Source organism: Aegilops tauschii, chromosome 3 (assembly GCF_002575655.3).
Source record: "Aegilops tauschii subsp. strangulata cultivar AL8/78 chromosome 3, Aet v6.0, whole genome shotgun sequence".
NCBI lineage: Eukaryota > Viridiplantae > Streptophyta > Magnoliopsida > Poales > Poaceae > Aegilops > Aegilops tauschii.
Window position 1 is genome coordinate 628,948,102 of NC_053037.3, and position 72,089 is coordinate 629,020,190.

The window sequence follows — 72,089 nt, forward strand, 5'->3', positions numbered from 1 at the left end:
AAAGGTATATTTGATATATAGATTATTGTGTACCTTACTAGTGTTCATAGTAGCCCCTGGGTATTTGATACTAGTTCAGTTGCTAAGATTAGTGACTCGAAACAGGAGATACAGAATGAACAGAGACTAGTTAAGGGCGAAGTGACGATGTGTGCTGGAAGTGATTCCAAGGTTGATAAGATCACCATCGCACACTCCCTCTACCTTCGGGATTAGTGTGGAACCTAAATAAATGTTATTTGGTGTTTGCGTTGAGCATGAATATGATTGGATCATGTTTATTGCAATACGGTTATTCATTTAAGTCAGAGAATAATTGTTGTTCTGTTTACATGAATAAAACCTTCTATGGTCATACACCCAATGTAAATGGTTTATTGACTCTCGATCGAAGTGATACATATATGCATAATATTGATGCCAAAAGATGCAAAGTTGATAATGATAGTGCAACATATTTGTGGCACTGCCGTTTAGGTCATATTGGTGTAAAGCGCATGAAGAAACTCCATGCGGATGGATTTTTGGAATCACTTGATTATGAATCATTTGATGCTTGCGAACCATGCCTCATGGGCAAGATGACTAAGACTCTGTTCTCCGGAACAATGGTGCGAGCCACTGACTTATTGGAAATAATACATACCGATGTATGTGGTCCGATAAGTGTTGAGGCTCGCGGCGGGTATCGTTGTTTTTTGACCTTCACAGATGATTTGAGCAGATATGGGTATATCTACTTAATGAAACACAAGTCTGAAACATTTGAAAAGTTCAAAGAATTTCAGAGTGAAGTGAAGAATCATCGTAACAAGAAAATAAAGTTTCTACGATATGATCGCGGAGGTGAATATTTGAGTTACGAGCTTGGCCTTCATTTAAAGCACTGTGGAATAGTTTCACAACTCATGCCACCTGGAACACCACAGCGTAATGGTGTGTCCAAACGTCGTAACCGTACATTATTAGATATGGTGCGATCTATGATGTCTCTTACCGATTTACCACTATCGTTTTGGGGTTATGCATTAGAGACAACTGCATTCACGTTAATAGGGCACCGTCTAAATCCGTTGAGACGACACCGTATGAACTGTGGTTTAGCAAGAAACCTAAGCTATCGTTTCTTAAAGTTTGGGGCTACGATGCTTATGTGAAAAAGCTTCAACCTAATAAGCTTGAACCCAAATCGGAGAAATGCGTCTTCATAGGATACCCAAAGGAAACTGTTGGGTACACTTTCTATCATAGATCCGAAGGCAAGATATTCGTTGCTAAGAATGGATCCTTTCTAGAGAAGGCGTTTCTCTCGAAAGAAGTGAGTGGGAGGAAAGTAGAACTTGATGAGGTAATTGTACCTTCTCCCGAATTGGAAAGTATTTCATCACAGAAATCAGTTCTAGTGATTCCTACACCAATTAGTGAGGAAGCTAATGATGATGATCATGAAACTTCAGATCAAGTTACTACCGAATAGGTCAACCAGAGTACGATCCACACCAGAGTGGTACGGTAATCCTGTTCGGGAAGTCATGTTACTAGCCCATGACGAACCTACGAACTACGAGGAAGCGATGATGAGCCCAGATTCCGCGAAATGGCTTGAGGCCATGAAATCTGAGATGGGATCCATGTATGAGAACAAAAGTGTGGACTTTGCTTGACTTGCCTAATGATCGGAAAGCCATAGAGAATAAATGGATCTTCAAAAAAAGACTGACGCTGACGGTAATGTTGCTGTCTACAAAGCTCGACTTGTTGCGAAAGGTTTTTGACAAGTTTAAGGAGTTACCTACGATAAGACCTTCTCACTGTAGCGATGCTTAAGTCTGTCCGAATCATGTTAGCAATTGCCGCATTTTATGATTATGAAATTTGGCAAATGGATGTCAAAACCGCATTCCTTAATGGATTACTTAAAGAAGAGTTGTATATGATGCAACCAGAAGGTTTTGTCGATCCTAAAGGTGCTAACAAAATGTGCAAGCTCCAGCGATCCATTAATGGACTGGTGCAAGCATCTCGGAGTTGGAATATACGCTTTGATAGTGTGATCAAAGCATATGGTTTTATACAGAATTTTGGAGAAGCCTGTATTTACAAGAAAGTGAGTGGGAGCTCTATAGCATTTCTAATATTATATTTGGATGACATATTGTTGATTGGAAATAATACATAATTTCTGGATAGTAGAAAAGGATACTTGAATAAGAATTTTTCAATGAAAGACCTCGGTGAAGCTGCTTATATATTGGGCATGAAGATCTATAGAGATAGCACAAGACGCTTAGTTGGACTTTCACAAAGCACATACCTTGATAAAGTTTTGAAGAAGTTCAAAATGGATCAGTCAAAGAAAGGGTTCTTGCCTGTGTTACAAGGTGTGAAGTTGAGTAAGAATCAAAACCCGACCACGGCAGAAAATAGAAAGAGAATGAAAGTCATTCCCTATGCCTTAGTCATAGGTTCTATAACGTATGCTATGTTGTGTACCAAACCTATTGTGTACCTTGCCATGAGTTTGGCAAGGGAGTACGATAGTAATCTAGGAGTGGATCACTGGACAGCAGTCAAAGTTATCCTTAGTTACCTAAGAGGATTAAGGAAATATTTCTCGGTTATGGAGGTGATAAATAGTTCGTCGTAAAGAGTTACATTGATGCAAGATTTTACACCGATCCAGATGACTCTGAGTCTCAATCTGGATACATATTGAAAGTGGGAGCAATTAGCTAGAGTAGCTTCATGCAGAGCATTGTACACATAGAAAATTTGCAAAATACATACGGCTCTGAACGTGGCAGACCCGTTGACTAAACTTCTCTCACAAGCAAAACATGATCACACCTTAGTACTCTTTGGGTTTTAATCACATGGCGATCTGAACTAGATTGCTGACTCTGGTAAACCCTTTGGGTGTTAATCACATGGTTATGTGAACTATTGGTGTTAAATCACATGGCAATGTGAACTAGATTATTGACTCTAGTGCAAGTGGGAGACTGAAGGAAATATGCCCTAGAGGCAATAATAAAGCTGTTATTTTATATTTCCTTATATCATGATAAATGTTTATTATTCATGCTAGAATTGTATTAACCGGAAACTTGATACATGTGTTAATACATAGACAAAACTAAGTGTCCCTAGTATGCCTCTACTTGACTATCTCGTTAATCAAAGATGGTTAAGTTTCCTAACCATAGACATGTGTTGTCATTTGATGAACGAGATCACATCATTGGGAGAATGATGTGATGGACAAGACCCATCCGTTAGCTTAGCATAATGATCGTTAAGTTTTATTGCTATTGCTTTCTTCATGACTTATACATATTCCTCTGACTATGAGATTATGCAACTCTCGAATACCGGAGTAACACCTTGTGTGCTATCCAACGTCACAATGTAACTGCGTCATTATAAAGATGCTCTACAGGTGTCTCCGAAGGTGTTTGTTGGGTTGGCATAGATCGAGATTAGGATTTTTTTACTCCGAGTATCGGAGAGGTATCTCTGGGCCCTCTCGGTAATGCACATCACTATAAGCCTTGCAAGCAATGTGATTAATGAGTTAGTTTTGGGATGATGCATTACGGAATGAGTAAAGAGACTTGCCGGTAACGAGATTGAACTAGGTATAAGGATACCGACGATCGAATCTTGGGCAAGTAACATACCGATGACAAAGGGAATGACGTATGTTGTCATTGTGGTTTGACCGATAAAGATCTTCGTAGAATATGTAGGAACCAATATGAGCATCCAGGTTCCGCTATTGGTTATTGACCGGAGATATGTCTCGGTCATGTCTACATAGTTCTTGAACCCGTAGGGTCCGCACGCTTAACGTTCGATGATGATTTGTATTATGAGTTATGTGTTTTGGCGACCGAAGATTGTTCGGAGTCTAGGATGAGATCACGGACATGACGAGGAGTCACGAAATGGTCGAGAGGTAAAGATTGATATATTGGAAGGTAGTATACAGACACCGGAATGGTTCCGGAGTGTATCGGGTACATGCCGGAGTACCGGAGGGGTTACCGGAACCCCCCGAGGAATATATGGGCCATATGGGCTATAGGAGGGAGGCTAACCAGCCCACAAGGGGCTGCTGCGCCTCCCACAAGGGAGGAGGCCAAATTGGTTTAGGCAAGGGGGCGCCACCCCCCTTTCCTTCTTCTACTCCTTCTCCTTCCCCCTTTCCAACTCCATGAGAAGGAAAAGAGGGGGGGCGAATCCTACTAGGACTAGGAGTCCTAGTAGGACTCCCCCCTTGGCGCGCCCCCTCTAGGACGGCCTCCTCCTCCTCCCCTCCTTTATATACGGGGGCAGGGGGGCACCCCAAAGCACATCAATTGTTCTCTTAGCCGTGTGCGGTGCCCCCTCCACAGTTTACTCCTCAAGTCATAGCGTCGTAGTGCTTAGGCGAAGCCCTGCGCGAATCACATCAACATCACCGTCACCACGCCGTCGTGCTGACGGAACTCTCCTCGACTCTCTGCTGGATCAAGAGTTCGAGTGACGTCATCGAGCTGAACATGTGCTGAACTCGGAGATCACCATCGCACACTCCCTCTACCTTCGGGATTAGTGTGGAACCTAAATAAATGTTATTTGGTGTTTGCGTTGAGCATGAATATGATTGGATCATGTTTATTGCAATACGGTTATTCATTTAAGTCAGAGAATAATTGTTGTTCTTTTACATGAATAAAACCTTCTATGGTCATACACCCAATGTAAATGGTTTATTGACTCTCGATCGAAGTGATACATATATGCATAATATTGATGCCAAAAGATGCAAAGTTGATAATGATAGTGCAACATATTTGTGGCACTGCCCTTTAGGTCATATTGGTGTAAAGCGCATGAAGAAACCCCATGCAGATGGATTTTTGGAATCACTTGATTATGAATCATTTGATGCTTGAGAACCATGCCTCATGGGCAAGATGACTAAGACTCTGTTCTCCGGAACAATGGTGCGAGCCACTGACTTATTGGAAATAATACATACCGATGTATGCGGTCCGATAAGTGTTGAGGCTCGCGGCGGGTATCGTTGTTTTTTGACCTTCACAGATGATTTGAGCAGATATGGGTATATCTACTTAATGAAACACAAGTCTGAAACATTTGAAAAGTTCAAAGAATTTCAGAGTGAAGTGAAGAATCATCGTAACAAGAAAATAAAGTTTCTACGATATGATCGCGGAGGTGAATATTTGAGTTACGAGTTTGGCCTTCATTTAAAGCACTGTGGAATAGTTTCACAACTCATGCCACCTGGAACACCACAGCGTAATGGTGTGTCCAAACGTCGTAACCGTACTTTATTAGATATGGTGCGATCTATGATGTCTCTTACCGATTTACCACTACCGTTTTGGGGTTATGCATTAGAGACAACTGCATTCACGTTAATAGGGCACCGTCTAAATCCGTTGAGACGACACCGTATGAACTGTGGTTTAGCAAGAAACCTAAGCTATCGTTTCTTAAAGTTTGGGGCTGCGATGCTTATGTGAAAAAGCTTCAACCTAATAAGCTTGAACCCAAATCGGAGAAATGCGTCTTCATAGGATACCCAAAGGAAACTGTTGGGTACACTTTCTATCATAGATCCGAAGGCAAGATATTCGTTGCTAAGAATGGATCCTTTCTAGAGAAGGCGTTTCTCTCGAAAGAAGTGAGTGGGAGGAAAGTAGAACTTGATGAGGTAATTGTACCTTCTCCCGAATTGGAAAGTAGTTCATCACAGAAATCAGTTCTAGTGATTCCTACACCAATTAGTGAGGAAGCTAATGATGATGATCATGAAACTTCAGATCAAGTTACTACCGAATAGGTCAACGAGAATACGATCCACACCAGAGTGGTACGGTAATCCTGTTCGGGAAGTCATGTTACTAGACCATGACGAACCTACGAACTATGAGGAAGCGATGATGAGCCCAGATTCTGCGAAATGGCTTGAGGCCATGAAATCTGAGATGGGATCCATGCATGAGAACAAAAGTGTGGACTTTGCTTGACTTGCCTAATGATCGGAAAGCCATAGAGAATAAATGGATCTTCAAAAAAAGACTGACGCTGACGGTAATGTTGCTGTCTACAAAGCTCGACTTGTTGCGAAAGGTTTTCGACAAGTTTAAGGAGTTGACTACGATAAGACCTTCTCACCGTAGCGATGCTTAAGTCTGTCCGAATCATGTTAGCAATTGCCGCATTTTATGATTATGAAATTTGGCAAATGGATGTCAAAACCGCATTCCTTAATGGATTACTTAAAGAAGAGTTGTATATGATGCAACCAGAAGGTTTTGTCGATCCTAAAGGTGCTAACAAAATGTGCAAGCTCCAGCGATCCATTAATGGACTGGTGCAAGCATCTCGGAGTTGGAATATACGCTTTGATAGTGCGATCAAAGCATATGGTTTTATACAGAATTTTGAGAAGCCTGTATTTACAAGAAAGTGAGTGGGAGCTCTGTAGCATTTCTAATATTATATTTGGATGACATATTGTTGATTGGAAATAATACATAATTTCTGGATAGTAGAAAAGGATACTTGAATAAGAATTTTTCAATGAAAGACCTCGGAGAAGCTGCTTATATATTGGGCACGAAGATCTATAGAGATAGAACAAAACGCTTAGTTGGACTTTCACAAAGCACATACCTTGATAAAGTTTTGAAGAAGTTCAAAATGGATCAGTCAAAGAAAGGGTTCTTGCCTGTGTTACAAGGCGTGAAGTTGAGTAAGACTCAAAACCCGACCACGGCAGAAAATAGAAAGAGAATGAAAGTCATTCCCTATGCCTTAGTCATAGGTTCTATAAATTATGCTATGTTGTGTACCAGACCTATTGTATACCTTGCCATGAGTTTGGCAAGGGAGTACGATAGTAATTCAGGAGTGGATCACTGGACAGCAGTCAAAGTTATCCTTAGTTACCTAAGAGGACTAAGGAAATATTTCTCGGTTATGGAGGTGATAAATAGTTCGTCGTAAAGAGTTACATTGATGCAAGATTTTACACCGATCCAGATGACTCTGAGTCTCAATCTGGATACATATTGAAAGTGGGAGCAATTAGCTAGAGTAGCTTCATGCAGAGCATTGTACACATAGAAAATTTGCAAAATACATACGGCTCTGAACGTGGCAGACCCGTTGACTAAACTTCTCTCACAAGCAAAACATGATCACACCTTAGTACTCTTTGGGTTTTAATCACATGGCGATCTGAACTAGATTGCTGACTCTGGTAAACCCTTTGGGTGTTAATCACATGGTTATGTGAACTATTGGTGTTAAATCACATGGCAATGTGAACTAGATTATTGACTCTAGTGCAAGTGGGAGACTGAAGGAAATATGCCCTAGAGGCAATAATAAAGCTGTTATTTTATATTTCCTTATATCATGATAAATGTTTATTATTCATGCTAGAATTGTATTAACCGGAAACTTGATACATGTGTTAATACATAGACAAAACAAAGTGTCCCTAGTATGCCTCTACTTGACTATCTCGTTAATCAAAGATGGTTAAGTTTCCTAACCATAGACATGTGTTGTCATTTGATGAATGAGATCACATCATTGGGAGAATGATGTGATGGACAAGACCCATCCGTTAGCTTAGCATAGTGATCGTTAAGTTTTATTGCTATTGCTTTCTTCATGACTTATACATATTCCTCTGACTATGAGATTATGCAACTCTCGAATACCGGAGTAAGACCTTGTGTGCTATCAAACGTCACAATGTAACTGCGTGATTATAAAGATGCTCTACAGGTGTCTCCGAAGGTGTTTGTTGGGTTGGCATAGATCGAGATTAGGATTTTTTACTCCGAGAATCGGAGAGGTACCTCTGGGCCCTCTCAGTAATGCACATCACTATAAGCCTTGCAAGCAATGTGATTAATGAGTTAGTTTTGGGATGATGCATTACAGAATGAGTAAAGAGACTTGCCGGTAACGAGATTGAACTAGGTATAAGGATACCGACGATCGAATCTTGGGCAAGTAACATACCGATGACAAAGGGAATGACGTATGGTGTCATTGTGGTTTGACCGATAAAGATCTTCGTAGAATATGTAGGAACCAATATGAGCATCCAGGTTCCGCTATTGGTTATTGACCGGAGATATGTCTCGGTCATGTCTACATAGTTTCTTGAACCCGTAGGTCTGCACGCTTAACGTTCGATGATGATTTGTATTATGAGTTATGTTTTTTGGCGACCGAAGATTGTTCGGAGTCTAGGATGAGATCACGGACATGACGAGGAGTCACGAAATGGTCGAGAGGTAAAGATTGATATATTGGAAGGTAGTATACAGACACCGGAATGGTTCCGGAGTGTATCGGGTACATGCCGGAGTACCGGAGGGGTTACCGGAACCCCCCGAGGAATATATGGGCCATATGGGCTATAGGAGGGAGGCTAACCAGCCCACAAGGGGCTGCTGCGCCTCCCACAAGGGAGGAGGCCAAATTGGTTTAGGGAAGGGGGCGCCACCCCCCTTTCCTTCTCCTACTCCTTCTCCTTCCCCCTTTCCAACTCCATGAGAAGGAAAAGAGGGGGGGCGAATCCTACTAGGACTAGGAGTCCTAGTAGGACTCCCCCCTTGGCGCGCCCCCTCTAGGACGGCCTCCTCCTCCTCCCCTCCTTTATATACGGGGGCAGGGGGCACCCCAAAGCACATCAATTGTTCTCTTAGCCGTGTGCGGTGCCCCCTCCACAGTTTACTCCTCCGGTCATAGCGTCGTAGTGCTTAGGCGAAGCCCTGCGCGAATCACATCAACATCACCGTCACCACGCCGTCGTGCTGACGGAACTCTCCTCGACTCTCTGCTGGATCAAGAGTTCGAGTGACGTCATCGAGCTGAACATGTGCTGAACTCGGAGATCACCATCGCACACTCCCTCTACCTTCGGGATTAGTGTGGAACCTAAATAAATGTTATTTGGTGTTTGCGTTGAGCATGAATATGATTGGATCATGTTTATTGCAATACGGTTATTCATTTAAGTCAGAGAATAATTGTTGTTCTTTTACATGAATAAAACCTTCTATGGTCATACACCCAATGTAAATGGTTTATTGACTCTCGATCGAAGTGATACATATATGCATAATATTGATGCCAAAAGATGCAAAGTTGATAATGATAGTGCAACATATTTGTGGCACTGCCCTTTAGGTCATATTGGTGTAAAGCGCATGAAGAAACCCCATGCGGATGGATTTTTGGAATCACTTGATTATGAATCATTTGATGCTTGCGAACCATGCCTCTGTTCTCCGGAACAATGGTGCGAGCCACTGACTTATTGGAAATAATACATACCGATGTATGCGGTCTGATAAGTGTTGAGGCTCGCGGCGGGTATCGTTGTTTTTTGACCTTCACAGATGATTTGAGCAGATATGGGTATATCTACTTAATGAAACACAAGTCTGAAACATTTGAAAAGTTCGAAGAATTTCAGAGTGAAGTGAAGAATCATCGTAACAAGAAAATAAAGTTTCTACGATATGATCGCGGAGGTGAATATTTGAGTTACGAGTTTGGCCTTCATTTAAAGCACTGTGGAATAGTTTCACAACTCATGCCACCTGGAACGCCACAGCGTAATGGTGTGTCCAAACGTCGTAACCGTACTTTATTAGATATGGTGCGATCTATGATGTCTCTTATCGATTTACCACTATCGTTTTGGGGTTATGCATTAGAGACAACTGCATTCACGTTAATAGGGCACCGTCTAAATCCGTTGAGACGACACCGTATGAACTGTGGTTTAGCAAGAAACCTAAGCTATCGTTTCTTAAAGTTTGGGGCTGCGATGCTTATGTGAAAAAGCTTCAACCTAATAAGCTTGAACCCAAATCGGAGAAATGCGTCTTCATAGGATACCCAAAGGAAACTGTTGGGTACACTTTCTATCATAGATCCGAAGGCAAGATATTCGTTGCTAAGAATGGATCCTTTCTAGAGAAGGCGTTTCTCTCGAAAGAAGTGAGTGGGAGGAAAGTAGAACTTGATGAGGTAATTGTACCTTCTCCCGAATTGGAAAGTAGTTCATCACAGAAAACAGTTCTAGTGATTCCTACACCAATTAGTGAGGAAGCTAATGATGATGATCATGAAACTTCAGATCAAGTTACTACCGAATAGGTCAACCAGAGTACGATCCACACCAGAGTGGTACGGTAATCCTGTTCGGGAAGTCATGTTACTAGACCATGACAAACCTACGAACTATGAGGAAGCGATGATGAGCCCAGATTCCGCGAAATGGCTTGAGGCCATGAAATCTGAGATGGGATCCATGCATGAGAACAAAAGTGTGGACTTTGCTTGACTTGCCTAATGATCGGAAAGCCATAGAGAATAAATGGATCTTCAAAAAAAGACTGACGCTGACCGTAATGTTGCTGTCTACAAAGCTCGACTTGTTGCGAAAGGTTTTCGACAAGTTTAAGGAGTTGACTACGATAAGACCTTCTCACCGTAGCGATGCTTAAGTCTGTCCGAATCATGTTAGCAATTGCCGCATTTTATGATTATGAAATTTGGCAAATGGATGTCAAAACCGCATTCCTTAATGGATTACTTAAAGAAGAGTTGTATATGATGCAACCAGAAGGTTTTGTCGATCCTAAAGGTGCTAACAAAATGTGCAAGCTCCAGCGATCTATTAATGGACTGGTGCAAGCATCTCGGAGTTGGAATATACGCTTTGATAGTGCGATCAAAGCATATGGTTTTATACAGAATTTTGAGAAGCCTGTATTTACAAGAAAGTGAGTGGGAGCTCTGTAGCATTTCTAATATTATATTTGGATGACATATTGTTGATTGGAAATAATACATAATTTCTGGATAGTAGAAAAGGATACTTGAATAAGAATTTTTCAATGAAAGACCTCGGAGAAGCTGCTTATATATTGGGCACGAAGATCTATAGAGATAGAACAAAACGCTTAGTTGGACTTTCACAAAGCACATACCTTGATAAAGTTTTGAAGAAGTTCAAAATGGATCAGTCAAAGAAAGGGTTCTTGCCTGTGTTACAAGGCGTGAAGTTGAGTAAGACTCAAAACCCGACCACGGCAGAAAATAGAAAGAGAATGAAAGTCATTCCCTATGCCTTAGTCATAGGTTCTATAAATTATGCTATGTTGTGTACCAGACCTATTGTATACCTTGCCATGAGTTTGGCAAGGGAGTACGATAGTAATTCAGGAGTGGATCACTGGACAGCAGTCAAAGTTATCCTTAGTTACCTAAGAGGACTAAGGAAATATTTCTCGGTTATGGAGGTGATAAATAGTTCGTCGTAAAGAGTTACATTGATGCAAGATTTTACACCGATCCAGATGACTCTGAGTCTCAATCTGGATACATATTGAAAGTGGGAGCAATTAGCTAGAGTAGCTTCATGCAGAGCATTGTACACATAGAAAATTTGCAAAATACATACGGCTCTGAACGTGGCAGACCCGTTGACTAAACTTCTCTCACAAGCAAAACATGATCACACCTTAGTACTCTTTGGGTTTTAATCACATGGCGATCTGAACTAGATTGCTGACTCTGGTAAACCCTTTGGGTGTTAATCACATGGTTATGTGAACTATTGGTGTTAAATCACATGGCAATGTGAACTAGATTATTGACTCTAGTGCAAGTGGGAGACTGAAGGAAATATGCCCTAGAGGCAATAATAAAGCTGTTATTTTATATTTCCTTATATCATGATAAATGTTTATTATTCATGCTAGAATTGTATTAACCGGAAACTTGATACATGTGTTAATACATAGACAAAACAAAGTGTCCCTAGTATGCCTCTACTTGACTATCTCGTTAATCAAAGATGGTTAAGTTTCCAAACCATAGACATGTGTTGTCATTTGATGAACGAGATCACATCATTGGGAGAATGATGTGATGGACAAGACCCATCCGTTAGCTTAGCATAATGATCGTTAAGTTTTATTGCTATTGCTTTCTTCATGACTTATACATATTCCTCTGACTATGAGATTACGCAACTCTCGAGTACCGGAGTAACACCTTGTGTGCTATCAAACGTCACAATGTAACTGCGTGATTATAAAGATGCTCTACAGGTGTCTCCGAAGGTGTTTGTTGGGTTGGCATAGATCGAGATTAGGATTTTTTTACTCCGAGTATCGGAGAGGTATCTCTGGGCCCTCTCGGTAATGCACATCACTATAAGCCTTGCAAGCAATGTGATTAATACGTTAGTTTTGGGATGATGCATTACGGAATGAGTAAAGAGACTTGCCGGTAACGAGATTGAACTAGGTATAAGGATACCGACGATCGAATCTTGGGCAAGTAACATACCGATGACAAAGGGAATGACGTATGTTGTCATTGCGGTTTGACCGATAAAGATCTTCGTAGAATATGTAGGAACCAATATGAGCATCCAGGTTCCGCTATTGGTTATTGACCGGAGATATGTCTCGGTCATGTCTACATAGTTCTTGAACCCGTAGGGTCCGCACGCTTAACGTTCGATGATGATTTGTATTATGAGTTATGTGTTTTGGTGACCGAAGATTGTTCGGAGTCTAGGATGAGATCACGGACATGACGAGGAGTCACGAAATGGTCGAGAGGTAAAGATTGATATATTGGAAGGTAGTATACAGACATCGGAAGGGTTCCGGAGTGTATCGGGTACATGCCGGAGTACCGGAGGGGTTACCGGAACCCCCCGGGGAATATATGGGCCATATGGGCCATAGGAGGGAGGCTAACCAGCCCACAAGGGGCTGGTGCGCCCCCCACAAGGGAGGAGGCCGAATTGGTTTAGGGAAGGGGGCGCCACCCCCCTTTCCTTCTCCTACTCCTTCTCCTTCCCCCTTTCCAACTCCATGAGAAGGAAAAGGGGGGGGGCGAATCCTACTAGGACTAGGAGTCCTAGTAGGACTCCCCCTTGGCGCGCCCCCTCTAGGCCGGCCTCCTCCTCCTCCCCTCCTTTATATACGTGGGCAGGGGGGCACCCCAAAGCACATCAATTGTTCTCTTAGCCGTGTGCGGTGCCCCCTCCATAGTTTACTCCTCCGGTCATAGCGTCGTAGTGCTTAGGCGAAGCCCTGCGCGAATCACATCAACATCACCGTCACCACGCCGTCGTGCTGACGGAACTCTCCTCGACCCTCTGCTGGATCAAGAGTTCGAGTGACGTCATCGAGCTGAACATGTGCTGAACTCGGATGTGCCGTACGTTCGATACTTGATTGGTTGGATCGCGAAGACATTCGACTACATCAACCACGTTAACCTAACGCTTTCGCTTTCGGTCTATGAGGGTACGTGGACACACTCGCCCCTCTTGTTTCTATGCATCTCCTAGATAGATCTTGCGTGATCGTAGGAATTTCTTTAAAATTGCATGCTACGTTACCCAACAATGCTAAGTATAAGCAGGACTACTAACCAACGTCAAAGAAGCCACACTTTTTACTAAAGCGCGGAAAGCACTAATGTGAAAATAATTCGCACTAGAAGTACTCTTATCAACATCATACAAGATATCATTCAAGTCTCCCATATAGATCATTGGTTTGCCCAAGTTATCATACACGAATTTTGCAACATTATCCCAAATCACACTAGTCTGAAGGTGATACAGGTCACCATGAATACAAACTAGACCAAACTTGATACCCTAGGCTATATGGACAACATTATCTAAGATAGCATGAAAAGATGCACTATGAATAGAGACTTTCATTTCATCGTTACACATTAGCCATAACTCACCCAAACTATCCTCTCGAAGGAATACTATACTCTATGATATGCAAGACGATTTACAAGATCTTGAGGCTTAACTCTAGAGATTTCATTTTTGAAATGAATAAAAACTGAGCTTTTGTGGAGTGCATGAGATATGCCAGGCAAGTCATGCGATCATTACCAAGTTGTCGGCCTATACCTCGACAGTTTTAGGCGATAAACTTCATGGTGACCAAGGCACATTAGAATCCCAAGGTTTCTCCTTGTTGATCTTATAGCAGAAAGAACTTGATGCCTCCCACCACTCATACGAATTGCTTCAAACCACCTTTAATGAGCAGCTGTTCGTGAATCATATCAGACAAAAATGGAGTAGCCGACACACACGTGCTTGCGCTAAGTCAGATCATGCCCTTGCATCACGACATCCTCCCAAGGCTCTTCCACCATGAAGCCCGTGACTTAGGGGTGGAGTCGGTGACGGTGTGATAGACGGCCTTTCGGTCGCCTTGCCACCGGACTTAGGGTTGTGCTTGGAGCAGAACGAACTAGTGGGTGCGAGACAGATCCAGCTTGGATAAGGGACGTCGGAGTGGAGTCCGGCTGGAGAGAAGGTGGTGCGCAAATGAGTCGGTGGTGAGCAAGGACCGAGCAATGAACTGGGAGATCGACACATTAGAGAGAAATGGGATCCAGGAGAAAAACAGGCGGGAGCAGATCATAAGAAGAAGGAAAAGGGAGGACACGACAGAACACCGGTCGCCGGACTATAGCCGGAAGTCGCCATGGAGGCAAGTCTCAAAGCTATGCAAGTATTGTGCGTGAAGTCGGGGAAACCGAGCCAATCCCTTTGTCTCCCTCGCCGTCCGGTCCGACGCTGCGCTCTGTCGAACTATTTTTTTATTATTTAAATGTTTATTTTGTTTATGTAATAGGAGAATAAAATCCACACATCTTGTATGAACACTTTTTAACGTGTGTAGAAATTTATCCTTGTGAAAAAGGATATTTCTGCACAGGTCCTCGCTCTGTTTCCGGAAACTCCTCGCTCTGTTTGTTGTACAGCTGAAGCAGTAGCAGAGTAGGAGGATGGCGGCGGGAGTGGTGCGCCGCCGCCTCGCCCTCGCCGGCGCCACCCGCCGCCAGCCCTTCGCCGCCATCCCCAAGGTGAGCAAGCTATCTGGGCTAGGGTTCACCGGCCGGAAAGGAAGGAAGAAACCCCCATTCCCATTCCCAATCCCAATCCCTCGCTTCCCCGCCCCTTTGCTGACCGAATCGAATGCCGCATGCAGGTGGAGGACGAGCCCTGCTGCGGGGGTTTCCTCCCCTGGCTGCGGAGCAAGGCGGGGGCCAGCATCTCGTCGGCGCTGCGCATCGGAACCTCGCCCTTGGGAAGGTCAGGTCAATCTCGCTCTTCTTGTTTTGGGTACTGTCGATTTGCTGCATAGAGCAGAGCAGAGCAGCAGCCATCCTCACTAGTAACAGTGTTCGTCAGATCCTTGTTCGCTTCGCAGCCGATCCAGGAGGGGGACTGCATACTGCAACTGCCTCACGCTGCTGTATGTTCCCAATTCTAAGCAATCCCCTTAGTTTTTTCTGAAAAATATACTGCAAAGATACAGTATCCTGCAACTTTCTTCACTACAAGATACAGTATCCTGCCAATTAATTTTTATGGTTTGCTTATTTATCTTCTTGTAAATATGCAGCAGCTTACTCAACACAAACTTCCTCAAGAGGTCCGCCTGTTGCTCGACGACGATGCTGTCGCCAGAGCCGCGGCGGCCAAGGTAGCCGTGCTCCTCATGATGGAGCAGCGCCTGGGACATGTAGGTCTTATTTGGTTAATTCCCCTGCTTGCCGCATTTGTTTGTTTGTTCTGGAAGATTTCTCCTTGTGTCATGAAATACCAAAAAAGGAGTTTTTGGAGGTACCGGCTTATGGGTGTTTGCCTTGTAGGAATCGGGATGGGCGCCGTATGTTACATCTCTTCCGGCCAAGGATCAGATGCACAACATGGTACGTACGTACCTATGCAATGGAAATGTTACATAGCGACGTGAACACACACTCCATGGTTAAGTTCTGTCTGATTGTTGACATGCCAGTGGAAGTGCCTGATGGTTTCTTTCTTACTGGGCTTGTTTTGTTTTATCCTGGGAAAACCCCATGATTTTATCCTAACCCAAAATTGCCGAGGCAGGATAAGAATAAGGGGAATCCAAGTATAGTTCTTACATAGTAGTAATGCACCATATATACATTAAGTACATTATTTATGTTCATCCTGATGAGCCCATGAATTATCACATTTGAAAACTGAAAATATTTGAGGCAGCAAGTATGTAATTCCTGCAGATGTTCTGGGATCTGGATGAGCTTGATATGGTCCGACATAGCCCGGTCTATGATGAAGCCATCGAACAGAAGGAACGAATCAGGAAACAGTTTTCAGCAGCAAAACCAGTTTGTGCTCTCTCTCTCTCTCTGTGTGTGTGTGTGTGTGTCTCTCTCTGTCTCTCTCAAATTGACATACTTTTTTGGGCTAATTAGTCTCATAACTGTTTACCCTTTTTCATATGCAAGGCTCTTGAACGTTTTCCACATTTGTTTGGAGAAGTCAAACTGGAGGATTTCATGCATGCTTCTGCATTGGGTATGTATAAGGCTCTAAATTTAAAGTGCTACTGAACATTTAGCATTACAACTAAATGATATCTTGGTAGCTGAGAATGTTGGAAATTGGGTGGTTTATTATTCTAACTATACTGAATCATTATATGGTTGATTGACTGCATCCTAACATGACACAGTTGTATGATCCTTTTCGTTATGTGTGATTTTATTTGAGAAGGCGACAAAGGGGTTAATAGGACTTCTTTGCTGTATTTTCCCCAAAAATTTGTCCTCTGAGACTATTTTCATGGCACATGCAGTTTCATCTCGAGCTTGGCAGACTTCTAGAGGTGTATCACTGGTACAATTTTCTAAATCTTTGCCTGTCACTAGTTTGCAACTTAAATATATTGAATGCATTGTGCATCGACATTTTAACTGTCTGAAAACATCATTTAGGTTCCATTTGCAGATTTCCTTAACCATGATGGTGCTTCTGATTCTATATTAGTGTATGACGAGGAGAAAGATGTTTCAGAGGTACATCTATGAACTTTGGTTCAATGCCTAGTAGTGCAGTTGTGTATCAAGGCACTTTACTTATTTTCCATTCTTTTTTATATACGGATCAATACTCTGCTCTTATTCTCAGTTACTTACAGGTCATTGCCGACAGGAATTATGCTGTTGGTGAACAGGTGAGTTTTGGAGAAATTTTTTCGCTTAAACTTTATTTTGGTTGGATCTTTATGCTATTCACAAAATGTCTCTGGGAATGACGAGAACCATCTGTTCTGAAACATAATTCAGTGAAGTTTCATTATATTTTCAGGTCATGATCAGATATGGGAAATACTCGAATGCCATGCTAGCACTTAACTTCGGATTTACACTTTCCAGAAACATATATGACCAGGTCTGTAAAACTACAGTTTGATGGTCAAACTCCTAAGGAATCTTAGTTGGTATAGTGGTAACTAATGAAGCATCGGAACTTGTTCGTAAGAAATTATGGCTTCTTGGTCCTCTGACACCAGTAATTGGGTCATCGATGGCTATTTAACATGTTAAGAATATTAATTACTAAGCTCTAGTAAACATGATTTCCATGAAACAAGCAATCATATGACTTCATACATACATATTTGCTCTTGAAGCATTGCCCCGATGATATTTTCTGTTGCACATGTTCTTAAATTTTCATTGCATTTTCAGGCACATATTTGGATAGATATTTCAGAGCAAGATCCACTTTATAAAAAGAAGCTTGACATATGGCAAAAGCACCGTACTCCGAAATCTGAACACGTGTGCAGCTCTGGCTGCACTAGAACTACTTTTGCTATAAAGTATGTTGTTTGGCAGTTATTTATGGCTAATACAGTTCATCATTTGATTATATTCTAGATTTTCTTTGCAACATTAATAATGCAAACATCAGACAGTTAAGGTGGAATGGAATTTATTCTGAAATCGGCACTAGTCATATTTTCTGACTGCACTGAAAATGCAGAACTTTATGCCAGTGCCGACCATATTGTACATTTGTACAGTAGTAGTTCTAGATAGTTTTTGTTTCAGGCCAGCTTTGTACTGTTTCTGTTGTCTACTGATTTACAATGCAGTGATCAATAGATAGAGTTTCTTGAAATCCAGCAGTGCTAACTGTCCACCTTACTAGCGCATATGTTGAACTAGGATTGGAAGTAGTGCATGGCTATGCTTGAATAAACAATGAAATACCAACTTTAGTATTTTCTCTGAAAAATCTGCATTGGAATTAATTCTCATAATGCATTAACTGATTCTTTCTGAAAGTCAACTAATGTTTGAAATAGCTCTGGCAAGTTTAAGTAAAGGTGAATTCTGTGATTGCTTTTGCATGATGAGAGCATGGTCTATGTTTTGTGTCACTGAGTATGAATGATGGAAACAGGGAAGTCAAATACTCTGGAAACAAAGGGGTTGGGATTCCACAGGCCTTGCGTGCATTTGTCCGGGTTTTCTGTGCCACCTCAATTGAAGGTGCTATGCTATTATCTATTACTTTTTCCCATTCATATTACTCGTCACTGCTTTAGTACAGCGACAATTAATATGGATCGGAGGGAGTATTATATTTGTATATTTCTTTATTTCATTTTAGTCACATCATTCAGTGACACAACAATGATTGCCTCTTTAGAATTGGAAGAGATGGCCGTGGAGGCTGCTGAAAATGACGGCCGGCTTGCGAGGCGTCCTCTGAAGCATGCGGAGAGAGAAGTCCATGCTCACCGCAAGTTGCTTATGCACCTTGACAGCATGATTCAGGGTCATTCTACAGCTATTGAGGTGAGGACACTGACAACAGCTGAGAATTCTGTCTCACTAAAAAGCAATACTGATGAAGCCAAATAACAAATACAGCACTACCCTGTTGCAGCATACGGTTCCACTTGTATAGGATTAGAGGTGGTTAGGTGAAAGAATGGCCTTTGTATATTAACTTTCTTTACACATGCTTTTTTGTTGAAACTAAACTTGTAATTTTTTTTTGTATGGACGGCTATGATAGTGAAAAAGACTGTAAGAGAAACCCATTGTCGAAGCAGAGAACAATTTGAATAAGAAGATTGTTCCATCAGATTAAATTCATGTGGATATTCTGATTTGGCTTTATTTGCAGCAACTTGAAACCATTGATGGCGCTGCATCTAGGAGCATGCATCAGTTCAGAAAAGAGATGGCTAAAAATTTACTTGCCGGCGAGCTACAGGTTTTGCAGAGTGCTTATGCATGGGTTGCAAACTACTGTAAAACTGTGGCATGTACATGATCATCCCAGCCTAATTATAGGAGCATGCATGAGACGGAGCGTAGGATTGCCAGCCCTGTTAAGATGCATGGGAATTGGTGGCCACATGCATCTCGAGCACTTTTATTGATATATAGATTTGAGGTGTGTAGTGTGCTGCTAGAAATGTTAGGCATGTTTGTTACCTAGGAATTGACATGATTTTTGGAGGTTTGATTTTTTTCAATGAAATTTATGCATTTTCAACAGCCCCATGCATGTGAAAAGTTGATTACCATCCGGATGGCTCCTTGGAACAGCATGCATGCATTTGGTCCATCACTTCCACTGCACTTCATCCTTCTGCATGCGTTCTTTAACCTCTCACCATCTTTGCTATATTTAGGCATTGATATATTTGCAATGAATGGACTTGGCTATCAGCCTCTCAATGGCATCTCCTCCCTCCCCCTTTCTTCTCTTTTCACCTCCCACTTGTCTCTTTTCTCGTGGTATGGTCGTCATGTATAGTGGAAAAGATTAATGCCAAGAGATTGGGTTGGATTCTGGAGGAGGAAGAGGCAGAGAAGGCAGGATGCTGCAGCGGGCGGCGAGCAATGCATACTCATGGTGGTGGGCGAGCCACATCCGCACCAAGCAGTCCAAATGGCTCGACAATCACCTCCAAGGTATTCATCCACTTTCCGGATTAAACGTTATCTTCACATATTCCATGAATATGTCAAATGGGAATTTTCGGATTATGGATCAGGTCTATCTACAAGTTGTTCAATCAGCCACATTTCAAATCAATATACATATTTTTTTGTGGCTCATGAATTAGTCCCATCTCAAAATTGACATGCATGTTGTGTCTGCTTGTCTGGGTAAAATCTGCACCATGGAATCAGTGCAGGCCTGTTGCATCCCTGATCTGATGATTTCATCCTTTGTTGCCTATATGGAAATGGTACTTGATCAGTGTTAGTTCCATTCTGTTGATGTAAAATGCTATGCATTGTGGGAAAATTGTCTTGATTAATTGCACCAAAAACGATGTTATTTTTAGTTTAAATAGCATGAAGTCTCGAAACTGTTTCTCACCTTGCATATTTTGTTTCTTGTTTTCAGCAATTATTTTACAACAGGATAATGAAATGTACTAGCCAAACACCGACAATTTGTCAGCATCTATTCGGAGGATTGGAGCACCTTGCTAAAGTTCTCTAAAAACCAATCAGATTCTTTGTAAAAAAAATCTGTAAAATGCTACATCTCTTCATACTTCTGATTGATATGCTAAGAAATTTTTCGTTTGATGTGCAGATATGGAGCACCTGGTCAAGTGCATGCTCTTACTCCTTGGAGAGGAAGCCGATTCCTTTTCAAAGCGAGCAGAGATGTACTACAAGAGGCGGCCTGAGGTGATCACTCAGGTGGAAGAAGTGTACCGGATGTACAGGGGTCTCGCCGACCGGTATGACATCATGTCAGGGGAGCTGCACAAGGCAAACCACACCATCGCTACCGCCTTCCCTGACCAGGTTCAGTATGCGATGCTAGAAGAGGAGGATGACAACGTCCCAAAGGCGTTCACCCCGGTCGATCCGCGCAAGATCCACAAGTCGACCGTCGATGGGCTGCTGAAGAAGAAGAAAGGAAATGTGCCAGGAGCCGGCGGAGACAAGAAGGAACAAGCTCCGATGAGCAAGGAGAATGCACGAGAAGAGATTAGCAGGCTACAGAAAGCTATACTTGTGATGCAGACCGAGAAAGAGTTCATCAAGAACTCGTACGAGAGTGGCATTGCCAAGTACTGGGATCTTGAGAAGGAAATAAATGAGATGCAGCAAAAAGCTTGCCACTTCCAAGACAAGTTCGACGTAAGCGCAGTGATCGAGGACGATGAAGCCAGAGCCTTGATGACAGCGACGGCCCTCAAATCCTGTGAAGATACCATTGTCAGATTGCAAGAACAGCGGAAGACCGCTGCCAAACAGGCATTGGACGAGTCTGAACGGGTCAAGGTGTTGAGAGAGAAGCTCAAGCCTATAATGGACGAACATGGCAAGTCTCTACCGGACCTGGTGGAGAAAAACATACGGAAGAATCATGTCACGGAGATGGGAGACGTGTATCATGTGAAGCTGGGTGAGCTGCAGATGCAAACGTTAGTCGACAAGATCAAGGAAAACTTCACGAGCGACTGCAACATCACCATGGACGAGATCACGGAGCAGATCGACGAGCTTGTCAACAAAGTTGTCGATTTGGAGCTTATGGTTTCGTCGCAGACCTCGCAGATCGACAGAATGCACCGCGAAAATGAGGAGCTGGAGAATTCCGTCAAGAGCCTGGAGGAAGAGAAAGGCTCGAGTGAACTGGACGAGAAGCTGAAGCAGGTGGAAGAAGAGCTGGTCAGAGTGCAGGCTCTCGAAAGCTCCTTCCATAAAGACGAGAGCACGATACGTTCAAACTTCACCGAAACGATAAGCAGATTCAGTAATTTCGCCGACATGTTGCAGTCGCCAGTTTGCGACTACCAGGCTCCTGGTTCTGCTGCTCACATGTCGGCGCCAACCGGCGAGGAAGCACCGCCTCCTACGGAGCCATCCAGCCAGAGCCATCCACCTCCACCTGAGGAAGAAGAACACAAACAACAGGTAGAAGAAGAGAAGGCCACCGTCGTGCAGACTCCTCAACCCCAACAAGCCAGCACTGGAGATGCTGCTGCTGCTGCTGCTGTTCCTCAACCCCAACAAGCCAGCACTGAAGATGCTGCTGCTGCTGTTCCTCAACCCCAACAAGCCAGCACTGGAGATGCCGCCGCCGCTGCTGCTGCTGTTCCTCAACCCCAACAAGCCAGCACTGGAGATGCTGCTGCTGCTGCTCCTCAACCCCAACAAGCTAGCACTGGAGATGATGATGCTGCTGCTGCTGCTGCTCCTCAACCCCAACAAGCCAGCACTGGAGATGCTGCTGCTGCTGCTGCTCCTCAACCCCAACAAGCCAGCACTGGAGATGCTGCTGCTGCTGCTGCTCCTCAACCCCAACAAGCTAGCACTGGAGATGATGCTGCTGCTGCTCCTCAACCCCAACAAGCCAGCACTGGAGATGCTGCTGCTGCTGCTCCTCAACCCCAAGCTGCTGCACCGGTTTATGTGGCGAAAACAGGGGCGGCGGCGAGCACTACTGGTGCGTCTGTCGTAGATGGCACTAAAAATTCAGATCATGGGCATGACAAGATTTCGCGGCCGGGTTCGCTGGCACGGCTTCGCCACATCTCTTCTGACGTTGATGATTCTGAGGAGCAAAAGGAGAAGGGCGAGAAGGGGTGTGTTGACAGCGACATGAAGAAACTGCAAGAGCGGCTCATGGATGGCCTGGAAGACAAGGAGAAGGTCCTGCTATCAGAGTACACCTCGCTCCTGGAGGACTACAAGGACACCAAAAGGAAGCTGCTGGATGTGGAGAAGAAGAACCAGGAGTGCCTCAACGAGATCAGGTCGCTGCGCAATCTTATCGGAGAGAAGGAGAAGGAGAAGGAGAAGGAGAGGGAGAGGGGCAGCATCAGAGGAGGACACAGGAGGACACCCAGCCTTAGCCATCAGAGGAAGCAGAGCCTTTCTTCCATCTCTAAGCTCATCAGGATGGGCTCAAACATGCAAGACGACCCTCCCGCTGCTGACCTTGACGACATGAGGCTGCCGGCGATCGCCGAGGTGGAGAACCCGTCGCCACTGGAGGAGAAGTTCAGGCGCGACATTGACACGCTGCTGGAGGAGAACCTCGAGTTCTGGATGAAGTTCAGCTCCTCCATGGGCCGGGTGCAGGAGTTCCAGAACAAGTACGACGACCTCAGGAGGGTGGCGGCGGACGGCGCCGACGGCGAGAAGAAGCTCCGGGCGCTCAAGACGGAGCTGCAGGTGTGGTCGGAGCAGAACGCGATGCTGCGGGGCGAGCTGCAGTGCAGGTTCGCGTCGCTGTGCGACATCCAGGAGGAGATCTCGACGGCGCTGGAGATGGACACGGAGCAGGCGGAGCAGGCCGAGGAGGGCGCGCCGCGCTTCACCTCCTACAGCGCCGGCAAGTTCCAGGGGGAGGTGCTCAACATGCAGCAGGAGAACAACCGGGTCTCCGACGAGCTGCAGAGCGGCCTCGACCACGTCAAGACGATCCAGTTTGCCATCGAGAAGAAGCTCAACGAGGGCGTCAAGCTCTCCTCCTCCTCGCCGGCGGAGGAGGGGGAGGAGGAGGTGGTTGGGCCGGACGGGGTCCTGGCGCGGGTGCCGACCAAGGCCAAGGTGCCGCTGCAGTGCTTCCTGTTCCCGACCAAGCCCAAGAAGCCGTCGCTGTTCGCGCGCGTCACGCCGGCCGTGCTCCACAAGCAGCAGTTAGACATGAAGTTAGACATGAAGTTAGACATGAAGTTCCTCCCCAAGATGCCAAAGTAGCCACCCACAGAAGCAGCAGCAGCAGGGATATGTCATTTAGCTTAATTAAACTAACTAGCAGATGGGATACATTTTTTTGATGAAATTAATGCTTCAAGCTATGTATGATTGAACCAAACTATTCTTGCTTTGTTTTCTAGGGCATTGTAATTTGTTGTAACCTCTGAGATCAATGGAAGAAAGACAAATCATTTCCCCTTTTTCATGTTCATCTGTCAGGAAACAAACCTACTTGCTGTAGTTTCCTCCAGGAAATTGAGTGATGTGCTTATCTAGGTTATTTCGATACGACAAATTTTTACTTGATAGCAACTTCATATATTTTGTTTTCTAGGGCAATGTGACCTCTGAGATCAATGTAAAGGCACATCATGTTTTCCCATTCCATTTTCATCTGTCAGGACACCTAGTTGTAATTTCCTTGATAGCAAGTACAATTTCTTGGATCATTTTAGTGTTGTTTGATCTTAGAACATTTACTTGATACTCCCTCTGTAAACTAATATACGACGCTCTTATATTAGTTTACGGAGGGAGTACATTTTAGTGTAGTGTAAGCTTGAGAATTTTACTTGGTACTCCCTCTGTAAACTTCATAAGAATTTTTAGATCACTAAAGTAGTGATCTAAAAGGACATAAAAAAGTTTACAGAGGAAGTACATTTTAGTGTTGTGTGATCTTTACATTACTTGATGATACATGGTGTTGTGTAATCTCAGACAAATTTTCTTCATGTATAGTGCTGTGTGTTCTTGACAAATTTATTTGATACATAGTGTTGTAATTTTCTCCGGATGAAAAAATTGCTTGATAGCAACTCCATAGATGTAGTATGCAAGGTATAGAACGCGAACTTAAGAAGCAGAGATTGCTTGTACAAATTTATATATAGTAGAAGACCAAATTGTGACATAAACAAGACCTCTGTGCAGATCATCATCTTTTAACAAATTACATAAACAGGAATAAGGGTTACATGATCTTTTAACAAATAAAATAAGAGTTACATGATCTTTTAACATAGTGTTGTAATTTTCTCCAGATGAAAATGATCCACCGCCACCAAAACCGGAGTGTCTCTCACTGTGCTGCTATTTGGCATAAATACTAGAGTTTCATTCTAGAGTGAATGGCAACCAGACCGCACACTATATTTGGCATAAATAAACAACATAGTTTAACAACAAATTTATCCTACAGTGACAGCATCTACTCCCTCCGTTCCGAATTAGTTGTCTTAGATTTGTCTAGATACGGATGTATCTAGACTCATTTTAGTGCTAGATACACCCGTATCTAGACAAATCGAAGACAAGTAATTCGGAACGGAGGGAGTAGTTACATGCCTTTGAAAATTGGAACATCCCCATGACTCAACTCCAAGCATAGGAACCTTCCTCCTTTCTTTACAACTCTGAAACCCACAAATCCATGAGAAACTAATTAGATGTGAAGAACATAAAACAGTCGGATTTCAGAAACCATACAACAAGTCCTACCAGCAAGAAATCTCCTGGAGAACAACTATTAATCCAAACATGCTTGCAAAGTTTGAAAAATCAAAATCTTATATAGATATCTGAACAGATGAAGGCATCGAATTTGCAGCATGTAAGATTAAAAATGAGACTTGAGGAGCGATTCAGGAGATTTAAAATGAGACTGATTCAGTTGGTTTAGGTTTTTTACATGAACCGCATGTAAGCTTATGACACAGCTTGCTCAATGTATCATTTCTGATCCCGAATGCAATAGTATAGCCATCCATAGACATGTCTTCAAAACTCAACAGCTTCTGCATCTCCCTGTACCCAACAAAGGCACTGCTCTCCAGTGTAGCCTGAAATAATAAAAGAATGAACTGGTGAACAGAATACAACATCTGATAGAAAAAGTTTCATGAATAATGAGATGTTTTTCGGCAGCACGCTTCTTTCCGACACTGCGTAAATGTGAGTGTCTTCTTCCATGTCAGTAAGAGTACCCTGTCCCTGTGTAGCCCTGTGGTTCACACTCTTAATTCTTTCCACAACACGTAATGCAAAGTACGTTACTTCAAAAGAATTGACAATGGTTTAATACAGCACAGTAACCTTTCATAAGAAAGTCATCCATAAATAATAATAAAATGCAGCAGAAACAAAAAGACAAGGTGTAAGCTGTACAGTTAAGGTAGAACAAGGTTTGCAATAAACATCATTCAATCTTCAGAACAAAGAATAGGTGCTAAGTTAATGCCTCAGTGGATGGATACATGTGTTCCTCTGCTTGCGATTTTGCAGAGGCAATGGGCACTGGGTCTTGCATTTCCACATTGAGGCGGAGTCTTACAACATAAATTTAAATGCAGAGAACAAAGCAGGAACTACAAAGACGGGTTTATAGGAAAGACACTGACACAATATTTGAGTAATAATATGTACTCCCTCCATCCGGAAATACTTGTCGAAGAAATGGATGTATCTAGACGTATTTTATTTCTAGATACATCTATTTTTATGCATTTCTACGACAAGTATTTCCGGACGGAGGGAGTATAAAGTTTATCAACGAAAGCTTAGGACAGCTCGAGCAAGAAAAGTAGAAAAGAAGTCATGATACAATCCACCAGGCCAGTCATCGGTCAGCATATCATCTGATAAGTACGTAGTACTCATGTTACATCTATTTTGTCACAACAACACAGCTTATTCCTTTAAATTTGCCGGTGACTGTCAAAGTTTTTTATCCTAATTGATGCTCTATCTGATAAGTAGTACTCATATTACATCTATTTTGTGCCTGTCCCGCCGGCCACATCGAGGAAAAGGATTCAGCTTTGAGATGAGCCTGGAAAAGAAATCACAGGAATCTGGTGAGGAAGCCGCCATGAATGCGGGGGGAGGTGGGAAATAAATCCCCCACCCCCGGAGGCGAGTCGACCCACTCGAAGCAAAAATTCCCCACTCTCCCCGACCCATCGCATCCCAATCTAGAGTGCGGCGGCGACACCCTAGGCGACCATGGCCGACTGGAGGATGAAGATGGAGTGGGCGATGGTGGAGCTCGCGAGCGGAGACGAAGCGAAGTTGGAGAGGGCGAGGGAGGTGATCTCCTGGTTCGCCAGCAGGAAGGAGATGCGGCGCACGACGAAGCACGTCTTCAGGAATCTGACGGTGGAGGAAGACGAGCAGCTCACTCCGAATGGGATGACCACTCCGACTGGTGCTCCGGTGAGCTCGCTGGCAGCTCTGGTTTGGGCTATGGAGGAGACAGAAGGCAACAACCAGGCGCAGAAGAGGAAGTGGTGGGCGTTCAGATCCCGACGCCGCTTCCCCACCGGCCCAGAGGAGTTCGTGATGGGGGCGGTGATGGCCATCCCCACGCCTGGGACTCGCTGGGTGCCCATCCGGATCGATGACAGCGAGGCGGAATCGGAGGAGGAGCAGACAGATCTAGGAGAGGGGTCAAGTCAGATGGTGGAGAAGAAGGGGGGAGAGAAGAAGATGAAGGAGAAGAGCTACGCCCTGCGCAGATCCCCTCGCTTCCTGCGCCGCTCACCACGTCTGCAGGAGGCGGCCAAGTCCGCGGCGGAGGGCTAGGCTTCTCCCCTGCCGGCAACCGCTTTTGGTTGCTGGCTGGGGAGGAGTCTGGTGAGGAGGACGACGACTCATCAGACCCCCAAGGTGAGAAAAATATGGTTCAGAAATATTTGTTTAATAATTGCCAAAGCAAAATGGCTTATTGTCATAGTAAAGGCAGTAAAAAAAGTATAAAAAATGAAAACTAAAGTTGATGAAATAGAAAATGCTGCTAAAATGATAAGATCAAAAACAGGATAATTGAGGAAAAAATAGAAATATATATAGATAGTGATAAAAAGCAGTTATGGGACATGGATGGTGCTTTGGTGATGGGAAAAATGAAACAAAAAAGAGAGATACCAGATTTTTGGTCTGAGGTAGGATTAGAGGAAGAGATTCTGGTCGTATCTAACTGTGAGATTAATGCTGCTATTGGCAGTAGAATCACAAAAAAAAGACAGCAAAGTGGGAATATTGATATGGACATACAGTTGGAAAACTGGGCCTTGGATCTGAGCCTTATTAGAGGACAGCCCGGCCCAGAGCAAGAGGACACGGGAAGTGAGAAGACGCTTTCTGAGTCCTTTACCTACCTCAACCTTGAGCCTTATATAAAAGGCAGGGAGGGGGGAGAGATAGGGTTAGGGTTTTCCAGCCCGCCGCAAAGAGAAGAGGGAGAGGAGATGGATAGATTTGGAGGAAGGTTCGATGGAGGAAGAGGGAGATTCAACAGATGTGAAAGAGATGGGTGGCAGTACAGAAGGAAAGAGGAGGGAGAGAACCACCACAGAAATCTGACGCCATGGGAGGGCAGGAGAGAGTTTGCTAGAGGAAGAGAGATTGGAAGAAATCAAGAGAGACAGGAGAATAGGTAGGACATAGTCGCCGGAGGAGGGGGTGAAGATGAAGAAGCAGCAAAAAACAAGGTCAAAGACAAGGATGAAGGGCCTGGAGCTGAGCAGGGGGGAACCTCTGGACCCCTGGAAAGAAGTGGGCAAGATCTACTACAACAGCAACATGTACTGCTCAATGCTCTGTTAGCACAAATTTCACAAGGCAAGATTCTCTCTGGTAGTGAGGCAAACACCAGAGGTGGAGCTAGTACTGGACAGAGTCATGGGGGGAGTGATTCCAGGAGCAGTGGAACAAGCAAGGGGATGACAGACCCCAAGAATTTAGGGAAGCAAGGGAGAGAGGCTCTGATGATTCACAACATTGGAGGAAATCAAGGACAGAGAGGATTGGATGCTGGAGATGGAGATCAATATACCAATAGGAACTCACATGATGGAGGGAGATCAGGATTTGGGGGGGCAGAACAATATGTTTTGCAACAAATGCAAAGAAGTGAATCACTTGACCAAAGATTGCCCCCTTGGTCATTGTGTGATATGTGGGAAGAAAAATCATGTTACTGATGAGTGTAACTGGCTGAAGCAAATCAAGCCAGTGCCCAAGTTTGTTGGATATGCTGCCAGGGGACTTGGTGTGTTGCTGGTTCAGAGTACAAAAGAAGTCCTGGAAATGGAAAACCCAAACCCAATGGCTATAATCTCAGTGGTGTCAGGAGTGATCAATGAAACTCAATTGGTGGACAGATTACATTACATGTTCAATTGGAATTGGCAGTGGAGGTGCAAGAAGCATGGGGAAAATGCTTTTTTGGTTAGGTTCCCAAACAAATGAAGACTGGTGGAACTGAGCAAATGCAATGATTTTACTTTGTTAGGTTCAGGTGCTGTGATTAATGTGAAGTGGTGGAGCTTTGACTCACAAGCAGTGGGTAAATTGCATACTATCTGGGCCTTATTTGGAAAGGTACCTGAATGCTTTAGGCATTTTTTTGGTATGTGTGAGGTGGCTGCAACACTGGGTCCAGTTCTGGAAATTGACATGAACACCATTGCCAAGGAGAAGATTAGAGCCAAGGTTGGAATAAGAGATTATGAAAAAATTCCAGCCTACACTGAAGTCACAGATAAGGACCTGATGATATACAAGATTGTCCCTGAACTAGAAAGTGTTGTTGAGATGGGATGGTATGGAGAACATAAGAGACATGAGAGTGAGGGAGCAGAGGCGGAACACAGTGAGGGAGTCATGAGGAAAAGGCACAAAGGAGAAGATGATAACGTGATAGGGAATAAAGAGATGATATCTTTGGGTAGTTTGGGACTAGCACAATTTGAGGAGCTGAAGAAGAAAAATGTGGAAATAATGAGAATCCAAAAGGAACAAGCTATAGAGATGGAGGCAAGGAAAAAAAGTGGAGACTAGTATGGAAATGATCATGAAGAAGGTGACAGATCTAGAGGAAGACAAGGCAAGACAAAAAGCTCTCAGAATGAAGGAAGAAAAGAAGATCATGGAATTGGAACAAGAGAAGAAAGTACTCATGGAAATGATCAATAAACAGCAAGGTGTGATTGATAGATGTGTGGATAAAATTGAGATGTGGGAAACAAGAGAGAAAGAATTGGAGGAGATAACTGATACTGATCTGAGAAACATGGACACTGACAAAAAGGAAGAAAATCACAATAATTACAATGAGGCAGTGGACTACAATGCTAGTCAAGAATCTGTCTCCTTTGCTACTAAGGTAGGAGTGAAAACTGGAGAAAATGAGGCAGAAAACAGTGAGACAGAGGAGGAACAACTTAGAAGGTGTGGGAGGTTGGCTGGCAAGCAGGATTCTAAAATTGAAGATCTGGCCAAGGAGAGAGCGGCTGCCAAAGATAATTATGGTAAGATTCAGAACTTGAACTGTCAAGACATTTCTTTGTTAGATATGGCAGATAAAATTGGGATTGATTTAGGCTATTCTATTAATATGATTGAATCTAATCTGGACATCATATCTAGAATGGAACAATGTAGAAAAGATTTCTATATGCAGCATATCTGTAAAACAAAAAATGAGGAAGGTCAACATGATGAACCTAACCTCATAGATATAGGCGATGTGGAGCTCAAGGAAATCTGTTTTTGAGGATGACCACTCTGATACTGAATTAGAGATAGATCACTTCAATCACCTTAAAAGTTTTTTTACAAAAACAAAAAAGACCAGCTTGAACTCACCAGGGTTCTCCTGTGGGAAGACAACTAGTGTACTTGGGAGAAAGAAAAAGAAAATACAAAAATAAGGATAGTATGATAGGAATGTTCTGGAATGTTAGGGGGATTGGGAAAGACAATAAAAAGAATTTCATTAGGGAATGCATCATCAATAGGAAACTGGATTTTATTGGGATCCAGGAAACCATTAAAGATGTCTTTTCCAAAAGTGAACTGCACAACTTGTGTGGGGGGAGAAATTTTGAATGGAGATGGTCCCAACCAAGGGGGGAAATCTGGAGGGATCCTAGTGGGCATTAATTGTGACAATTTTGAGATTAACAGTGTAGAAATTGGGATTTATTTTATAAGAATCTTGCTTTATGACCAAAAAAAAAACAAATTTGAATGGAATCTCATTGTGGTATACGGTGATGCACAGCCATCTGGTAAAAATGCCTATCTGGCAGAAATGTCCAGACTGTATCATGACAACTCCTGTGTACCACTGATGATAGGGGGGATTTTAATATCATTAGGAATAGTACTAAAAAAGCAAACCCACTGGTAATGACCACTGGAGTTTTGTATTCAATGCTATTATTGAACAAGCTGGTTTGAGAGAATTACCTTTGGGGGGGGGGAATATACGTGGGCTAATAATCAAGAAAATACTACATATGAAAAATTGGATAGAGTGCTTATATGTCCTGATTGGGAAGAACACTACCCTCTAACTACAGTTCAAGCGTTAGAAAGGGAGTTATCTGATCACACACCACTGATAGTGGACTCTGGGGAGAAAAAGAATAACAATAAAATGTTTAGATTTGAAAATGCTTGGATGCTCAAAGAGGGATTCAGAGAGTTTGTATAAAGTGTGGAATGTGCAAATAGCTGGAGAGATCTTGGAGAGATGGCAAAAGAAATTGAGGATATTTAGACAAAAGGTGAGAGGATGGATTTTAAACTCTGATGCCATGGATAGGAAGATTAAAAAAGATATTATGAGCAAGCTGGATGAGATAGATAAAAGAATAGAGATAATGGGCATATCAGCAGCTGACAGAAATGAACAAAAAGAATTAAGGATTCAGTTGGGAAGACTGATGAAACAAGAAGAAATAAAGTGGTTGCAGAGGTACAAAGACAAAAAAAATAAAAGATGGTGATAATAATACTAGATATTACCATGCCAAAGTGAATGGGAGGAGGAGAAAAAATAGAATTTTTTTCTTTATGTCAGGAAGAGGCAGTGATTGAGGGGAGGAAGAGTTGATTAAATATATTACTAATTTTTACAAAGAATTATTTGGCCAACTTGAAATATCTACAGTGAACCTGAATATACAAGAGGCTCCTGGCATAACAGAAGAACAAGCTAGAACTTTGATTGAACCTTTCAGTATGCAAGAATTATATGAGGTGGTGTTCAATATGGAGAAAAATAAAAGCCCTGGACCTGATGGACTGCCAATTGAATTCTATCAAGAATTTTGGGATTTGGTTAAGTGGGATTTAAAAGATCTACTAGATGAATTTCACACTGGCAAACTAGAAATTTCTAGACTTAACTATGAGATTATTACCCTGGTGCCAAAAATCAAGGATGCTAGACAAATCCAAAAGTTTAGACCTATATGCCTGCTTAATGTGAGTTTCAAAATCATTACTAAAGTGTTGATGATTAGATTGAGTAAAGTGATTAGACCAATCATTTCACCCAATCAAACAGCCTTTATAAGAGGAAGAGATATTATGGAGGGAGTGGTGGTGCTACATGAAGCACTAAACACTATACATAAAAACATAGAGTGCTCTTCTGTTCAAAGTTAATTTTGAAAAAGCATATGATAAGATCAAGTGGCCTTTTGTGTATAAAATGCTGAAACTTAAGAATTTCCCTGATAAATGGTGTGACATGGTGATGCATACTATGGTAGGAGGACATGTAGGAGTGAAGGTAAATGATGAAATAGGACCATACTTCAAAACTTTTAAAGGGTTGAGACAAGGAGATTCCTTGTCACCATTGCTTTTTGACATTGCTGCTGATGCATTAGCTATTATCTTGGATAATGCAATGAGAGAGGGTTTTGTGAAAGGGGTATTGTCAGAACTAAATGGATGTGAAGTGAATATGCTTCAGTATGCAGACGATACAATTTTTTTGCTGCAAGATGATGAAAACAGTGCAAAAAATTTAAAATTCATACTAACTGCTTTTGAACAGATGTCAGGATTGACCATAAACTTTCATAAGAGTGAGATCTTTTTGTTTGGAGAAGCAGTTGATAAAACCAACTTATACCAAGAGATTTTCACATGTGAAGTGGGGAAAATACCTATCAAATATTTAGGATTGCCAGTAGCTGATGTTAGGCTGGGGAATAAATTTTGGAAGGGAGTCACTGAGAAAATTGAAAAAAGATGTGCATGCTGGCCGGGAAGACTTCTCAATATGGCTGGGAGAGTAACCCTAGTGCAAGGTTGTTTGACAAATATCCCTCTATTCATGATGTCATTTTACCCTCTCCCTGTAGGAGTGAGGAAAAAAGATGATTTCTTTAGAGCTAGATTGGTTTGGCAGGAAGATGAAAATAAAAAGAAATATCATCTAGTCAAATGGAAAACATGCTGTTTGCCAAAAGATTTAGGGGGGCTTGGAATCATTAACCCGGAAATAATGAACAAAGACCTTTTAGTGAATCAGGAACGTGGGTGAATATTCTGAAGGCCAAATATATACAAAATAAATGTTTATCTGGTTGGGAAAAAAGCCAGGGGATTCTCAATTTTGGAGCAGTTTGATGGATATCAAAAAACTATATTTTCAACATGTCAAAAAAAAGATTGGGGATGGGAATGAGACTAGATTTTGGGAAGACTGGTGGGTTGGATCTAGACCTCTGAAAGACATTTATCCTAGGCTATATAACATCAGCTTTGACCACAACATCTCAGTGGCAGAATCTGTGAACAAGGGGTGGCAGGGATTTAGTTTCAGGAGAGACTTTAGTGCTTAAACAAAGAATCTTTGGGATAGCTTAAAACAAAGATGTGAGGAGGTTAGGATGCATGGGGGAGTAGATCAACCCATGTGGATGCTAACTAAAAATAGGAAATTCTCAGTAAAATCCCTATACTCTTTTTTGATTAATGATGGAGTGGGATTTCCACAGAAATTCTTGTGGAAAACAAAAGTGCCATCAAAAATCAAAATGTTTCTTTGGCTTGTGACCAGGAGAAGCATTTTGACAAAAGATAATCTGCTTAGGAAAGGATGGAAAGGTGCAAAAGAATGTGTGTACTGTGGAAAAGAAGAAACTATTGACCACTTATTTTTTGATTGCTCTGCAGCTAGATTGGTCTGGAGCCTAATCAAATGTGTCTTTGATCTTAGGCGATCCCCCACTAATCTAAATGATTTCTTGGGAGGATGGTTAAAATCCTTTAAGAAACCAGAGAAACAAATGGTGTTAGTGGGGAGTGCAGCTGTTTTTTGGGCTTTGTGGAAATGCAGAAATGATATAATCTTCAGATAAAAAATACATGATCCTATGACTTTCATTCGACTGATGTGTAATTGGATTGTGGATTGGTCGATTTTGCAGAAAAAAAAAGCCGGAGGAAAGACTAATGCAGCTGGGAGCAAAACTAATCAAGCAGGTGGCAAGTGAGATTTACAAAGCAACGCAAGGGTGGAGGCCTGGTGTTCGTCGTCTGGAGGCTTGATCAACGTGAAGACCGGCTCTTCCTTCCTCTCTGTGTGGGCTTGTAATCTGAAACTTGCTTAAATAAGTAGGTGGATGATGATGGTTGTATGCGATGCAGTTCTATCCTTGTGTCTGATGCAGGGGTAGTATGTAGGCTCTGATCTAGGTTCCGTGCTTGATGAGATGTATGACTTTTGAACCAGGGTCCAGTTCGCTTTTGGGTTTCCTTAATGAAATTGGAGGGAAACCTCTTTTATATAAAAAAAAAACATGAATCTGGTGAGTGGAGGAAGGCCGCCGCTGGGAGGAGGTGGCGGCGGCGGAGGCTGGAGGATGCCAGCCTTGCTCGTGGCGGCCGCTCGCAGAAATGGGGAAGGAATTGCACTAATGGTTCAGTTTACATGCAATATTCTTACCTAGTCATAGACTAAAAACTTGGATTAACATATCTGCTAGGCCATCTACTATATAGTTTTTGCAATTGACAAAATTTAATTCAAGAAAAGATTTGTTACCAAATACAACCAAAATTCAGTACAAATCATATTTATTTTTAATGGTATATATGCATTACAACTGTTTAACAAAACTCGCTATAACTAGGATTTTGGCAACTTTGTTAAGTGGTTGTTGGCGCCGCTTCTTTTCTCCCTCGAGCTGCCTCACAAAACTCTTGTGGTTTCTATCTATCTTCTTCTCTCAAGAACACAAGAACACACACACGGAGGTCAGAGGCACACACACACGCACACACACCTCACCGTGGAGACACTAGCTTTGCTTTCTACTCCTGGTGAGACACACATACACTACATTGTTTCATCTGTCCTCACAGCCTCCGTTTCCATTAATATGCAACATACATATATATACATCAGGGGCAAGCACTCAAGCCCCACAACTCACGCCACTACACCGGCCACTAACCCACAACTCACGCCTAACTTCAAGCTTAAATTAGAATTCATGCATGCAAAATAACATCTCTGAGCAACATGTACGTACTATTTCTGATACCATGTTCTGAAGTGTACTAAATTAGAAATGGACAATGCCTGCACATGTATTGGTTAGGGGGTTCAAGGATGCTTGAACTATGGAAGAATTGAAGCTAGGCAGGGGGCCATAGCCCCCACCACCATAGTAGCTGAGTTTTTTTACGGTACATCACACTACTTCTGTAACCGAGTAGTATTGCATCATCTCAGCAGTTGATTAGCGGCGTAGTTTTGCAATTTTTTATTCCTAAATTGTAAAATCCTTCGCGTCGACCATCCTCTCAGGCCTTGTCGTTGCCATCGCCGGTCGTGAACGGCAACGGCAAACATCCAATAATCGACGAGAGCTGGCCTCCGTCCCCTTCAAGTGGGAGCTCTAAGTGTCCGCCCGAGCGTCGAATCAACCAGCAGGCCACGAAAACGCCGGTACAGCATCCTGATCAGTCGCGCTGTAGCTCCCTGCGAGGTGCCCCTGCTGTTGTGTCTGTGTAGCTTGTGTGCAGCGGCCGCTGCTGCCGGCTTGATCGTCGGAAAATAATGAGTTTGATCACGTATGTACGTACTGGTGCATCCAAACATGGTCAATCAATCAATCTGTTCACGTCGGAAAACAAGTCGTTTCCAAAGATTCCACTATGGACTAACATACGGAGTAAAATGAGTGAATCTACACTCTAAAATATGTCTATATACATCCGCCTGTAGTTCGTAGTGGAATCTTTAAAAAGACTTCGAAAACACTAACGCCCACACGTGTGGGCGTTAGCCAACTCAACCACACGCCTTCGTCGCCGTTCAACAGTTTCTGCACGAATCTTAGCACGTTTTGGCTGATTTTGTGTGCCACGTAGGACAAGTCGCGTGTGTGGTGTGTGAGAGTGTTCGCCCACACACCGATTGCCCCCCCTCCCCCCCCCCCCCCCGCGGTCAACGGTTGCCACTCGGAGGCGTGCGGTGGAACTGCTCTGCGCCCGCACGCCACGCCCGAACTGGGGTTGCCGTCAACCACGTCGCGCACTTCGCCCCCCTCCCCTCACGGTTCCATTTACTCCCCACTTCATTACTCACCCAACCCACCCCGCAGTTCATTCGATTGGAAGAGAAGGCGAGAGGAGAAGGCGATGGCGGAGGCGGAAGAGTCGACGCGACCGTCGGTGGGACTCGCCGGACCGGAGCGTCTTCGCTGGAGTGCCTGCAGATTGAAGGTAACGCTCCTTCCTACGCTCACATTCCTTGCCTGCATTCTCCCCCCTCCTCTGTGGTCAATGTTCCGCTCGAGATTCATCGAGATTCAGGCGGATTCGCGATGTTCCGGCATTCCCGCCGACGGCGGAGTCCTGTGCTGGTCGTTTTCGGTGGCATTGCACAGTTTGGCCGCAGCCGCGGCGGCTGTCATGCCGGTGTGGCTCGGCCTGTCCGCAGCCACATCCTGGTTCTGCCTTTGGATTGAGCCGGCGTTTTTCTAGCCATTAGTTATGTATTGTCTCGAAATGCTACTTGCGATCAGTGCAGGAAGTTTTTTGTTGACGAATTTTAGGTTATGATAGTTGCCAATGAACCCTAGATCTAGGTAGTTGTATTTCAAAGTGCAGTAAGAAGGTAGACATGATAGTTTCAGTAACTATCTGCACTGTATGGCAACTAATTCCCTGATCAACTGTGTCAGTTGCCACAAATATGTTTTCCATGTGGCAACTATTTTTGTGCACACACTATGGCTGTTGCCATGCTGTAGGCATGATAAAGTGTAGTAAATAGGTAGTCATGGCAGTTTCAGCAACTATGTGCACTAGATGGCAACTAATTTCCTGATCAAATGTGTCAGTTGCCACACAGTATGATTTCCATGTGGCAAGTATTTCTGTTAACACACTAAGGCTGTTGCCATGATATAGGCAGGATAATGTGGCAAATTCATTGTACAATAGACTCAATTTTGTGTTTTGCCATACTGACTTGTGATATCTGAACATATTTGGCCGTATTACATGGCAACTCATTTTTAACATGAGGTCAGTGTGTGAGTTGCCACATTACAGGTTGTTCAGTAGATGTTTTCAACACTTTTTGAATTGTCTTGCATTTTAACATGGCAATTTCAACCTAGTACATTTGCCTTAGAATATATGACAACTATGTGCACTGGATGGCAACTAATTTCCTGATCAAATGTGTCAGTTGCCACAAGTATGATTTCCATGTGGCAAGTATTTCTGTTAACACACTATGGCTGTTGCCATGATGTAGGCAGGATAATGTGGCATATTCACTGTACCATAGACTCAATTTTGTGTTTTGCCATGCTAACTTGTGATATTTGAACATATTTGGCCGTACTACATGGCAACTCATTTTTAATATGAGGTCAGTGTGTGAGTTGCCACATTATATGTTTGTGCAGTCGAAGATTTGTGCCTTTCTTCGTACTATCTCGTGCTAACATGGCAACTTCAGCATTTTGTTTCAAGTGCCTTATGATCTGTACATTTTTCAAATGAAACCAATGTGTTTAGTTGCCACATTTATTGTTGGACAATCATAGGGGGTGTGGGTGTTCATACGATATTGACTAAACTTTTTACCACTTTCAATTGAGCCTATGTGGCAAGTACATTCTGTTAGGTGGCAACTGCTTACTTCATACTTTCATTTTCACCCTAACATTTTGCTTTGTTCTTACCTCAGCAGAATGGCTCGCGGCGATCATCAAGGCGATGATGATGATTTCATGGAGTTACCGCGGCAGAATCGCGCAACTGGACGGACAACAGACAGCGATGAGGTAACTGTCCACCCCCCCACCCCCCTTCCCCCATATGTTTTGAATGTCATGTTGAGTTTGCAATCGTCTGATAGGGACTAAATTTTCATGATGGTGAAACATGGCAACAAATGATCATTTCTCTGTTTTGCAGAAGAAGAAACGTAATCGCAATAGGGCTTCACAGGAACGCCTGACTATATTGACCGAGGGATTTACCGACGACCAGAAGGGAGCTGCTGCTGAGTTGGGGATGCAGGCTCTGATGGATGTTCGGTGCAAGAATATAGTGAACCCTGTATGCGATTGGCTCGGTGAGATTTACGAGCCCGCCTCCTGGGAATTTGTGATTCCGGGAGATGGAAGACTGCCGTTAGACGAGGAATCCGTGTTCTGCATGTTGGGTGTGCCCCGTGGAGAAATCAAAGTCCCGTATGAGGTCAATAATAAGATTGAGGAAACGTTGTTTGCCCGTTTGTTTCCTGGGATGACATCCATACCGAACACGGCCGTGCTGGCAAATTCCCTGGAGGGCATGAAAACCCATGGCGAAGTTTTTAAGATGAAGCTACTCATGTACCTGATCTCAGCTGTTTTTGCGCCGACCACATCTCTTCACCCAAGCAACAAATGCTTCCCCATCCTGGTGAATGCTCTATCTCTACTCCTTTATTTTTCCTTCAATCTTTTGACTCCTATGTCATCTGTAAGCTAGTCACTGCCAGTTTTTTGATGTTTTCCCATTTGATTTCTGATGCAGCAACTTCTTGTCTTGAAATTTGTGTCGTGCAGGCAAAGCTGAAAGATGTGAAGAACATGAATTGGTGTAAGTTCATTGCGGACTTCCTGCATGATGCATTCTCAAACAAGATGTACCAGAAGGGTTGTCGACTCCATTTAATGGTATTTTTGTACTACTCTTTTGCAAACACTCCTAGCTCCTTTAGCATGCATGGCAACCATGATGGTGACATTGTGGCAACTACCATCATAACAAGATGGCAACTGCCAACATAACTAGACGGCAACTAACACATATAGATGGCAACTAACAGAAATACATGGCAACTCTTTCTTTCTTCATGCCCTCCAACTTGATGATTGAAGGAACATACGTTAGCTTCTTTTTTTTGCAAAATACCATGATGGCAACTGATATTTTTTTCTTTTTAAATTGCTGTACATCAGCTCATGTACGTCGATCGTCTTGATCTGTGCACTGTGGACTTTACTGGGATAGGAGGCCCGCCGCCTCCACACAAGTTTGCTGTTTCTGCGTGGACTTACGATGCTGTCAAGGCTGTGCTTGCCACGGACAAGATAACTAATACGAAATACGGGAAACTGCAGGTTAGTTCTGGCTTCTTTCTTTGCACGGCATTCTTTCAATTTTGACGCTGCATAACTTATGAAAAAATCCCCATACGACAACCATCCGTGGCTAACAAGAGATGACTACCCTGTTAGCCATGGCTGTCTGCGCATGGTATCCATGTCTTACGCCACATGGAAACTCTGCCATCCACTTTGAAACTTCTATCCTCTTCCTCTTTTTGCAATACATGAACTGTTAGTTAGTGTTCATTGTTTTCTCTCTTTACATGCTAGCTGTTTTTTTGGTTTTTTCCAGCTGATGGCCAAGCATGCTATAGACTACAACGTGTTTGGTGGGCCTCAAAACTTTGGAAAGTGGATGGACGTGCACTTAGCTCCGTCTTGTCCTGTTGAGGTAATCAAGGATATATATCTATGGTTGTGTTTGGTTTATTTTGATCTTGTGTACGTGACTTTAATACGGTTGGTTACTGCTACTTCTTGTTTCGTGCACAGGCGAGGGCACCTGTTGAGCATCTAATTGGGCAGTTTGCATCCGGAATGACCAGCTTGCTCGGGAAGTTGGTTGAGGGTTGGACGTCCCTTAATGGCTCTGACAGCGACGCGGTTGCGAGGCAGTTCACTCCATTTGTTGCAGAACGGACACATCGGCCAACTGGTTGCCGTGGTCGGTACGACGACAACAGCTCGCAGGAGCTTCCTGACACACAAGATGAACTAGATGGAGATGCTGCTCTCAACAAGGACAATGACGATGACATGGAGAACGTGCAACATGACACCGAGGATGATGAACATGTTGAAGTTCGTGCAGGTGGTAAGAAGGGCAAGGGTGCACCAGATGTCCCCTCACCGGAGAAAGCCAAAGAACAGACAGCTGCGAGAGGCAAGGGGGTGTCGCCCTCAAAGAGGGGGAGGGATCCAGAGGATGTTGGGCAGGGCTCTCCTGTCAAGAGACCTAGGACCGATCCCTTAGCTGCTAGGAGGAGGTTCGACTTCTATTTTAGTGTTTTGTTTTGTCTCTCCTTTCTAATAGACTGACCCCTTTTCCATTTGTTTTTGCTAAGCGTGGCAACGATTTTCGTGTCTGACACTTGGCACCTTTTTTGCCTCTTTCTTATATGTGCAGCGAGGCGACAGCTGGTGGACGAGCAGTTACGAAGAAACAAGCACCAACGCCAACCCGTGTTTCTGCTCGATTGAACAAGGGTGCCCCTATTGCTGGTGACACGCCTTCCACTAGGTCATCTCCTCATACGTCGACGTCCAACACCGGTGATCCTGTCGTGTTGCCAGATTTGAGGAAGACAGTCAAGAAGTAGGTTATCCCTGTTCTTTTTCATTGCCATATTGCTATATTTTTGCTTTTCAATGCAGCTGTTTAGCTTGCCACATGGGCTACTGCCATCAGTCCCACATTGCAACTGCTATTTCTCCCATGCTCTATTTCTTTTTACTACATGGCAACTCCTGCTTGTTTTGCATGGCAACTACTAACTAGGCAAGATGGCAACTCTTATTCCACCTACATGGCAACTACCAGCTTTTCCATTTGTTTGTGCACTCATCCACACCTAGTTTTGAAATGGCAGTCCTGGCACATCACACATTTCTTACAATTTTTAAGATGTGTACCATGGCAACTCCTGCTTGTTCTGCATGGCAACTGCTAACTAGGCCACATGGCAACTCTCATTCCACCTACATTGTAACTATTAGCTGTTCATCTAACAATGTTCGTGTGTTTTTTTCAGGGTGAAGAAGACTACCACATGCGTGACCAAGCAGAACCCCAGAGACCCACTCGAACACATACACTCAAAGCTGTCGATAGGTGGCAACTCAGACGTTCATGAGGCGCCAATGGACAAACCTGCTGCTGCACCGTCCACTGTTCCCACTAGCTCTGATGCAAACGGTCGACCATCTCCGCCGGTTGCAGATGTGCAGGCTACGACAGCAGGCATCCGTACATCTGGGAGTGACGAGTCGATATCTGCCAGGACTGCAGAAATATTGCCCACTCTGCTGGCAATGAAGGATGCTGCTGTGAGCCATGCCACCCGACCAGCAAGTGTTGAAGTGGAGGCCCCCGAGATCAACCTAAGCAAGGAATATTCCCGCTCATCTGACACGGATTCCAAGCGCGTGGGTGGTGGCACTTCTGCGTCCATGAAAGAAGGGCTGAGGCGACAGTTCATAATGATATGCCATCCACAGGTGAGACTCTTGGCACAACAGCTCCAGCTTCTGGTGCTCCAGAGGTTGCTAAGGTGACTGTTACGCGAGCTGGTCTTCCACCTAGGCGTCGTAGCCCCCGCAAGCAATCTGTAGACATACCCAATGCACCGGCTGTAGCTAGGAGCAGTAGAGATGACTCTGGTTATGTGCCTGTGTCCACACTGTTCCCACCACCTGCCAGAAGCAATGTTATGGAGAGAAAGGAAGACCGGAGTACAACCGACCCAGGTGGCAAGCCGGGCACGACTGACGGAGGTGAACGTGCAGAGCAGACTGCGTCTTTACCCGCCATGGACAACCCCAGCTTAAATCTGCGCACTTCTAAGCTCCCAGTCAACATCGGTGTCCCCTACAGCCCAAACAAGAAGATTGTCAAGAAAGCTGCGACTGATACCGCTGACAGCACGCCCCGCCCTACGAATAAGCCCGATGATTCTGCAGCGGCCGATGCAGAAATGTTTGTTGATCTTTCACCCTTGGATTCTGCCCAGCAAGTTGTTCGCGGTCCGGTCAGTAGGCAGGAGAGGCACCCAATGGCCTTCACCCCACCGAGCTTTAGCCTTGGCATCCGTCAAGATCAACCAGTGGTGCAAGATCCTACGCCAGTTGCCTTTGGTTTCCCGGCAGGGGCCCCAATGATGGCGCAGCCAATGGTCGAGGGCAAGAAGGCTGTGAAGTTCGCAGAGCCGATTGTGCAAGGTACCTTTCTTATGCGTTTATCATTTTTGTGTATACATCTTTTTAGTCTGACTTTTGTCCCAAGCATTTTTCTTTGGGTTCTCACTTGTGATGGCAAATGTTATCTGATGGACATGGCAACTGGATTTGCTTGCACGCTGTCACCTACATTTTCTGTTGCCATGCTGCATTTTCCATTCTGCAAGCACATGGAAACTGGAGTTGATACAACATGACAACTGTAGTTGTTGTTACATGGCAACTACAATCATTGCACATGGCAACTGGAGTTGCCTGCACATGGCAACTCCCTACTTTCTGTGCCTACATTTCATATTCTGCAACCTTTCTTTCAAACTAAATTTGTTTTGTTTACCAGGTATCCTAACCCACTTGTTTGATCATTGCAGCCACCCCCCAAGGAGATTACACCGTCACTTGATGAAGCTTACCGCAGGATTGAGGAGGTAGCATTGCAGAGGAGGTCCTCACGACGTCAGGGGCAATCAAGTTCCAACGTGCCTGCTGAGTCGGTATCTGAGGATACCATTAGAAGTGCCACCCCTGGTTCTGTGACGCAGCATAGGGTAGTTCACGCACCACCCACGGATGATTATGAGCCAGAAGTTAAGGCCACAAAGGATCAGAACCAGCTGTACGAAATTGTCAAGCGCTTTGGAAATGCGAGGTCCAATAGGAAGCACATGAAGGAGCTGAAAGCGTAATGACCACACCCACATAAACCTCTCATTTGCTTTGCTCTTTTTACTATTCATCCTTTTGCTATTTCTAAATATGCTCTGTTTACGTTTTATTTCTTTTTTTTTACTTAGTAGACATGATTCTTTCATGTTATATAATTTTCATACAGCTCATGTTTGGACAGAACCAAGATCATACAATGTGATGCGACGTACGTTGACCTGGGTGATCTTGCCGAGTCTGTGAGGCCATTCGGTAAAATGTCGAAGAATGTAGTTGCATGTGGGATTGACTTCATCAACAGGCATATGGATATGTCTCCCGACAAAACAATCATGCAGTACAACGTGACCTGCAAAATATGCGATGGTGACTTCCACCACAAAATCCCGAGGAAGCATTTTGCTGCGCATGGTGATTTCAAGCTCACAATGAAGAAATGTGTGAGTACTCCTTCCTTTTTTGCACATTTTTTCCTCCCATGGTATTTTTTGCCAGTAGCTATGCTTCCCATGTGGGCTAGACCCTGTTTTGTGACAGCTGTTTCATGTGGCAACAACTGCCATGTAAAATGACTTTTGATTTCACTACAAAAAAAACACACTTCCGTGATGATACGTGTTTGTCACAGTAGGTCGCGTTTTTTTTCATGCATGTACATCCATGACAAATTTATGACAGAATCAAGATAGTCATACATGTGCTATCGTAGAAGTGTTCCATGACATTACCAAAATTATCATCACGGAAGTGTCCACTTCCATGACGATAAATCGCGCGTCACAGAAGTGCTTTCGTCAAGGGTGACCGACACGTGGCATCCACCATAACGGAACGCCGTTAACCTATCGGGTTGGGTTTTATATCCAATAACCCGTTAACAGCCCCGACCAATGGGGATTTTCCACGTGTAAAATCATCATTGGCTGGAGGAGACACGTGTCTGGTCCGCGTTGGCACAGGTGTCACTCATCCAATGGGCGAGACGCGCCTATGATATGTTGACACGTGGACCGGGCCATCAAGTTTAAATGGGCCGGCCCAACTGAAGGCCCACAAGATTTTGCGGACCATAATGGGCCGGCCCAGCTAAAGGCCCACAAGATTTTGCGGACCATAATGGGCTGGCCCAGCTAAAGGCCCACAAGATTTTGCAGGCCATAATGGGCCGGCCCAGGTAAAGGCCCACAAGATTCGTGCGGATCATAATGGGCCGGCCCAAGTAAAGGCCCACAAGATTCGTGCGGATCATAATGGGCCGGCCCAGCTAAAGGCCCACGATATTTCGCCGACATTAATGGGCCGGCCCAGTAGTAGGCCCACAATATTTGGAGGACCCTAGTAGGCCGGCCCATTAACTGGCTGCCATGTTTTGGGCCAAATGCCGGCCCATATTTGATCCGGTCCATTAATGGCCTGCCACGCTCCGGGCCCAATAGTGGCCCATATGAGATCCGGCCCGTTAAAAGCCTGTCACGTTGTGGGCCAAATTACGGCCCAGATCAGGTCCGTCCCTTTAAGAGGCTTTGGGCTCAATTATGGCCCATATCAGATTCGGCCCGTCAACTGGACACTATGCTTTTGGGCCCACTTGCTAAAGGCCCACTTAGTAATTCGGCCTGATATTAGTTTTGGCCTGTTAAGGGCCCGTTTAACATTTTGGCCCTATATTAATTTTGGCCTGTTAAAAGCCCGTCATATAGTTGGGCCTAACTACGGCCTGATTTGCATCCGGCCTGCTCGCAGCCGATATCTGATTGGGCCAAATAAGGACCGAGACAATTTTGGCCTGTTAAAAGCCCGTGATTTGGTTCGCATAATCATGGGCCGGGGTTCATTTCGGGCTGCTGCCGGCCCGTGAGCTGTTCGGCACGTTTCAGGCCCAACCTATATCGTGATTGCATGACGTCCCGATTATGTATCGTAATTTTACGGTTTGGCCGGTTTACTGCGAAGACAGGATATATATACAGTAAAATAACTGCAGCATCGTGAATAAGAAAAAACCTAGACTATACAATAAAGAAATTACGGCATATTACATCCACTGGGCATCAAAGTTCGCCACTATGATAATAAAGCACAAGCAGACAGCAGATTACATACACTGGGCATCAAAGATCGCCACCAGTGCAAATAAACACGCCGACAAAATAAATATACAAAACCGACAGCACTTCAATAGAGTTCAAGAAAGGTTAGCCCTGCTAGGGAGCTGCAGCACAAGCAGCTGAGCAAGATGATGAGACTGCGCTTGTTCAACACTTATATCTTCCTCACTCTGAAAGATAAACAAGCAGACAGATGACAGGTTTTGCACATAAAAGTATCAGTGCTGACAATTCATCACATTTCTTACTGACAAATAAAGTGACACAGTTTAAAGTTGCATTAACACAATATGGTTTTGTTCAAGTCAAGACATGGCAGGAAATGACATTGTGAAGGAGTTGGCAGCTTCACGACACCACTGGATTACAGATCAAGAACTCATAAGTATCAATGGTTAGTGTGCTGTCAATTTATACCATTTCCGATTGGCAAATAAAGAGACGGTTTAAATAATAGTAGAATGATATGACATTGTTCATAGTTAAGACATTGCAGAATATGACATTGTGCTGTAGTGGGTAGGTTCACCACACCACTGGATTACGGATGAAAGAACAGAAGCATACATGCAGTGCAAAAGAAGATCACATGCTCTGTATAGTTTAATTTACATGGTATGAAGAAGGAACTTGGTTGTACAACTGAAAACTTAAATTGAGAAAGGACAAACTTTTGTTTATGAACTACATAATAAACTTTAAACAAGCAATTTGATGCAAACACCAAAAATAAACAGCTGTTGCAGTCATGCCTAACCAAATATATACAACAAAGTTTGAAGGCTTGAGATGGACAAACTTACATTATTGGTGAAGACAGGCTCTATAAAGGCCTTGTCCATGCTGATGGGGGGGGGGGGGCAATTCAAGAAGTTTACCACAAAATCTTCTTCAAAAGCATTGCCTTTATTCTACATTTTGTTAAGAGTAAATATATATGTGATAATATACGAAAAAATGGAGAATATTTAAGATAAGATGAAGAGTGATGCTACATAACAAAGTAGCTATAAATTTAAGTGCAGCGATACAGGCAAAAGGTATATCCAAGAGCAATGCACAGCTAAACTTCTTCAGTACCAACCTTATGGTAAGAGTAAATATAGATCGGATGTGTAGAAAATGGAGGGCAAAGGAAAATAAGCTGCAAAGTGATGGTACATGAACAACTACCTGTCATTATAAGTACACTGATAAAGGACAGCATGTACTTACAAGAACAATGCAGAGCTAAAAAAACATTGCCATTGGATATATTCTACACTAATGTAACCATTCATACAGATCAGATAATTTGGAGCGAAAAATTGATAAGCAAATTATCGTGCATACTGCTATCACATAATGAACCAGGTATGTATGCAAGTACAGTGATACAGGACAACAAGTACTAACAAGAGCAAAGCAGCGGGCAGCATATTTGCGATATCCCATCGTTCTTGTCAAACCAGAATTCTTCTTCGAGCAGATTTCCTGCAAAAAAGATCCGTAAGGCACATGCGGAAAAGTAGAAGTTCAAATTGTCATGTGATTTCATAGACAGTACCTCATCCTGGGAACGAGACCAGTGCATAACAAGGTTTTTCCATTCAATGTCTTCTAAATTTAGCACAGGAGACTTCACCGGAAATTCGTTTATAGACTTGCCATCAAAGTGTGATTTCCTCAGGTAACACCGATACTGCTGCAATGCTTCCTTGAAAAGCACAAGCAAGCTTTTCTCGTCATGACTATCCAGATTGACCCTCACCTAGTTACAACAATGTAATGTAAATCATTGATGTGTTCAATCAGCAAAAAATAGGAAAATAATAACCATGAATAATAGAACTTACACGTAAGTTGGACAGGAAGATGTGAAAATGGTGTTTGTCTTCACAATAATCTTCCCATGATGGGAATATATGCACGTAGTCCCTAACAACATTGAAAGCATTGTCTTTTAAACTGGGAATAAATGGAATGGGGTTCCAATCTGCAGGAATTGGCCGTCTCTGCAGTTGGGATAGGTCTTCGGCCGGTGGACTTGCTGTACTTTTTGCTGGAGTGGGATTTTTTGTGGTACAGCTGGTGCTATGGCAAATGAAATCGGTATACCTTTTGCTGGAGTGCAGGTCCTGTGTGGTGGGGCTAGTGGTGTGGCCAGTGAAGTATGGGTACAGTCTGCTGGAGTCGGTCCTACGTTTTGTGTCACTGGTTGTACAGCCAATATAAGTGGGGTGCTGTCTGATTTCTCCGGCACCACCACGTTTTTCAAGGACTTTACTGGTGCTCCTTCAGGTTCGGCAATCACCCTTTTCCATTTTGATGTCTGATGCACAAGAACAACATTTGAGTGGAAAAACATGGTATGATGACAGATGGAATATGTATTGATAATGGATGGGCATGGCATCTCGACATATATGATGAGTAAACTAAGCAGATGGCGATGCAACAAAGTAGAAGAAATGCAAGACAACATATGCAAGATACCCTCAATCAATAAAACATTGCCAAATTAGAACAGGCACCTTGATGGGTGAACAGGACAGACCATCTACCTTTGACTCCTCGAGGTTAGAATAGTCATTAGGATCATATTCTGAACAAGAATCAACAGGTGGGGAGCGTATGAGTTTCATTGCATCCAGAATGGCACTCAATGCCTTGGTGCCAATTTTGTAAGCCATTGTAGTGTTTAGCTTCAAGAGTGGACTGCTGCTAGTGCGACACAAAGCAGCTACACAGATCATAGTGTAGATATAACGGGGAAAACCGTCAGCATCAGAGTAGAATCAGCAAAGTGGAACTTGCTGGAATATATGTGCTAGTATTGCCGGTACGGCTAGAAAGGCTTCGGATACCAGCTCTCTTCAAGTGAAGGTGCGGTACTGTTAATATCAGTGTTACTCTCAAAGGCGACACAGCTCCCCGCATTTCCTTGCTATTCTTATAGGATCCAAGTGGGCAGGTGACTACAAATCCTATTCCTATGTTTACAAGATCCTACGAATCAAAGAGGCTCAAAGTGTCCATCATAACCGACTGTATAGACGTCTACACTGCAAAAGTCCCTGCTCATCTTCAGTACAAGGAACATACTGTACCACTATCATACTCCCTCCGTTCCAAAATATAAGTCTTGGTAGAGATTTCCACTATGGATCCCATACAGATGTATCCAGATACATTTTAGAGTGTAGATTCACTCATTTTGATCCATATGTAGTCCATGGTGGAATCTATACAAAGACTTGTATTTAGGAACGGAGAGAGTACATATTAAAAAAGAACGGAAGAGGAAGATGGTAAAGAAGAGCAAGCAGATTTTGGATAATAAAATGTTGGTTGCGTAGTGCCCACACATGATGAACCAGAGCGCATTAAGAATGCAACTCCCAGCTGTCTCTCGACCATTTCAGGCGGTTGGATGAAGATCCTACGTCTCCTAACCCATCTTCTTCCTCGTCTCTGATTCTTCCCATACAGAACACCGCACGGGCTGCCGGCCGGACCACCGGCCCCCGCCGCCTGTGTTCCTCTGCCACCCCCACCCCCACCCCCGCCCCAACCCCCACCCACGTCGAGTTTTCTTCGTTCGGCGAGGCCCCACAACCACCCGAGCCCCTTCGTTCGCACCGGCGAACTCCGGCGAGCTCTGAAAGATCGACTGACCCAATTTTGAAATTTAGTCTACTGTGATTTAATTAGTGTGGAATATAAAAGGGGAAAACCATAAGCATTTTGAGTATAGTGTTGAGCATGCCATGGCGGATCTGAAGGTGCAAAAAGGACAAAGGCAACTTCGCAACCAAGACAAGAAATCAGAGTAAAGCAGTGGCGATCTATTTTCTTGCTGCGATAAATAAGTTGAGCAGATACGAAAGAGTACCGCCTCTGGTGCGGCGCTGTGTACGCATCTGCTGAGAATTTGACGGTGCTGCAGTAGCGATGGCTGTCGGCGGCGTGGAAGCAGATCTAGGAGGGTAGACGGTGGCGGCAGGGCGCGGTGGACGAGACGGTCGTAGGAGCGGCGCTGGCAAGGTGGACGACGGCGGGGATGAAGCAAGAGGACGAGATGCAAGGATCCCGGTCCGAAGCCGTGGATGAGAGAGGTCGATCTCTTGTAATGGACGGCGGCATTGGGGTATCAGCTCCGGCATGGTGGAGGAGGACGGCGGTGGATGGGGTGGCGGATGGCGACGGACGGAGGAGGGTGGGGTGGAGAGGGTGTTTTGGCGCCCATGGAGTACGAATGGGGAAAAGGGAGGTAGAGAGGAAGGGGGGAACCATGTATTCAGGGCGCGCTTCTCTCAAATGCGAGGAAATTTACAAACTTAGCCCCCGTTTCAAATTTCTACTACATCACAGCAACATTAGTCGGTTGGGGATAGGACGGTAATCTCGCATACACCGAATATTTGCCGACGAGAGTTTGTTTTTGGCGCCCACCGTGTATGAATATGAATCGGGGAGGGAGTCGATTTCGGCCGAGGACACACTGTGTTTTGGCGCCCACCGTGTATGAATCCGGGTGAGAGGCGGTTACGTCACGTTTGGGTGAAATTACAAACCTACCCCTATCAAAACCTATAGAAATCCAGCAGATAGGCTTTGCGTGGCAGGGATAGGCAGTAGTGATTTCCATCTCGCAGATTTTGGTTTCGGGCGGTTACTGCGACTTTCCCTGCTTCGTTCAAATTTTGCAGAGTGCACGTTTACCGTGCCAACTCAATTCGAATCCCGTTTGTATTCTATTTTTTTCCGGGCGGGATCCATTTTCAATTGGAATTACATTCTATATACATCAATTTTTTTATATATACTTTCAAAAGCACAACAAAGAATTCTGCTCCTTTATATGTATAATATGATTTACAAATACAACGATCTCGAAATCTTAAGGTTGAATTCGAATTTTTTTAACGAAATTATGTTCTACTAAAATATATGGATCAGTAATATCTACATATTAAATAACATAGATGTGCGTGAATTTATATGAGTACGCATGTTTGATAGATCAATTTTGGTTAGAGTATGGATTACATGTATCATCATCTCGAATTCAAATATTTGAATCCCTTTTTTGTTCACTCCTTTCACGCCCATCTCTCTCGCATGCATGCTCCTTCAGGTAGCTATCACTCTCTTTTCTCCAGCTCACTCGCACGCTCACTTCATGTTTCTCCTATCCTCGCAAACATGGTCTCTCGACGTCTCCCTTGAGAAGTGTCACACTCTCCCTATCATTATACATTACACGGTTTTCATTATCTCTCACGTCTCTACTGTTCTCTGGTATCACTCGGTACCTAAGCTTTCTTTTTCGCCGCCACACACACAGTCTCCACTCGTCTTTCACTTTGTCTTTGTCTCTATGGGATTCTCTCACACACCCTATATGTCTCTACATATGACTCACACCACTAAAATTACTCTCTCTCTCTCTCTCTCCTGTAGACACAACATTTGTTGCGGTCTCCTTTTCGTCTCCATCCCAGACTGACATTATTCATTTGTTTACCGATCAGAAAACCCCGACTACCGTCTCCTCTCTCTCTCTCACAGACACACACACACAACTCCTGCTTCCACTCCCCTTCCCGACTACCGTCTCTCTCTCACACACACAAAACTCTCGCTTTCGCACCACGACTCGTATTTCTCTCACAAACATTTATCGACTAGCTAGCCTCTAGATAGGTTTATACACCCGCACACTCGTGCTTCCACCATCGCATACATGTATCTCTCCCGCTCCTTGTATCTATGTAGATTTTTCTTCCCTTCTTGAGACACGCCCTCTCGATCGTGCACACACACACACTATCGCCTCATTTTAAGCTGATACCTATCGCACACACACTCCTTGTGTCTTTGTCACACATGCACTCCGTCCTCCTCCACTCTCCCTCTCTCTCACACACACATGGGCTTTTTGCAACAACTAGCAAGATGCCCATGCGTTGCACGGAACATCAAGATGCATTTGTATGAGTAGTTTATCTTGTGGGGGAAAAGGATGAACGAGGGAAGGCCTTATTTGCAAATGTGGAGAGGGGTGTGGGTATCTTTTTGCAAATTTGCCATAGTTTCCTTCCTATCCGTCAGATATAGATAGGACGGCCTATATTGCAGGATGGCAGGCACACGATCATCACCGACAATGCTTTTTATAAGAGTAGGGATAAAAAATAGAGTTGGTGATGATGGTGGGCCTGCCATCCTGCAATGTAGGTCGTCCGATTTATATCTGACGGATAGGAAGGAAAATATGGCAATTTACCCGCACTCTTCACCACATTTGCATATAAGGCCTTCCCTCGTTCATCCTTTTCTCCCACAAGATCTTGATGTTCCGTGCAACGCACGGCCATCTTGCTAGTAAGAGTAGAAATTAGACATATACCACTTCTCGAATCTTGAACCAACAACATTCCTCCCTTATCTCATCAAAACCGCCAAAGGAATATATTTTGAGTGAAACATAACATATTTTTAGTGATATACGTATTTCAAAACTAGACTTTTTTCTATCAAATCGGTGAGTATGTATTAATCTACTTTGATCGTGTGGCAACGCATTGGCACATTGCTAGTAGTTATTATAATTTTTTGGACACCAGACAAACGGTGGAGTACATATACGAAGAGAAGAGGCGCACGCACGCAGTCGGCCTCTCGCTGTCTCGCACACATGAGTGTTACGTAAAGGCGACGTTAACAAATAAACCCTAAAACCCTAGGTGCACGATTGCTGCATTCGCGGGTGACGGGTACGTGGTGGAGCACCTTTGTAGGAATAGTCAGCTCACGTGATAATTTGATCCGTAGGAGTTGATGGTCGGGACCACAGGTGAACGACTTGGAGCGCGGTGGCTCGCCAGTTGCCACAGATCGAGTAGCCACGTTTGAAATATCATTTTTTAGCGGGGTTAAGAGTTCCGATTTTCAATGGCGCGTTATAAGTAGTAAGCAGTTTTTAGAACGATTGGTATGGAGCGAAAATGGAATTCATAGTACTACGTACCTCCTTGGCGTATGGTTGTATGGTTTTTTTTTGCGATGGAGGTTGTATGGGTTTATGTTGCGAGATGTTGAACCTGGTAGTTCTAGGGCAAATACTATGGTTTAGATTTAGATGCTGGTTTTCAGTAATGAAAATCGGAAGGGGAAACCCTTCTTTGATTAAAAAAAACTACTACCTCCATTCTGGTTTACTAGTCCCCATCGTACTTTGGGTCAAAGTTTGTCCAGGAATTTTACTTGTAAAATGTGAATGGAAAACGAGATTTTTTTATACCCAAACAAAAAAGGACTGGAGGGAGTGATTGCTCTGACACGGATGCGACCTCTCATAGCGCAGGCATTGAACCGGCGCGCCGGCCAAGAGGGCCGCACTCGCTGCAGGCCCGGCTGAGCACGCCTCCTCGCCGCGTGCAACCAGCTTAAAACTGCCCCGCCTGCCTTCATTGAATCTGCGCGTGTGCCGGCAACACGTCCTTCCGCGAGCCGGCAGGCATTTTAGAACACAAAAAATGACTAAAATATAATTAATTTACGCATGGTCTTGACTTGTTGTGCTCGCACTGGTAGCAGGAACTAGTAGAGGATTTTCTTTATTTATAACTCTCCTCACATTTTTTTGGCTTTGAAGTGAATTATGGTTGTGGACATTATGTATGAATGTGCAAATATATGTGAACATGAGTTTGATGTGGAAGTTGAACTTGGAATGTCGGGCTTGCGCGTGAACTATACCATGTGCAATGCTTTGTCTGTTATTGTTTGGAAAGTAATTGCTATTATTACATGACCCGAAAAAAAACATTTTGTGCCACATCAGTAGATGCACGGACATCACAACAGGCATGCTGACTGGATAAACATTTGAACCTAGCTATTATGAAGGAAATTTTGTATTGACAACAGTTTTAGATAGCAGGAGACGCCTAGCCTGCTCTGCCTCTGCTAGCTTATTTCTAGCTTCTTCCATCTCTTCTTTGGCTTGGGTGAAGAGAGCATCTGATTGCTCTTTTCGCTTCTTCAGGAACTCAGCTACATTCTCAAGGGCTGCTGCACGCTTTCTTTCAGCCCCTACTAATGCCACGAGGACACGAATAGCTGACGACTCCACCTGGCTTGTGTGTAATCCAGCATCATCTGGGAATTTGCACCTTGTGTCTAATCCAGCATCATTAGGGAACTGGCACCTTGTGTGTAATCCAGCCTCATTTTGGAAACATGATCTCGAGGTTGACCATACTTCCCTCCTCGCAGGAACTGCATCCTGACATGAAGTTACTTCTTTTTTAGATCAATACTCAGAGCAACCTAGATCCATTTAGTAGAAGCCAGATAAACAGAACTCGGAGAAGTGAATTCAAAAGGAAAAAATAAATAAAAACAGACTACAAGGTGAGAACACCCACTTCCTACATCAAGCTAAAAACAAAAGCATTAGGACGATTAAGACTCTTCTTATTACACATCGAAGAACACCATGCTTAAGAGAAACAGAAACTACAACATATACACATCAAAGAACACGAGGCTACACGAAAGTAATTGAAAGGGTGTTACTTACCAAAGCTCGTTTTACAGGTTCGGTGCAGCTCCTCTTTAACTTGCCACGCTCCTTGAAGATGTCCCGAATATCCCGTGTTTGGTCTTCATTGCTCCTCTGCATGTTCGCACTCGTGGTTTTAAAATCTCAACATGGCAAGAAAAATATACTACTAGTAATACTCGCATCTTGTGGGCAACATTAAAGCACTCGTCTGCCATGTTAGAGCATCTCCAACAGAATCGCAACGCGCGGCGCTTTAAAAAAGTGTTTACAGTGCTGAGATCGAGAAGTAGATACTAGAGAGTAGAGGATAGTTCTCAGCATAGATAGATAAAAAAAAGATAATTCAACTACTCCTCGTCGTCCGACTCCTCCTCGGTGATGTCCTCCTCCGACGTCTGACTGTAGGCGTGAAGATACCGATCCTCGTCGGATTCCCAGGGCGACGCTGCTCCTAGCCTCATGTTGAATTGAGCGTCCACTTTTCGCCTACGCTTGTCCTCGCGATAGGCGGCTCGCTCCGCCCTCCTCTTATCCCTCTCCGCCCTCCTTTGCGCGTGGAACTCGCGCCCTTTGATGATGTCCTGCGGGAAGTGTTGGCGCCACAGCGCCATGGCTTCCTCGTCCATCTCGGCGATGCCGAGACGGTGCTCCCGCCTCCGGTTGTCGCGACGATCCTCGTCGGTGCTAAGCCGCGGCAGAGACGCGAGCTCCTGCGCCCGCTCCCGCATCGGCACGTTGGGGAAGTTCAATGTTCTATGAGGCCACCGGAGGCGCCACACCGCCGCGTCGTATGCGCGGGCGGCCTCGTTGGCGGTGTCGAAATTGCCGAGGCCGAGGCGCATCCCGCGGAACCGGATCTCGGTGGAGAAGCCGCCGGAGGGGCGCGCGCGGACGCCGCGGTATCCCCATGTTTCCCGGCGACGCGGCGGCATGGTGGCGCGGCGGCGGCGAGGCGAAAAAGAGCGGGGAGAGAGCGGTGGTGAGGCACAGAGCGGGGAAAGAGTGGTGGCAAGGCACAGAGCGGTGGGAGGGCGTTGGATTTTATAAAGCGCGCCGGACGCCGCGCGCCAAAACTAGCGCACGCCCGGCCGCTTTTTCCCGCGCGCGCACGATCCTTTCCCGACGTCTCTGCTATCTCTACTCTCTTCTCTACTGTTATATTTATTTTATATTTAATATTTAAGATTTATCTCTACTTCCTTTACTGTCTACTTTTTTTCTCTATACTTTTTTTTCTTGCAATATAGGCCGTCTGATTTATATCTGACAGATAGGAAGGAAACAAATGGGAATTTTGCAAAAAGATACCCATACCCCTCTCCGGATTTGCAAATAAGGCCTTCCCTCGTTCATCCTTTTCTCCCACAAGATAAACTACTCATACAAATGCATCTTGATGCGTGCAACGCATGGGCATCTTGCTAGTTCTAAAAACCTTTCCATCATTTGCCACACTACTGGTTGCAGATGAAAAACCTACCCAAGCACAGCGCGATACAGGAGCGACGCACAATTACAAGCTGATATTCTGTTGGATAATGGAGGCTATAACCAATTACTTTTACGGGAAAAATAGCACCCAGGAAATTTGAAGGGTAGGTATGAACAAAATTGGAACTGCAGATGTACTGCTAAGTGATTCAATACACACATTACCAATCGAGGAGGAGAACGATGGTCGCGGCGGCCTCTGTGAGTCATGGTCGGCAACAAGAGTCAATTCATTGTCCACGACGGTGGTACTTCTGCGCTTGGCGTTGGCTTCCGGGAAGCAGATCCGAGACCGTGGAAGACGATGCCGGGGAAGAGGCTCCGTGTACGACGACGACGGTGGACCGGCTCCAGTGTGGCGTACGAGGTCGTCGATGAGGCAGATGCGCTGCGGTGGACGAGTGCGCCGATGTAAAGGGGAGGAGCACGATGGCTGCAGTGCCGTGGAGAAGTCTATTTTGCGGTGGGGATAGAAAATGGGGAGTATTCAGGTGTACTACTCTAGGTGTCGGGGTGGGGTTGGCTGGGTAGGGTGAACCTGAAGTTACGAAAACAACCCCCTACCAAGGGTCATCCGTAGGCCTGTTCCGAAGGCTATGATGGTAACTTCCCACTGTTCGAATCAGGGTCGCGGGAGATTTTCCCGCCGACCTCAAAATTTTGTGACACTGGACACCCCGTGTGGCGTGTTGAGTGTTCGGCTAAGCAACTAGCGAGTAGTAGTAGTAAACTCTGCATATTAGGTTTGACCGAAGTCAAACTTCCTAAAGTTTGACGAAGTTTATAGAAAATTATAAACATTTACCATAACAAATATGTATGATGTGAAAGTACGTTCAATAATGAATCTAATGGTATTTATTTGTTATTGTATATGTTAATATTTTTTGTTATAAGCTTTCTGAGAGTTTACAAAACTTGACTTTGACCAATGCTAATACGCGGACTTAAATAAAAACGGAGGGAGTACACATTTGTTTTCTTAGTTTGTAGTGAACTAGTCATTTGTTGAAATTGTGAAATAAATATATTAGGCTATTGACTTCGAATGTAATGGTCTATACAATTTAATAGTTACAATCATTGTCGAATCCCAAGATGCATACAAGGTCTATAGTACTTCACAACATGCTCAAAGTCACATACACACACAAAGTAAACTAGAAGACGGTTCTCTCATATATACACAACGTATCGGCATCTGTCTATGTCTCACTCATGCATGATCATTTGCACATTCACACCTCTCTATGTCTGTATCACACGCACACCGTCTCCACATTGCCCTTCCGCCACAACACACATATGGACACATACACTGGTTCTCTCTCAGTCACACACACAAAATCAGTATTAAAAAAACTAGGGCGCACCTAAAACGTCCAAATCCAAATAAACACGAACTGGAGCTAAATTCGAATATATGGAAATATTGCAGCGTCAAGAACTTCCACAGGAAAAAAAGTTGAATAATATTCGAGGATTGTTTTCACACACACAAAAAGGTTCGGTGGATGTCCTTCGAGCGCGACACGGTGACGCACCGTTCGATCGACCGCGCGGCCGCGGTTCACCGGCTTGCACAAGATTCCGTATCGTGGCTGTGGTACTAACTAATAAAAGCGCTGCCTAAGTCTAATGTTTACCTGTACTAGTACGGTTTTCTTTTAAGTTTGACCAACCTTATATATAGAACTAAAGTAAGCTCCCACAGGCGCACTCGTCAATATGCCGCCGCCGCCGTTGCGCATGCCGGCGCCCGCCTGCTCCGGCCAACAATTTCTCGCCCATCACCGCCGTGTCGCCGCCATCCCTGTGCCTTGAAGCCGAAGGCTCACCCGCTCACGTCGTCTGCAGTCCCTCCTCGCGATGCCGCCGCGCTGCCAAGCACGCGAGCAGCTGGTGGTGCCGCGTCTATGCACGCAGCATACGAAAGAGGAGGACGAGCGCGTGCTCCAGCACGCCGGCGAGGAGGAACTAGCGTGTCATTGTCGTCTCCGCCCGCGCGGAGGAGGCGCGCATGGTGGCTGTCGCGGCGGAAGCCGGTCGCGCGCGCGTCGAGCCCGCAAACCGGGAGGGGACGCGGAATCTACCTTCGAGACCTTGAATGCCACGTGGATCCTGCAATCTGAAGGACCAATTTGGGTCAGTCGACTCATGTGAGCCGTTTGATGCAACATGGATGGCTAGAAGGGCTTCTTCCACCTCTTCTGTCGTCTTCTTCCTTCGCTCCATGGAACTTCTTTCACAAATCGACTGACCCAAATTATACTACTAGTACGAACGTATTAAGTACAGTAGGAACACGAAGATACGAGCAGTAGTACCAACTGCAAGAAGAATGGTAGTAAGACATAGTACTAGTACTACTGTACGTACTAAAGAGTTCAAATAACGAGAAAGAACATAAACATAGTTCTGCTGGGGCCTCAGCACAACACACCCTTGAAAATAAACTAAGCAACTAGTCCGCTTGACACTGCAGTAGAACCAGCATGAGCGACGGCACTGCCACCTACTCGGAGTCTGAGTCCACGTCCTCGACTTCGTCCTCGTCCCTCTTCCTCTTCCTCTTCACCGACGCTTCTTTGCTTCAACCGGACACTGGGCTCTGCTTCTTCATCCAACCCTTGTAGATATTTAAACAAAGGTAGGCATCCATTGTTGCGTACAGGATGTGATCTTCATCTAATGTCTTCGACTCCCATGCATGATGAAACTCGTGATGAGGTTTCTTAAGTTTAGCGTATGAAGGATCAATCATGGCTGCTGCCAGGGTCAGCATTGAAGGTTGAGAGGAGGACACCAGGCTTGCCTTCTGGAGATCGAAGGGCTGGCCTACAACGAGACCTATCCGACGCAGGACATCCCTGTCGTTCTTAAAGCCTACAGTAATGAATTTCACTCTTTTGTCCTTGAGGAAGTTCTTAAAATCTTGGCACTCAACGTCGACATGGCATATGTGGTAGACCAAGCAAACATTATGTACGCAAACCTGGATCATGGCGGGCTTCTTCCTCTCTTCGTCCTTTAGATCCTTCTCTCGTCCCAGGACTGTGGTGTACTCAACATCTAGCCCAGCGACCCACTCATCCGTTGAACAGTTGAACATGCGTAGGAAGCGAGCAAGCCATGCTTTCACCGTCTCGGATCCACGTGTCTAGATGACGATGAACTGATCGCCGGTGATGGCTCTAACCTGTTACTCACTGGCGACCATGGAGATTTGGGAGGCCATGGATTTTGGAGGAGGGTTAGGAGAAGTTGAACTATTGTACCCCGCAAAAAAACTGGGAGCGAACTAATGTGAAAGGACGGGACGACTGGGAGCGAACTGTTGTAAGGTAGAAGACGGGGACGAGTAGGGCGTGCGAACGGCGTGGGGTTGCTGGCTTGCCCGGTGGATAAACGGCTGCAAGCCCCCAAAGAGTTCTCGAGAACTATGCGGGACCCACTAGATGTCATGTCTACCAGACCCATATCGTAGGCCTGACGGTATAGCTTCTGCCTGTTCGCACGCCATGCCGGTGCGTGGATGTAACTTCACTTAATTCCGTCAAATGTCGTGCCTCCCACGACCTTCGCCTCCCTCGCGCGGTCGCGCCCTTTGAGACTTCGACCGGCTATAAATGAGCAATTTTTTTGCCTTTTTTTTAGACAAGCAATTTGTTTTGCCTACTCCGCATGCATGATACTCCCTCTGGTCCTTTTTACTCCCGTCAACCGTTTGCAAAGTGTTTGACCAAATTTATACTTTTTTTGAACACCACCTTATATTAATTAACCAGCCACACCAGTACACTCATTCGATACAATATTCACCACACAGGGCGGTACGTTATTTACAAGAATACCATCTAATCTATTGTCAAAGCTATACTTAGCGATTAAGTGTGCCGCCTTATTGGCCGAATGGCTAATCTTGGACAATTGAAGATTGTTGATCAACTTCGAGATGCTCAACGCTTTCATCTTCAGGTCACGCATAGCAGACCTGTCATAGTCCCCCGATGCAAGAGACGCTACCACAAAAGCGCAATCAGTCTCTAAAATTACAGGATTATGAAGAGAAATACCTATGTAGAGATCGGCAATGCAAGCCCTAAGCTCCGCTTCCTCCACGCTTTGACAGGCATCAATGAAATCCCATGACCAAATTTATACTAAAAATATCAATATCTACAATACTGATTATAATGAGTATAAGAGAGAGATGATTATAGTAACATAGGTAGATACCGTAACATAATAAATGTGATGCTACTATGTGTCATGCATGGCAATAAATGAGACCACCTATGATACTAATCTATGATACTATGCACTCTAGAGGTAGTAACATAGATTAGTAACATATGCATGTTACTAGTTTAAGTTACTCCCCACTATGACCAGCCTTAGAGTACCACTACCTCCCTTCTAGTTTAAAGGGCTCGATTCAAAAATTTCACCTACTCTTAGCAAGATAGTAGAGGCGGTGGAATAGTTTTTGAAGTCTGCAAAAGTACTCAACTAGTGCTGTCGTTCTTCACAAAAAAATTGTGTTTACCAATGCATGCATGAACACTAGTTACTCTAACCCCCCTCTCTTCTTTAATTCTTTGCCACATCAGCATGTTTGCTATTCCTGTGTGCATGATACCAGCTAAGATACCACCATTATGGCCAGCCTTAATCATCGCATGCAATAATTTAGTGCACCTTGAAATATGAACATGTGTGGGGCGTGTATGTTTTTAATGACTTGAGACTATACCTAGCCCGGCATGCAAGATGACTTATTATGCACTGTTCCCCATACCTGCAGGAAGCCCATTCGTCTCCAAATCTTTTCCTCTCCATGTGTGGAAACAATATGCCTGCCAAACTCTCCTTCTCCCTTCGGCGGTCCCACCACTCCACCCCATGTGAAAAAATCTGCATGCATGACTCTCCTCCCCCCACGCTCGTCCAATCCGTTATGACCAGCAATATTTCCACCCCTTCGCTCCCCCGTAATTTACTCCAACAAATATGCCCACATAGCTGTTACTTAACTGCAGGTGCATTGGGCCACTGACATATGGGCCCAACAGGGGTCTGGCCCACATGTCAGTGACGCAACTGGACCTGCAGTTAAGTCAGTGCAGCTCAGTCCATATCTTACGTAGGTGTGCCATTGCTCGCTATAAATACTGCGCCTCCCACGACATCGATGTCTCCTCCCCCTCACGTTCACGTTCATCGCTATCTCCTCCCCCTCCCTCTCACGTCGACCACCATGGCATCGCCCCTCCCAAGCCCTAGGAGCCCCTCGCTGCACCGCGCGGACGGTCACGCGTCGCCGTTCCGTTCCTCGCCGCCACTAGTCGAGGAGGACGCGTCAGTGTTCCGCTCCTCGCCGCTACACGACGCGTCGCCGTTCCGTTCCTCGCCGCCACTAGTCGAGGAGGACGCGTCGGCGGTCCGCTCCTCGCCGCGACGTGACACGTCGCCGTTCCGTTCCTCGCCGCCACTAGTCGAGGAGGACGCGTCGGCGTTCCGCTCCTCGCCGCGATGCGTCGAGGTGGATGCGTCGGCGTTCCCAATCTCACCAGCACGCGCGCCGGAGGACGCGTCGGCTCCCCGCTACGAGGAGAACGCCGTGCCGCCCGCTGAGCCCCCCAACCTTGAGGAGCTTAGGAAAGAAATGGATGTCGCCTTGTTGGAGGCTTTGCCTCCAGCAAAAGCGCGCCAAAATAGAGGCGGAGAAGAAGGCCGAGGAAGAGAAGCGCACCGCGGAACAACCTGCCTGGGAGGCCTATGTCACGTCCGAGAGAGTTAGGCAATTGGCTCTTTGGCAGAAGGCTCGTGCGAGGGCCGTGAGGGTGGCGGAGGACGCCCGTGCCGACGCCCTGAGTGCAGTCGGGCCCAAGCACCTCATCTACGCTTGGTGGTACGTGGACCGGGTGCACGCTTCCAGCGAGGAGGAGTACCAGTTGGCGCCGGATAACCACACCGGTGAGATCGCGCTCGCCCGCCGGCAAGCCGCCAATCAGCACCTCGCGAGTTGCGAGGCTGAGGAAGAGGCGTTGTGTCGGCGCGCTGGGAAACGGCCGCGCACTAGGGCACTCGTGGCGCGCCGCAAGCGCTCCTGCGAGCGCCGTGGCTTTTAGGAGGTGTATAATTTTTGTTTCGTAAGGCGATCTCATTAGTTTTGGGACGCAAATGATAAATCCCAAACGTTCAGGAATTTTTAGTGTCCTTAATTAAGTATGTAAAAGGGAAAGTTTGGAAACCTTGTGTATTCGTACGCATTTTGCAAGTACGTGCATATAGCACAAACTTTACTATATACTATCGCACTACACGTCTCTCTCGATATATGCTTGCAGACTGTGCTACTCCCTCCGTCCAGGTCAATAAGTCATCTTTGGTTGTGCACCGTGACCAAGAAGGAGGGAAGACTTATACACCTAGACGGAGGGAGTACTACTATTACTTATGTACGTGCAAATGCACGTTTTAACATTACGATGCGGTTTTTGTAAAAGTAGAAAAACAACACTAGTCAAGCTTGTGAAACGATTCAATGCAAAACAAATGCAAAAATGCTCATTTGATTGTTTACTTTTAGCTTCCTTCTCTGTGGTTATTTCTCTGTCATACTTTGTACGGAGTATCTCACTGGTTGGAAAGGCATGCAAATTCCCAAACCGCTTCCTACACCCTGTATCGATTTTTTTGCCTAACAAGTTGTGCCGTGCAATTGGAATTCCAACTTGAGTACTACTACTAGTAGGAGTACCAGGGGCCAGTTCTTTTAGGCTTCTAGATTAGTAGTCCCATAAGAGCAAGTACAATAGAGCTGAGTCAGCGGGCTATAAGAAATAAACTAGTATATTTCTGCTTAGTTGGAGGAAAGAGAAGAGGAGAGAGAAGGTAAGCGGGCTCTTCGTGAAGAGCCAGCTCTAGCACGTGCTCCTAGGCACTTTGTGAGAATGAGAAGTGGGCCACATAATAAAAAAGTAGTACACTCTTTTGATCTATTAGGGCATGTACAATGGTATACAGTCAGCTGTCTATAACATATGACACGTAGGAACATAAACTACGTGGAAGAAAGAGAATAGGAAAAACCAGGGAGTCCGTTTGCAGAAATAACGACGGTTTGTTGCCGTGCAAATCGCTACTTACCGACGAACTTTTTCCCGTTGTATGGAGCGCGTCGCATGTCATGGGATCTTGGGCCTCGTGGCCGGTAGCAAACTAGCAGAATACAAGTCGTGGGCCTCGTGACTGGTTAACAAACTACCAAAAACAATGGGATTTAAGTTGGCTAACATAATTTTGTAGCCGCTGGGTGTTTCTTTCTTGTTCCAGCCCCTAGTGTTATAGATAGACAAAAGACACCCTGTTGTAGAAGATGTCTGTAGTTTTGTCTATAAGTGACGTGGAGTAATATTATAGACAGCGGTTGTCTGAACTGTTGTACATGCCCTTATTGTACATGTTAGCTATAAGATGGGCTGTAGATGACATGGCACTGGCTTATAGCCAGCAGCTGGCTATACTATTAACCATGCTCTAACTACTACCTCCGTCCTGGTTTATTGGTCCCCATTGTAATCTGTGTCAAATTTTGATCATAAATTTAACTAATGAAATGTTAGTGCATGTCACATGCACTACTCCATCCGTCTAGGTGAGTAAGTCATCTTAGGCTGTGCACCGTGACCAAGGAGGAGGAGAAAACGAGAAACGTTAATGTTTATTTGCTAATTAATAGTATTGCATGCAATGAACTAACCACTGCATGTCGTGTTTGATATCTCAAGTCATTAAAAGCATGCACACTCTTTATCTCTTATTGGTTGATATGTCAAGAAACAAGAAACGAGGTAGAAGTTAATGCACCGCGCCTAAGTGTTTTGGGATTATTTGGTTTTCGTAAGATGACTTACACACCTAGACGGAGGGATTACAATGGTGAGGAATAAACCAGTTAAATCTTTGGTCAAAATTTAGCACAAATTACAATGGTGAGGAATAAACCAGGACGGAGTAGTAGTTTAGAAGCCCAAATAAATGAGTGAGGCGCCTTATTGTTACTCTCCACTGTGACTAGTCTTGTGGGAAAAGCTGGGGAAGCCGCCAAAAGAACTGGCCCTAGGAGTAGTAGCTAGGGATCGAGTGTGCGAGATGAACCGGAGAAAGTAATTGCAGAGAGATGAAATACAAAAAAGACGGAGGGATGTGATGGTTGCTTGTCCGTTTATTTTACCAGGCCACTTATTACTGGGAGTGGTTGGGTTTTGTGATATGACGGCTTTACTGCCACGCCACGAGCGGGGTGAGAGGTGAGACTCCCGTGCAGCACCGCCCTCTACACTTGTACTACATCGGTCGTGGTCTATTAGTCTCCCATTGAATTTGACTGAAGATTTAACTGACAAAATGTTAGTGCATGTGAAGAAAAACTATATCGTTGGATTCGTATTTGAACATAGTTTTGAATGATATAATTTTAGGTGACATGCATCAGCATTTATCGTACTATATATAATGTTAGTTCAATTTTTGGTCGTACTAATCTATAGTAGTAAGGTGCCCGTGCGTTGAACCGAAGAGTGAAATGCATTGATCGGGGAGTTGTTTATTTTGACAAAGGATGTGGAGGTCATCTCATGTGTAACGGGCATCGATAGGTTTCTTCGGATATTATTTCATCTCTAGAGCTCACAAACATCCGGGTGAAATAGATAAAAAGGTATCTTTTGCAAACAAAAGCGTTCAACTGTTCAACCTGCATCCAAAACTTGTGAAGAAATAACACTTATTGTGCCAAGAAATGATCTTTAAGAATTAGTTTTTGAGTATCGATTGTTATACATGTTGGCTACAGATGACATGGCACTTTCTTATAGTCAACAGATGGCTATACTATTAAGTAATATTAACCATGCCCTTATACACCTAGACGGAGGGATTAAATCAGGATGACTTGCAAGCGGGCAGAGGAGATGTAAGAAATGGTTCATCGTAAGTCTTTCACCAGTACTGTAGTAAAAATTCATACATGGAAGATTCTAGACTAAACCATAAACGGATACACTTTTATTCATGCGCGATACTCCAATAGAGCAAGATCCTGCATGGAAGTCTCCACATGCTTAGACAGCAAATTACATTGAGCGAAGACTAATGATCAACATTTAACTTGATAATGCGTACTTCCAGGTGAACCTCCTTGGAGTCCCCATGCACCGCGTCGGCGGGTAAACGAGGCCATGGGTTTTCCAAGTCCACATTGGCGGGATAGCCCCAGCTCCCCGGAGTCCAAGTCCGTTCGATGAGGCCGGTGTCGCCGCCCACGCGACCCGGAGGGGTAGTAACACTGACCACGCACCCGTACATCGGCCTCGTGTCAGTGTCAGCGTCAGCGGCGTCGCCCCTGACGCACATTACAGAGACGGGGCGGCGGCCTGCGTGGGCCTCGCCGGTGCCCACGATCAAGAGGAAGACGCTGCCGTCCTCCTCCGAGACTAGCAGGCGGCGGTGATCCTCCAGCGACCCCGGCATGGTGAACGGGTAGCATGTCCCGTACTTGATGTTCTCCGCCAAGGGCCAGCAGTGACCGCTGCACGCATCCGTGAGGTGATGCACCATGTCTGCCGGCGAGCCACAAAACGGCATCGGGCACTCATAGCAGTGGACGAAGGGCTCCTTGGAGGCATCGACCAGGCCGTCCATGAAACGGGAGTTGCTGTAGGGGACGTTGCGCCAGTTGAATATATGAGCAAGTTACTACGAGATTTAATCCAAATAAGCACAAAATAAATCATGACGGCTATAACAGAGATGAAACTAATCATGTGGACTAGCATAGTAGTAGGATACAGAGTAGAAACATGAATTCTACCACGATTTCGAATAGGAAGGACAGAAACACATACGGTGCAACGGGAGCAGCACCGTTGGCGTTGAGGTTGTCGCCCATGTCCAAACACCACGTAGACACGGTCTTTGAGCACGGTTCGTAGTCGTTCCATGCTCGGGCATTGAAGTTTGTAACTATTTTAGATTAGAATATACTACTCCTCTGGTGCTAGTAGTAGAGCAGAGTCCTACTCTACTACTCTACTCAAGCAAGTTAGGGCATAGCACTGTAGGGAGTACCAGTACTATGATCACTCAAGCAAGTTGTCTGGCATCGACATGACCCTACGCTGCCGGTATGTGTCTCGTAAGTCAAGCGGCGTGCTGTAGTCATCATCACCTGTCCACTTCCCGCAGCACATATTCGCTTCTCCATCTTTGTCCACACATAATCTTGTCCAATCTTCCATCCCCGCTAACAATGGCAGAACCGAGCAGCGTCCGCCGAAAGAGTGGCTGGAATTCGCTCCCCACAGAGGTAATCAAGCTCATTGTTTCGCGTGTGGACAATCTCAGTACCATGCCGCTCGCCGCGTGCTCGTCGGGGATGTACCGTTTACTCAAAGCCCTCAGGCCGGAGCTTTTTAAGCCAGCTCCTTGCTTGTTGATGCCGCCTGATCTTCAGAAACGGCGTGTCACGCAGCATAACGATCGTAGGGTGGCGAGCATCAACTCCCTTGACTGCGATCCGATCCCCGTCAGCCTCAACTACATTAAAGGTATGTACTGGGTCGGCATGAACACGTCTTGGATGGTGCTCGTCGACGGTCGCGGCAGCTAGATGCTCGTGGAGGTCTACACCCGGCGATTGATCCCCCTTCCTTCGATTAACACTGCACTGCTTTGGCACCGCGGCCCAGAATACTCGGAATCTTACAGTAGCCAACATGATACCAAGTTTGATTTGCTCAAGGTTGTAATCTTCCAAGTGCCCACAAGATCTGTGAATTATAAAGACTTCAGGCTAATTGCGTTCTTCAACCGCGGTCTCGCCTATCTGACAGGTCACTGCGGTAAGTGGATAAATCTGCACGTCCATCGCAGGATCATACATTGTGACACCCAAAAATTTTATTTGGTTTTATCAAAATCTTTATTTGATTTGAAGGAGGCTATTTAATTTTTTTTTCTAAAGGACTCTCCTTCTCAAAAACTTTCTTTTTATAACAAGTATTTTATTTGGTTTCATCCAAAGCTTGATCTTTGGTCTTGTAGGTTTTTCCATCTTATGTTGACTCAACACCAATGTTTTCATTGGAAAAGTTTTTGGAAATATTTTCTCTATAAAATAGCCCTATGGCATATGGAGTGATTCTTTCCCTTTCAAAATTTCCTCTTGCCATGGCATAAGTGGAAAACTTCTCCCAAAAGCCATCTCCACACTTTGTGTCAAGATATACTTCAAATCCAGCAAGTTGAACCCCCCCATGATTTTCTTTCCATTTATTTCTTATCAAAAACTTTTTCTGTCCTCTATTGTGCCCTTGGAGATTTACAAAGGAACTACTATTTCTCCTTTGAGTTTTGCCTCCAAACAAATTTCCCTGGCTAGTCTTTAGGACCCTCAACCAAGATCCAGGAAGATCCACTGGTCTCCAGTTCAAAATTTTCAAATTGTGCTTGCTGCAAGTTTGGACCATATTTGTCAAATTTGATGAAATTCATTTGTTTCCTTCTCCTAAAAATCTGAGAAAATTCAGGCAGCCTCTGGATGCATCGAGAGGTCACCTCACCAAGTCCCAGCTCCAGAAAAAAATTTCCTCATGCCAAATCATATCGTCGAACACCTGAAGGGCACTGTTACTGTCGAAGTTCAGAAAATTCAGAGATACAGTTTCAGAAGCCGCTGTCGTTTTCTTCAGAACCTCTCCTCGATCTCGCCAGTAGCTGTAGTGGCACCTTGCGCCCTGTGCCTCCTTCTTATCCCTGCGCCGCACGATCGCCTGGAAGCTTGCGGGCGTCGGCGATGAGCTGGCAGAGGTGCGCCTCCCCGTGAGTGGCAGCAGCAGCGCCCATTGCGGCTGCCAGAGTGGCGCAGCGTTGGACGGCGCCGTCCAGCACCGCCCAAGCCACCAGAGGCTACCGCGTGGCCGTCCACTCACCTGTGCATGCTGCAGGGCCGTCGTCGTGAACTGGAAGGCGCGGAGCGCGCTCCCTGCCGCCGTCGTGCCTGTACGGCCGTTCCGTCGAGGGCCAGTGTATTACGCAAGCCCGACCGAGGTTTGAGCAGAGAAACTGTGCCAGTGATCCACCACGATGATGCCGAGCCACCTAAACCCCCTGCCCAACCTCTGCCTCGCCGTAATTTCTTGCCAGCGTTATCCCGTTCACGGCCACCTCCTCGGATCGCCTATAAAAGGAGGTCCCGAGCTCGAACTCGAACCCGCACCATCTCTACACACCACAAGTACCGCGCCAAGCCACTGGGAGAGCTTCGAGGAAGTCTTCTTCCCCAACTCCGGCCGCCTCGACCCGCTTCGGGATCCGGCTCGATTCACTCCCGTGCGTGCACCCCTGCCTCTCAGCTCATGCCAGTAGTCTCCTAGTGCATCGACATCTCTGACCCGCGCACCAATTTGGAGGTTGCAGCACCCACCGGAGAGCTCCACCCTCGCCCGAACCACCGTCCGCCGGAGACAGGGTCGCCGTCGACGTGGTGCTCGCCGCCGGTCATGTCCACCACCCACCGACGCGGAAGGACGCCCTGAATCCGTAGGTACTCTCCGATCACCCTGCCTCGCTGTGGATCAACGCCGGCGACCACGGCAGCCTTCGCGCACCGGCGAGCTCGGTTGGATTTTGAACCTGACGGGTGGGACCCCCCCCGTCAGCCTCTCTTTCCTTTCCCTTCGAACCGTTTTCTGAAGGCGCCTTCGGGCAAAGTGTGTTTTCTCTCTGGGCTGACGTATTTCATACCGAAGCGTTTTCTGCTTTTTCAAACAAGTCCCTGGATCTTTTCTGTTTCATCACAGATTAGTCCTTGGACTAAAACCCTTATATCTTTTAAATAATAGATGATTTTTGATTGATTCTTTTTATGTCAGTCTTATATTTTTGTCTAGTTTTTTATAGTATTTATTTGGAAAAATTTTGGAACAAGTTTTATACACGCAACGGTTTTCACGTTAGTATACGGTTTCGTTATACCGTAGGTTCCGGAGGAGGTGACGGAGCCGCGAACTTCGCCGAGCTAGACTCCGACTTCTCCGAACCAGGCAAGCATGTTTGAACCTTTGATATGATGGGTGTTTTGCATGTTTGCTTGAATAGTTTGTGCATGGCATATGAGCATCGGGGAGTGTTACGTTGCATGCAAGGCAACTAACCGTGTGCTTCGAAGTTTGCTGTGATCTTTTGATGAGAGATGACCTATCATGTGGTGACATGAGAGGTAGTAAGATGGTATTGTTGTAGCATGCCAGTCTTATGTCATCCAATAAACTCCGACGTTAACGTGGACTGAGCCACGTTACCGTTCTTCCCCTTTCGTGCTGCCACATGTTTTCTGCAAAGAATACGGTTTAGTAAGTTGCTAACCTCTTTCCTTGTACACACCAAATAGAGGGGCCGGGATGAGGGTTCCATGGCCCTGGATTAAAGCTAGTCATCCGATCAGGGGGCATGGGTGTTTCCGGTTGGCACCGAGAGGGGGGCACCCCTTAGAGCGCGCGGTATAAATTTGATCCCATGCTACGCGAGGTTGTAGCCTCCCCGTCTCAAAGTTTTTCTTGAACGTTGCTTGGGGTGATTCCTGGCAACGGAATGTGGAATGGGTGTGTACTGGTTAGATGTGTTTCTCCTAAAATACCGTAAACGGAAGAAGTCCCCTGTGACTACTGAAATCCGTTGGCTGTGGTTAAGAGTACAAACTCTGCAGAGTCAAACCTTCCGAGTCATCGTGTCCATGGTCAAAGACCGTGGCCAGCATATCCATATCCATGTCAGTCCCTGTGTCAGTCTCCGTGGGAATCCCCGGTAAACAAGCTTGAGTGGTAAACCTGGTTGAATGTTATCCCTGTGGATGGACTAACCATTTTATTATTTCGTACCTGAATATTCCCTTGAAATGATTTAAATTCATGAGCCCCTGAAATTTTTAAGTTATGAGATATAAGCCCTTTACGTGATGTCGCTCAGACGTCCGACTGTGGCACTCTTGTCATTTACTTTTCATATAAGCCCTTTTGTGATGTCGCTCAGACGTCCGACTGTGGCACGCTCGTTATTTACTTTTGATATAAGCCCTTTATGTGATGTCGCTCAGATGTCCGACTGTGGCACTCTTGTCATTTACTTTTGATATAAGCCCTTTATGTGATATCGCTCAGACGTCCGACTGTGGCACGCTCGTTATTTACTTTTGATATAAGCCCTTTATGTGATGTTGCTCAGACGTCCGACTGTGGCACTCTTGTCATTTACTTTTGATATAAGCCCTTTATGTGATGTCGCTCAGACGTCCGACTGTGGCACGCACTGTCATTTATATTCCATTATAAGCCCTTTATGTGGTGTGGCCTTGACGCCCGACTGCGGCATTGTTAATTTATTTGTATCCTTTCGAGGGGTCATTTCACACTCGATTGGCATTCAGTATTACATTGGGATTTCGGGAGGACTACCGCCCGACTTCCTTTTTATTTCCCATGCATAGCTATTTTATTATCTGAGTGCGCATTATTAATCTGTTCATATGCATCATGTTTGCATTTGTTATATCTTATGTCCAAACTGTCTTGCGAGTACTTTCATAGTACTCACCTGGCTTGTTGATTTGGCCAGATGTTGACGAAGGCGATCTCATGGATGAAGAGTTTGATAGTGAGTCCGACGCCTAGAGGAGTCCCAGTCAGTCCCGTGCGATCCTGGATTTTGGTCACTTGTATTATATACGCTTCCGCCACCCACAATAAGAGTCCTCGAGCCTCACTCCGACGCTCGATGAGCTGTTAGATTCAGGAGTAACGTCACCCACTTCACTGTGACATATCCACCACCACTTTTTTACGAGTCAGTAGTTATGCCACCATATCCGCCTTTTTGTTTAATATCGGCGTGCTTGTAATAAATTGTTGAGCAGTCTCCGCTCAACCTTGTACTATATTTAGTACTCCTGGATATTTCTGTAATCAAGAAATGGTCTACCAGTAAGAAGGATTCTTCTCTTTTGGTCCGTAAAACGGATCGGTTTCTCAATAAATGTTTCATTGGAAAACCGGTCATGACAAACTTGGTATCAGAGCCAGGCTGACTGTAGGAAGCCACTAGGTGCGATCGCTAATCGGTTATTAGCGTTTTTAGTGCTTGTTCAGCATTTTGCAAATGTAGCTATTTTCTGTTGGTCATCATAAATTTATGATTTGACTACTCAGAATTTTTGCCTACTTTTGTAGATGGCTGGCAGCGACTGCGAGACTCGGGTGTTCACTAATGTGCCTGAGGGGTTTGTCAAACTTCTCGTCTCCATCACCAAGCTCACGATCGGGCCAGCGACTCGTCCGGAGTTCACGCTTTACCAGCACAAGCTCAGCGACGACGTGTCTATGCACCAGGCCGTGGTGCAATTCAAGGGAGGGCGTTCTGCGTCTCGCCACTTCCGTTTTGTGGGAAGGGCCATGCCTACGGAGAGGCATGTCATGCAGATGGCCGCCCGTGAGGCGATAGCTCGTCTTCGGGATGTTCTTCCTATGATGAAGACTCGTCGCTACCGCTACCTCCCTTGCCATGTGCCATATACTTGTCACTATGCATTCGCCTGCCATAGGGGAGAGAGGGATGAAGCTATCGAGATGCTTGTTGAGTATCTCAAAGCTCTGGAGGCAGCGTTCGACAACCTCGTGGACGATCTTGTGGCTGCCCGCATGGACTTAGTGCGGGGCTGTTCTGCTAACAGGAGGGAGCTTCTCCACATGGCTCCGCCACTGACTTTCGTCTCGTCCTCAGCATCCTATACACCTGCTATTTTAGCCACCGCTCGCCGTCTGCCTACCACTGAGGAATTTGACCAGGTCATTGCTCCTACCCCAGTCAGAGCTGCACCGCCGACCGCACCCGCACCATCTCCTCAGCGCAGTGCTACGCGCCTGGAGCCTATTAGGGAGGAGGTGGAGGTTGAGTCTCCTGCACCGCTGAGTCTTACCCTCGGCAGGCAGAAGGAAATCTTCACCATCTCCGACTAAGTGCGCCTAGCAGCCGTGTGATGTACCCGCTTGTATGATATGTTTATTTGTACATAGGTTTGGTGAGAAGTAGTGCGTGTGCGCATCATGTAGGAATTCGGAGAAGTGCACTAGCCTAAATAACATGTCAGGATTGTGTACGCACATCCTGAGTGATGTATCGTATGTTTGCGTATCGCGTGTAAGATATGTAGTGTGCAGTCCTTCTCCGTGCGCAATCAAATATTTTTCTTGAAAAATCTCGAGGTCTTTTAAATTTTTGCCTTTGCAAAATTTTCCTTGTGCCACACAGTTCTTCTCATGAGTTTTGCAAAATAATACCCCAGAGTGGAAAATGTCTCGTCCCTGGACTCGTTCCATGCCAAATCCACCGGAAGAAGTTTATGGGACCCAGACAAGCAACAACTTCACACAGGGGCAGTCTAGTCAGCAGGACAGCGAGGCAACATTATCTCAAGTATGCCGCCTTTTCGAACAAAGCAAGCAGCAACACCAAGAAATGATGAATCACGTCATCAATATGGGAAATCACCGTGAGCCATACCAACCGCATTCCAAGTTGTCTGAACTACAGAAGACACGTCCTCCAATGTTCGCTCACACTGATAGGCCGCTTGAAGCCGATGATTGGCTTCGAGACATCGAAAGGAAGTTGATATGTTCAGATCATGAGAAGGTGCTTTATGCACCTCACTACCTCACTGGAGCAGCTGCAGCATGGTGGGAAAATTTCCTACACATGCATTCCAGTGAACATAACATCACCTGGGAAGAGTTTAAGGAAGGTTTTCGTGGGGCGCACATCCCCAGGAGCATTATAAAGATGAAGAAAAGGGAGTTTGATTACCTCAAGCAGAGAGGCATGACAGTGACTGAGTACAATAGTCGGTTTACTCAACTATCTCGTTACGCCTACGATGAGCATATGACTGAGAACAAAAGGATGGAAAAAAATTTGGATGGCCTGGCACCAGCACTAAAATGCCAACTGGTCGTACACACCTTTCCAGACTTCAAAACACTGGTTGACAAGGCCATTACGTTGGAGAATGAGCGCCGCAGTGTGGAGGATATTCGCAAGCGAAAAAGGGACAAGACGGCTCATGCTCGCCACAACCGGAGCAAGGTTGATGTT

General features: G+C 45.0%; 2 protein-coding genes and 1 long non-coding RNA gene across 5 annotated transcripts; all 3 read left to right on the plus strand.

Annotated features, from left to right (window-relative positions):
• The first annotated feature begins 14,673 nt into the window (after nucleotides 1-14,673).
• On the plus strand, nucleotides 14,674-19,479 carry LOC109766789 (uncharacterized). 3 transcript variants are annotated; one of them, XM_020325870.4, is made up of 15 exons: nucleotides 14,674-14,985; nucleotides 15,111-15,214; nucleotides 15,314-15,377; nucleotides 15,528-15,647; nucleotides 15,778-15,837; nucleotides 16,177-16,284; nucleotides 16,405-16,474; nucleotides 16,755-16,795; nucleotides 16,894-16,974; nucleotides 17,097-17,132; nucleotides 17,267-17,350; nucleotides 17,650-17,783; nucleotides 18,371-18,459; nucleotides 18,620-18,768; nucleotides 19,103-19,479. In XM_020325870.4, exons 1-15 carry the CDS (start codon nucleotides 14,908-14,910, stop codon nucleotides 19,250-19,252), a joined length of 1,368 nt encoding a protein of 455 aa, XP_020181459.1. In that variant the 5' UTR covers nucleotides 14,674-14,907; the 3' UTR covers nucleotides 19,253-19,479. The 3 variants fall into 3 exon arrangements, with proteins under 3 accessions (XP_020181459.1, XP_040242021.1, XP_020182035.1); XM_040386087.3 differs by lacking the exon at nucleotides 19,103-19,479 and adding an exon at nucleotides 18,992-19,067; XM_020326446.3 differs by having other exon boundaries at nucleotides 14,846-14,985; nucleotides 15,531-15,647.
• Nucleotides 19,480-19,530: 51 nt separating this feature from the next.
• On the plus strand, nucleotides 19,531-23,869 carry LOC109765287 (kinase-interacting protein 1). The gene is made up of 2 exons (XM_020324382.3): nucleotides 19,531-19,899; nucleotides 20,537-23,869. Exons 1-2 carry the CDS (start codon nucleotides 19,806-19,808, stop codon nucleotides 23,662-23,664), a joined length of 3,222 nt encoding a protein of 1,073 aa, XP_020179971.3. The 5' UTR covers nucleotides 19,531-19,805; the 3' UTR covers nucleotides 23,665-23,869.
• A 4,025-nt stretch (nucleotides 23,870-27,894) lies between these two features.
• LOC120962137 (uncharacterized) lies at nucleotides 27,895-34,206 on the plus strand. Its single transcript, XR_012205815.1, has 2 exons — nucleotides 27,895-29,975; nucleotides 33,903-34,206. It is a non-coding gene; the product is annotated as an uncharacterized lncRNA (long non-coding RNA).
• Nucleotides 34,207-72,089: the final 37,883 nt, after the last annotated feature.

Bases quoted from the DNA above. Each gene is read 5' to 3' on its own strand.
- LOC109766789 (XM_020325870.4), top strand. From the start codon at position 14,908: ATGGCGGCGGGAGTGGTGCGCCGCCGCCTCGCCCTCGCCGGCGCCACC. The intron at 17,133-17,266 runs GTGAGTTTTGGA...TTATATTTTCAG, and splicing joins ATTATGCTGTTGGTGAACAG to GTCATGATCAGATATGGGAA. The intron at 18,769-19,102 runs GTGAGGACACTG...CTTTATTTGCAG, and splicing joins GTCATTCTACAGCTATTGAG to CAACTTGAAACCATTGATGG.
- LOC109765287 (XM_020324382.3), top strand. From the start codon at position 19,806: ATGCTGCAGCGGGCGGCGAGCAATGCATACTCATGGTGGTGGGCGAGC. The intron at 19,900-20,536 runs GTATTCATCCAC...TTTGATGTGCAG, and splicing joins GCTCGACAATCACCTCCAAG to ATATGGAGCACCTGGTCAAG.